Genomic DNA, 60,948 nt, shown 5'->3' on the forward strand with positions numbered 1-60,948 from the left:
TGGGCGTGCATCACACCCGCCTGGAGGGCTTGTTAGGGGCCAACTGCAACCCCCAACCCCAGTGTCTGATTCAGGGGATTGGGGGTGGCTCCCCAGAATATGCATCTCTAAGAAGCTTCCAGGTGATGCTGCTGCTGCTGGTCTGAAGTCCATGCTTTGGAAACACTGCCCTGCACCATGGACCTGTCTGTGACATTTCTCCATCCCGTCTTCACGGATGGAATCATCACCGACCAAGACAACACGGGCAGCCCTTGGGGGCAGTCATTCAGTCTCGCCTCGCAGGTTTCTTTGAGGTTTTAGAGGCTAAGAGAGCGTCATTTGTAGGTCCTTGGTGCCCACTCCCGGCTCAGTCTTAACATTTTCTTTCTACCTGGTATCTGTCATGCGCTTAACGGGCCTGCCTTTAATTAAAGAAAGCCCTGGCTTTTTTTTCACCATTAATTCCTCTATAAACACATACGTTTTTTCTTTATCACTCCTAAGCACAAGGAGTGATAAAGGGAACACGCTGAAACTCCAGAATGACAGCCACCGCAACGAGGGGAAGATTTTCATTTTATTTCATCTCCAGGGAAAGGGGCCTGCTCTACCAAGCTCCCGGTTGCTGACTGCTAGTTCCGGGCAGCTCATCCCCGAGTCTCCCTCTGCAAAACAGAGCTGAGATTCACCGGGCAGAAAAGACCCTCGGAAGTCATCTCGTCCATCTCCCCGCAGTCTCCCATCTCCTGGCTGGGCGCAGCTACACCACTTCCCACCACCCAGACGAAAGCGGTCCCCGGCGCCCCCTGCTGGCTGAGTTGGGAATGGCTGCACAGCCGCAATTAACAGGGACTTCCAAGCTCTCGGCTACCCGGGCTCCCAGCCTCTCCCTGCCTCCTCTTGAAGGATGCAAATTCCCCTGGAAGGGGCTTCATTCTTTCCAAAAGCACCTTGAGCACCTGCAATATGCCTGCCTGATCACATACCTATTTACAACTATTTCCCACAATTGTATCTCTAAGACAGAGATAGACATTCATTATCTCACTGGAGACTACAAAGGTCCAGCCTTCCGTGAGGCACTCAGGATATAAAGGAAATTACACATGTTTTGGAGACATTCACAGTCCAACACAGGGGTTGGCAAACTATGGCCAACTGGCCACATCCAGCCCGTTGTGTTTTTGTGCAACCCACAAGTAAGAATTGTTTTTACATCTTCAATTTGTTTTAAAAATCAAAAGAATATTTTGTGACATAAAAATGATAGGAAATTCAACTCTCCAAGTGCACACTGTTGAATCGGATGAACACAGCACGTTCATTTGTTTGCATACTCTCTGTGGCTGCTTTCCTGCTGTAACAGCAGAGTTGAACAGCTGCAGCAGAGATTGTATGGCCCGCAGAGTCTAAAATATTTACTCTCTGTCCCTTTCCAGAAAAAGTGTGCCAATCCCTGACATACTAGAAAGAAAGGAGAGTTAATAGAGAACTGGGTTTAGTTGAGCACCTGCTATATGTCAATTTCTGGGCCAGGCGCTCTACAGACATGATCTTCTGAATCCCCAGTATAACCGAGCAGGACCCTATGAGGTCTTCCCAGAATAGACCTCCACCCATGTCCTCTGCCTGCCTTTTGTCTGTAGAAAAGCTTTAGTCAATGAATAAATTTAATCAGAGAAGTGAGAAAATGCAGAAAGAAAGAAAACAGTCAAGCAAGACAAAATGATACTTTAGCCATTAAACCAAGTCAAGGACCTTTAGTTCCTCCTCAAGGACTACAGATAATATTCTGAGCCATGTCCTTTGAGCTGTTCTGCAGATACTGAAACCCAGGTGGAAGAAGTTAACTGCATGCTGCCCACCAAGCACATAGACCCCAGACCAGTTGGAACCAGTAGGTTGATAACTCCTGATTACCTCACTACCAACCAATCAGAAGAATATGCACGAGCAGATCACGCGCTGCTCCTTGAACACTCTAAGACTCCTCACTACTCCCCTCCAGGGCAGGACACACAGGCTTGAGGGCATTAGCCCGCCGTGGCCTCCTTTGCCTGGCAAAGCAATAAGGCTATTTCTTTCTACTTCACCCAAAACTCTGCCTCCAAGATTTAATCTGGCACCAAATTTCGGCAACACCAGGACAACCCTAGAGGCTGCCCTGATTACCCACATGTTACAGGTAAGGAAACTGAGAGAGGGGACTCCAGGTACCCAAGGCCACACAGCTAAGAGGTGGCAGAGCTGAATTCACACTCAGGTCTCTCTGACTCCAAAACTCGTGTTTATTCTACTCCCCTAAGCTGTCTCCCAGCTCACAAATCTTAGCATCGATTCCCACTTTACAGATGAGAAATCTGTGGCTCACAGAGGTCAGGGGACTAGCTCGCAGGGCGCCCAGCTAGTGGTGGAGGAGGGCCTTGAACCCCAGCATCCGACTGCAATCCAGCGTTTCATCCTAGACTGAGTCTCCGAACATGTGATTGGGAATCAGTATGTCAAGAATGTTACAGATTCTCTGTAATAATGAAACCTTGAAACATAAGAGTAGACACCAAGATGGAAAGAAGTGACGGATTTCACATTATTACTGCCAGCCCCAGACGGACAGTTCTTCTGCAAAATGGGTATAACCCTCCGGTGCCGTGGTTCATAACCTGTGCTCTAGGGAAAGCACCAAGGGCCGACAGGTTAGGTGAAAATAAGGATGTCAAAATAGTGGACGCAGGCAGCTCCTCCCTCCCCTTCAATCAACTGGAATAATCCTGATTTTCTGTTTGGTACACTAAGCTGTCAGATAAGGCTTCATTTGGAAAAGACAGCTGGGTGGTTAAGGAAATAAAGCTTGAAAACGACCCCTTGCACGAGTCATTCCGAGCTGGCTCAGGGGTCCCGGAGCAGAGTGGGAGTGCGCATTAGTCTCAGGGGCTGCACAGCAAAGTACTGCTGACTACGGGGCAGCTTCAGCAACAGATATGTATCCTCTCCGTCCTGGAGGCTGGACGTCCATGATCAAGGTGTTGGCTGGTTGGTTTCTTCTGAGGTCTCTCTCTCTTCGGCTTGCAGGTGGCCGCCTGTGTGTTTACATGATGTTTTCCCTCTCTCCGTGTCTATGTCCAAATCTCCTCTTCTCATAAGGACACCAGTCATATTAGATTACGGCCCACTCTTATGACCTCATTTTAGCGTAATTCCCTCTCCACAGACCCCATCTCCAAATAGAGTCACATTCTGAGGTTCCGGGGTGGGGAGGACATTTTAGCTCATAACAGAGTATATTAGGGCAATCAGGGTCACCTGACTCCTCTCTCCCACGGGGTCCATCCAAAGGGACAGGAGGGATTGCAAAGCAGGGGAAAGGCCCAGAGGGTCCACTCAGCGGGCAGGGCTGCTAATGGCCAGAGCAGGGTCCGGCGTGGCTGCACCTGATGCTCAGCCTGCCAGGCACCCAGACTTAGGTGAATAGGATTTATCACCACAGTCACCAGGGTAATTAGCGAGAAGGAGGCTGTCAGGGGCAGGTCCCGAGGACAGTATTTCAGCCACGACTCCCTTGCCCAAGCCCCCCCATACTCCATGAGTTATCACTCCGTGCCCCCAGGCCTCACCTCCCAACCCAGGCTGTGCAGAGACGGGTATGTGACTTTATGAAGGGCTTTTCAAGGTTGTCTATTTGAGCAGCCTGCCCTGGTCACTCTCTCTGAGGGTGCCCCTACGTGACGGGCCTCCAGCTCAGCTGCACCTCCACAGGCCTGAGTTAATGGATCTGCGGTACAGGGCTAAGAGTGACACAGCCCTTCCCTCAGGATCCCAACTCCAGATCTGAGCAGAGAACTGCCCAAGTTCAGATCCCGCCTAGCTGGCTCCAAGTTCTCTCTCTCTCTGTCTCTCTCTCTCATCGCAAGCAGGAAGCCACATTAAAAAGTGTCTTCGCCTGCCCTGCTGGGCTCCCATCCTAGCCCTGGAGCCCCTCCCCTTCCCCCAATCTCTCCTTTTTGCATCCCCTCCCCAGGTGAGGGGCCACCTCTCAAGCCTCTGGCTTCCATCCCTGGTCCCGTGCACCACAAGACTCAGACAGCCCCTCTGGGAAGGTATCTCATCCGGGCCCTTCGCCCTGATGGATCACCAAGAAGAAGTGAGCTGTGAATCAGGAAGAGATGGGGGCCCTCATGTCCACCTGGAACCTCAAAAGGTGACCTTATGTAGAAATAATGTCTTTACAGATGCAATAGTTAAGATGAGGTCATATTGGATTGGGGGAGGGGAAGGCCCTCAATCAAATGATTGGTTTCTTTATAAGAAATGGGAAATTTGGACACAGAACACAGGGAGAGCACCATGTGAAAACAGGCAGAGATGGAGCGAGGCCACTACCAGTCCAGGAGCACCCAGGATTGCCGGCACCCCCGGAAGCCGGGAGCGAGCCAGGGGATAGATTCTCCCTCAGAGCCCCCCAGAAGGAACCCACCCTGTGGACACCCCGATTTTGATTTTCTGGCCTCCAGAACTGCAAGAGAATGAATTCCTGTTGTTTGAAGCTTCCTCAGTCTGTGGTCTTTTGTTACGGCAGCGCCAGGATACTGATACAGGGCCCAAGAGGAGGTGCAACCAGAAAACCCCAAACAGACCTGGAACAAAGCTGACCTCAGACTTTGACAGCCAAGGGGTGGGGAACAGTCCCAGAGAAACTGGCCTGCGTGGTACCAAGCGAGAGGTGCCAGGGATGCCCCCCCGCAACAAAGAGACACACGATTCAGGGGAGTCCTGGTGTCCAGACGTGGGGCTAAGAAGGACGTGGCGGCTGGGAGGTTTGCATGAGATCCGGATGCTCGCTCAGCCTCAGGTCTTCCTCCCCGAATTGGGTGTGAGCATCTGCCCCACCGGCTGTGGCATGGTTGGCAGGCAGGTCAGCGTGTAGTTGATGCACAGACCTCAAGGATGATGTGAGGCGCAGCTCTGGGACCGGGGAGGAGGGGCTGGGAGGACAGTGTCAGGATTTCATCCGGTATTAAATCACTCTAGGACACAGCTAACACGGGAACCCTCTGCCCCCAGCCCATCTTTAAATACCTGGCAGTTCCGTTACTGTCTGTACCAGGCGGACACCTCATAGGTGGAATTTACTTTGAGGGTTTTAATAAAAAGGGATCTTACGTGAGCTTCAACTAATATCCCCAAAGCAGAAGGCTCAGAGCAACGTGGGTTACCCAGAAAATTACATAGAAAAACATCATGAAGTTCGATTGCTGGACTTCCCTGGTGGTCCAGTGGTTAAGAATCTGCCTGCCAGTGCAGGGGACAAGGGTTCAATCCCTAGTTGGGGAAGATCCCACATGTCGTGGAGCAACTAAGCCCGTGCACCACCACTAGTGAGCCCACACGCCGCAACTACTGAAGCCCGCGTGCTCTAGGGCCCACATGCTGCAACAAGAGAAGCCACCGCAATGAGAGGCCGGAGCACAGCAACGAAGAGTAGCCCCCGCTCGCCACAACTAGAGAAAACCCGCACGCAGCTACAAAGCCCCAGCACAGCCAAAAGTCATAAATAAATAAATAAAAAGTTTGATTGCTGACAATTCCATATTCCTTGGCCTCTTGGAGAAGAGTTTCAGTGGGAACACAGTGATTTATGCCTGAGTGAGAGCCACACCCCAGATTAGAAAAATTCCTAAGTGCGAGGTAGAGACCTGTCAGTGGCAAGAGCAGCATCGGCCTATATCGATCATGATGGGGCATCAGGTAGGTATCAGAGCCCATGACGCAGGATGAGCTGGAGAGCGTGCTGGGTTCCTTCCTGCACCTGAACTCTAAGGCTCATCCACAACCCAGCGGGTCGGGGAGCAGCTGCCCTGATGGAGGCAATAAGAGGCTGTATCTCGTCTGTCCAGAGCTGAAGCCAAGAATGAAATCGACCACAAGTTGGACTGCTTTTTATCCTCACCATCGCAGTACTCTTCCCCCAAAATATCTTCATTGGCCTAAGTTCCAAACAGTTGCTGCCGTTAGTTACCGCTGAGTTTTCATAATATACACATAAACTTCAAAGCAGCACGTTTTTATTACTGATACTTGTCCCTTCATAAACATTGTATTCTAAATAGCAATTCATTCTGAGAACACCCAGCCACACAGCCAGACAGACTCAGCTCCCCACGTTTGTTTTGGGAGTAAATTCCTAGATGCTGGGCGTCACCCTCTCCGGGTGCAGGTCGAGTCACTGACGCCCCCCTGGTGTTTAGTACCGCTGCGTGCAAACAGCAGAGTCCATGTAAACAAGGGGGGGAGCCCCCAGGACGAGGACGTCAAGCTGGAGTTACCTCCTAAAATCTTGGCATTTTGATTTGTGTGGACAGTTTTGGTTTTGGTTTTGGTTTTGGTTTTTGGCCGCGCGGATCGTCATGTGGGATCTAGTTCCCTGACTGGGGATTGAACCCGTGCCCCCTGCATTGGGAGCTCGGAGTCTTAACCACTGGACCACCAGGGAAGTCCCTGTGTGGACAGTTTAGGACAGTGAGACGGGGGAACCCTCGAGGTGTCCTATTTTTGTTTCAATAAGTGCAAATTCTAGTTCACACATGAAACACCTTCCTGAATTCAGATAACATCTTTAAAATGAAACATTTGTTTCTCTTTTAGTTGTTACTCCCTCGTTTTAAAACCAAAGAACCAATCCAGAAGATGATGATTGTTACCGACATCACAGAAGATCATTTTGTCATAAAGAGGAGGTGCTAATGTCATTAAGGCCACTTAAAAATGGTCAAAACGCTAAATTATGCAATATATACTTCATCACAAGTTTTTTAATTAATATGCCAAAAAACATTGAATTGTACTTTCAATGGGTGAATTATATAGGATGTGGATTATATCTGAATAAAGCCATTTCTAAAATGGTAGGGGGGAAGGAGTGTTTTGTTTTTTTTAATGACCCACTCCAGGCATCATATAAGCTAGATACGCCACTAGGTGGTGGTATCGCTGTTTTATAGAAGAGGAAACAGAGGCTCAGAGAGGTGAAGTGACTTGCTCAAGGTCCCACAGCTGGTAAGTGGCAGAATCTGGATTCCAAGTCAGGTCTGTGTGAGCCCTTTCTGCTCTCCCATCCTGCAGCCTTCTTTTTTTTTTTTTAATTTAATTTAATTTTTTTATACAGCAGGTTCTTATTAGTCATCCCTTTTATACATATTAGTGTATATATGTCAATCCCAATCTCTCAATTCATCCCACCACCACCCGCTCCCTGCCACCTTCCCCCCTTGGTGTCCATACATTTGTTCTATCTGTGTCGCTATTATCCCGCAGCCTTCTGCACCTGCCGTGGCCCCCTCCCACGGAGACCTTGACAGTGCGGGGGTAGCCAAAGCATCCACTCCACAGCTCACCTGGAGAAGGGAGTCAGGGCCAAGCATGGCGATTGAGGGAACAGGAGGTGATGTGCCGTGGAGATGTGCACCCAGGACAGGGTGTGGGCCCACACTTGGGTTTCTGGGGCAGCACCTGATAGCTTAGAATTTAGATGTGACTGACCCCAGGTACCTCAGCCCCCTTGGCCAGAGCCCAAGCCATGGAGAATTCAGGAGACCCTTGGCACTTAGTTTGGGTTCCAGGGAGAGACAGGAAGGCCGAGGATATGCAGTAGTTACCCATGTGCTGAGGCAGCTTTTGGAAGCTGAGACACAGGCCATAGGCCGCTGTCACTTGTGTTTATCCAAAGCCCAAAAGAAGGGGTCTCAATGACAGGAACCTCCAGGTTTAACAAGCACCCACCCCGTGATCTTGCAGGTGCTCTGAGACCCACACGGGCAGAACAGGCCAACATTCTTCTTGGCCTCGGTCCCCATTCCCACTCTTCTGCCAGCTCACGGTTCAACCCCATGGAAACTGAGAAGGGGGTGGAGTACAGGCCAGAAGAAATGCGGGTGATGTGGTGCAGCCTGGCTTCCCAGCCCTGGGGACAGTCAGCCCTGATTACTTGCTCGTGTTGGCCAGAGACAGAGAGAGACAGTTGATGAGAGAGAGACTGAGGGATGAAGAAGGGGACAGGCCAGAGGTTCTCCAGGCTACTGTGTTCCCCAGGGGGCAGCTAGCAGTGTTTGGAGACAATCTGTGTTGTCACAACTGGGGAGGGGGTGCTACTGGCATCTAGTGGGTGGAGGCCAGGGATGCTGCTCAACTTCCCAAAGTGCCCAGGACGGCCCCACAGCAAAGAAGGATGCAGCCCCAAATGTCAGTATCGCTGGAGTCAAGACAGGGATAGGGAGACAGAACAGAGAAACAGCAAGTGACACAGACACAGACACAGGAACTGGCATCATTTGGGGAGAACAAAACCAGGAAGGAACTCAGGGTTGTGGCGGGGGGAGCGGTGAGGAAGGAAAGAACTGGAGAAGGAGGGATGGGGGAGAGATGGGAGTGAGGAAAAGAATTTGGTCCAAAGGCCCCATCGGATTCAAGTTCCATATTCAACAGACTAATGTTTCAAAGATTTAAATAATACTAAGAATGCCTGCTCTTCAACAGAATATATTATCTGTATCCAACCCAAAGGCTGGCAGAGTTCTGCCAGCAGCAGTGCAGGAGAAGGCAAATGAACTAACTTCAGCCACCGGTGGGCATAGGAGAAAAAGAGACCCAGGCAAACAGTGGGCTTCAATCACCCCTAGGAAAAAAAATTTTAAGTCATGTCTAATAGATAAGACTCTAGATGTTGAAAGGGTGTATTTGTCTGCTTCCAAAACCTTTCAGAGCACCCATTTCTGGTCCCAAACTAAGAAGACCCAGATACAACCCCAAGAACTCCCCAGATCTGGCCCCTTTGCAAAGCTCCAACATCCCCCAAGTACAGGGCTGAGCTCTTCGAGGTCTGGACTGTCCCCAGTACCAGATAGTTCCTGGGACAAGGCAGAGCCCAAAAAATATGAGTGGAATGTTTGCAATGGCTAAACTTGAACTCTTTGTAAGTCCAAGATCCTTCCAGCAGCCTCTGTCCCTCTCTGCCTTCACCTCCGCCTCTCTCTTTTCTCTGCTCCCCTGCTCTCCTCCAGCAACACTGGCTTCCATCCTGTCCCTCAGACCCACCAGGCACCCTCCTGCCCCAGGGCCTTTGCATGTTCTGTGCCCTCATGGCTCACTCCCTCCTCCCCTTCAGGCCTTTAAATTGCCACCTCCTCTCTTTCCCTTTCTACCTCCTTCCCATTCTTTGCTTTGTTTTCCCTGCAGCACTTACATCCTTCCCACTTGCTAAATAAGTCCCTCATTCATTTGTTTAATGTTTATCTCTAGATAGACTCCTGCAGTAAAAGACTGCAATATATATTTGTTGAATGAATAAATGCGCTTTAAGCCTCATAATGACTCTCTGTGATGGGGAATATCATTCACCCCATTTAAAGATGGGAAAACTGTAGCTCAGGGACCTGAAGTTGGTCACCCAAGATCACACATCCAAGAAGTGAAGTCAGGATTCTGACTACAAGCCAAGCCTCGGTGCAGGACAAGGGTCACAGCCACCCTCGGAGGAATGGCCCTGAGATGGACAACAATTGGCTAACCCTTCATGAACACTCACTGCTCGCCAGGCACAGTGCTGAGCACCCTGTAAATGGCCCTTCTTTTTTAAAAAAAAATTTTTAATAGGATAATTATTTATTTTATTTATTTATTTTGGCTGTACCGCACGGCATGCGGGATCCTAGTTCCCTGACCAGGGATGGAACCCACGCCCCTTGCAGTGGAAGCACAAAGTCTTAACCACTGGACCGCCAGGGAAGTCCCCAATATGGCCCTTCCTCTGATCCTCGTGATTGTGAGGAAACTGAGGCTCGGAGAGGTCATGCGACCTGCTCAAGGTCACGAAGCTAGCGAGTTCCACAGCCGGGTTCCAGCTTAGGCAGGTGGCCCAAGGTTTTCCTTCACAACCTGTGGCTATGGGGCCTCCCAGGCAAAGCCTTTCCCCAGAGTCCTGTTCTGTCCCTGGACCGGGACCTTGGGCAGGTTCCTTGCCCTGGGCCTGCTCACCTGGAAAGGGGGCCGTCTGGATTCTTCAAAGATCCTTCAATGATTCCCACACTGGAGATTTCGTAAGATTCACGTGCAGTTGGCAGCTCCCTTTCACATGGGTAAATATGGAGCTCTAGAGAGATGTGGTGTGGAATGTGGAAAGTTAGAGAGAGCTGGGTGCCAGTACCCGCTGGCCAGCCATACACTGTGGGACCTCCCTGAGGAGGGTGGACGCTTGGGCCCCCTCCTCAAAAGATGTCAAGGTCCTCTCTCAGGACCTTGGAAGGTGACCATATTTGAAGATATCAGATTAACCGAGATAATCAATTTCAAATAAGGTCATTAGGGTGGGCTCTAATCCAATATGACTTATGTCCTTATAAAAAGGGGAAATTTGGACATAAAGACACAAACAAAGGGAAGACAATGCAAAGACACAAGAAGAAGACGGCCATAAGTCAAGAAACACCTCAGGCCACCAGAAGCTGGGAGCGAGGCCTGGAGCCGTTTCTCCCTCTTTTCCCCCAAAGGGAGCCCCCCTCAGCACCTGGATTTTAGGCTCCCAGCCTCCTGAACTGTGAGAATAAATGTCTTTTCTTCCAGCCAGTCAGTTTGTGGTCATGTGTTACAGCAGCCCTAATCCAGTGGATACCCCAATAAATTTTGGGTTCTGCGGAAAGTGAAGAAAAAGAGAAGGGGGGTCACTGCATACGTGCTGAAATCACACACAGTCAGGGACTTCCCTGGCGGTCCAGGGGTTAGGACTCGGCGCTTCCACTGCAGGGGGTACAGGTTCGATCCCTGGTCGGGAACTAAGATCCCACATGCCACACGGCACAGCCAAAAAAAATAAAATAAAATAGAATTTACAGCATGAGAAAGAAATATTATTCACAAAAAAAAAAAAAAAAAAAAAAACACAGTCAACTTGACTCAAATTCTTGAGGCAAAGTCCTTGTTCTATTTGAACTTCAATTCTATCCTTGACTCCTGGCTGGATGGTTCCTGCACTCTGTTCTCAGAAATTCTCTTGGCTTTTATCTCTAGATTCACTCTTCTGATTCTTCATGGTTTCCCATTAAGACACAAGGCAGGGACTAACCTGGTGGTGCAGTGGTTAAGAATCCGCCTGCCAATGCAGGGACACGGGTTCGAGCCCTGGTCTGGGAAGATCCCACATGCCTCGGAGCAACTAAGCCCATGAACCACAACTACTGAGCCTGCGCTCTAGAGCCTGCAAGCCACAACTACTGAGCCCATGCACCACAACTACTGAGCCTGCACTCTAGAGCCCACAAGCCACAACTACTGAGCCCACGTGCCACAACTACTGCAGCCCATGTGCCTAGAGCCTGTGCTCTGCAACAAGAGAAGCCACCACAATGAGAAGCCTGCGCACCACAATGAAGAGTAGCCTCCGCTCGACACAACTAGAGAAAGCCCACGCGCAGCAACGAAAACCCAACGCAGCCAAACAAATAAATAAATAAAAATTTTAAATCCCTTAAAAAAAAAAAAGACATAAGGCAAGGTGTCTGATCACAAGCGACTTATGGAACATGACTTACTCGATTTATTCTTGCCCAGATACTGGAGATGCTTTAATAACAACAAAAAACTGTTCATAAATAGGGATGGGTGCCTTATCAAGCACATTAAAAGGATTCGGTACCTACCCTTCAGGGAAGGGCAGCTAAAACCTTGATATGGATTGGCCTAAAGAAAAATAATCAGACAAAATACAAGAACAAGAGGGACGACGAATAGGAATTTCACTTCACGCAACTTAATTTTTATTTATTTATTTATTTTTTTTGCGGTACGCGGGCCTCTCACTGTTGTGGCCTCTCCCGTTGCAGAGCACAGGCTCCGGACGCGCAGGCTCAGCGGCCACGCCTCACGGGCCCAGCCGCTCCGTGGCATGGGGGATCTTCCCAGACCGGGGCACGAACCCGTGTCTCCTGCATCAGCAGGCGGACTCTCAACCACTGCGCCACCAGGGAAGCCCACACAACTTAATTTTAAGAAAAGCATGGTTATCTCAATAAATGAAGCTAAAGTTTCTCCTGGACCCCAGAACTCGAACCATATTTATAAGTATATAATTCAGCTACCATTTAGTTTAAATGGCCCTGTTGGGCTAGCTTGGGAAATGTTATTATTTTACTATTTTCTGCAGAGAAAATAATTTCCAATTTACCTATCAAACAATTGATGGGCTGTTAAAATACAACCCATTTAAAAATTGAGTTAACATATAAAATACTGCTTTATGCCATAATAAAAATATTAGTACTTTCAGGTTTTTTAAAAATTATATCAATGTAGAGTAGTAATAGGTTTTATCCACCCCCCCAAATGTTACATTTAATATTGTTGATTTTGAAGGGTTTTTTTAAACATTAAAGAGTAACCATCTTGATTTTTATCTTCTCTTTCCTTTCATCCATTGATAACAAATCTTGTTACAATTTTCTTCCTTCAGTTTTACTCTGCCTGTGCTTTTTCCCTTGGGATTCCTTAGGAATCAAGGTTTGCATTCTAAAAACTCACAGTATTTTGCAGAATCAAAATACTGAGACCTTGAGAGCTAAACGGGATCTTAGAAACAGCTGAGTCAAACAAATGTTAATTGGACACAGTAGATATCACTGAATATTTGATAAATGGACCACCCATAGGTTACAAAGCACAAAGCTGAACTGCTGCCATTGACTCTGGGAAAGCATTCCAACATGTTTTCTAAAACAGAGAAAGCCAAGGAGAAGAATACACCTAAATTGTTTTGAAAGGCTGGGTTTCAAATGTGGAATAATGGAGCTATGTGTTTGTAAACACAGCTATTTAAAAGAATGTAAGCTGCCTGCCAATGCAAGGGACACGGGTTCGAGCCCTGATCCGGGAAGATCCGACATGCCCTGAAGCAACTAAGCCCATGCGCCACAACTACTGAAGCCCGCACCCCTAAAGCCTGTGCTCCGCAACAAGAGAAGCCACCGAAGACCCAATGCAGCCCAAAATAAATAAATAAATAATAAAATTTTAAAAATTAAAGAATGTATGACTTATCTTGCCATTAAAATACCATGCAAACTTGGAAAGCTGAGCTTTGTCAGCTAAAACTAGTAAACAGAAGAGCGCAAATGAAATCATTTCTAACTGAATTCGTTGTTTATGATGATGATACTGTTGGGGTTTTTTTGGTTGTTTGTTTTGTTTTGTTTTTGGCCGCACCACATGGCTTGTGGGGTCTTAGTTCCCCGACCAGGGATCGAACCCAGGCCCTTGGCAGTGAAAGCACAGAGTCCTAACCACTAGACCACCAGGGAATCCCCAGATACTATTTATTGTTTGGAACCAACACAGTCTTGATCATGTTTCTTTCCGGAAGGACTCCCCTCTAGAGCTCTCGTTGGAGATGAGGGACAGCTATTATAATTAGATGCTAGAGAAGTTACAACAAGAAGCTAACATTTACTGAGTGTTGATAATGTGCTAGCTCTTGCAATAAGCAAGTTGTACATAGTCTCTCATTTAATCTTTCCAAGAACTCTATGAGGTCATGCATTTAATAGGCCTAAATTCAGTTACAAGTAACAGAGACCCAAAATGACAGTGGCCTAAATAAGATAGAAGTTTACTTTTCTGTGACATAAAAATCTGTTATGGAGTGGTCCAGGGCTGGTGTGGCAGCTCCACGGTATCAGAGAAACAACTTTCTTCTGTCTTGTCCATCTACTATGCATGCCCTCCACTCTCCATTCCTAAAACGACTTCACGTTCCAGACGGCTGCTCCATCTCCAGCCATTGCACCTGCCGTCCAGCTCAGGGGAAGGAGGAAAGGGGAGGAGAATGGCAACAGCGCATCCCAGAAGTTCCCCACATCACTTACACCCTATTGGTGAACTTGGTCACAAGGCTAAACATAGCTGCAAAGGAAACTGAGAAATGTAGTCTTCATTTGGCATAGCCCCGGCTAAAATTCAGGGGAGAAACGATCTTAGGGGAAAATGAGCAGTCTTTGCCACAGGTAGGATATTCTTGTGAATCCTCTTTCACAGATGAGAAAACTTAGAAGTTAGTAACTTGACCAAGGTCACAGCATTAATAGGTGATAAGCTAGGATTTGCAAAATCCTATTTTGTGACACTTCTTCTCATGTACCTGGCAATGGTAAGGTATTAGTTACTAACTCTACTATGTTGCTCAGAAGAGAGAAGTTAAACAAACACAGTACATTTAGGATTTTACTCTGTTACACTCAAATCACTGCTTATTTTATCAATCAGAAATTTTTAAAGTGCAGCTATCCCCATGACAGAGAGTACTGAACAGACTAACAAAAAATAGGGTTTCCCCCTTCTCCAGGGTATGTGGGTAAAAGAGCCAGCCCCACTCATGCCCCAGAGGGTTTATGAGCAGCAGGTCAGCGTTCTCTCTCTCCGGGGCTCACTGTGGCTCTGGCTGCAGCATCTTACACCCTTCACAAAAATGAACCCAAATGGATCATACACCTAAAATGTAAAATGTAAAACTCTTAAAACTCCTAGAAGATAACACAGGAGAAAACCTAGATAGGTGATCTTGGGCATAGTAATAACTTTTAAAATATAACACCAAAGGCACAATCCATGAAAGAAATAATTGATAAGCTGGACTTCATTAAAATTAAAAACTTCTGCTCTGCAAAAGACAGTGCCAAGAGAATTAGAAGACAAGCCACAGATTGGGAGAAACTGTTTGCAAATGACACATCTGATAAAGGTCTGTTACCCAAAATACACAGAGAACTCCTAAAACTCAACAATAAGGAAATAAATAACCTTATTAAAAAATGGGCCAGGACTTCCCTGGTGACACAGAGGTTAAGGATCTGCCTGCCACTGCAGGGGACATGGGTTCAATCCCTGGTCCGGGAAGATCCCACATGCCACGGAGCAACTAAACCCGTGAGCCACAACTACTGAGCCCACGTGTCACAACTACTTAAGCTCACGTGCCTAGAGCCCGTGCTCCACAGCAAGAGAAGCCACCACAATGAGAAGCCCACGCACCATAACGAAGAGTAGCCCCTGCTCGCCGCATCTAGAGAAAGCCTGCGAGCAGCAACAAAAACCAAATGCAGCCAAAAATAAATAAATAAATTTATATTTAAAAAATGGGCCAAAGACCTTAATAGACACCTCACCAAAGAAGAAACACAGATGGCAAATAAGCATATGAAAAAATACTCCACATCATATGTCATCAGGGAAATGCAAATTACAACAACAGTGAATACCATTTCATACTTACTTAAATGGCCAAGATCTGAAATACTGACAACATCAAATGCTGGTGAGGATGTGGAGCAACAGGAACTCTCATACATTGTTGGTGGGAATGCAAAATGGTACAGCTACTTTGGAAGACAGTCTGGTGGTTTCTTACAAAACTGAACATACTCTTACCATACAATATCCAGCAATCTTGCTCCTTGGTATTTACCCAAAGGAGCTAAACACTTAGATCCCCACAAAAACCTGAACGTGCATGTTTACAGTAGCTTTATTCATAAGCTGTGGTACATCCGGACAATAGAATATTATTCAGCACTAAAAAGAAATGATCTACCAAGCCATGAAAAGACATGGAGAAATCTTAAATGCATATTATTAAGTGAAAGGAGCCAGTCTGAAAAGGCTATGTACTATATGATTCTAACTATATGACGTTCTGGAAAAAGCAAAATTAGGGAGACAGTAAAAAGATCAGTGTTTTCCAGGGATTGTGGTGGAAGGAGGAATGAATAGCTGGAGCACAGGGGATTTGGGGGGCAGCAAAATACTCTGTATGATACTATATTCTTATGTCCAAATCCATAGAATATACACCACCAGATGAACCCTAATGTAAACTATAGACTTTGGACAATTATGATGTGTCAGTCTAAGTTCATAAGATGTACCACTCTGTAGGGGATGTTGATAATGGGAAAGGCTACCTGGTGGGGGGCGGGTATAATATGGGAATCTCTGTACTTCCTCTCAATTTTGCTTACCTAAAACTGCCCTTTAAAAAGTCTTAAAATGGAGTCAAGGAACCTCCTAAAATATATCTATCTATATGTATGTTTCCAGGGTCAAAGGCTCTATGCCAAGCTCTGACCCCCATTAAATTATAAAATATCAATGGTCTATCGATGGCTCTCAAACCTCAATGTGCCACAGACATAGAGAACAAACGTACAGATACCAAGGGGAAAAGTGGGGATGGGATAAAGTGGGAGATTGAGATTGACGTATATACACTATTGATACTACGTATAAAATAGATAACTAATGAGAACCTACTGTATAGCACGGGGAACTCTACTCACTGCTCTGTGGTGACCTAATGGGAAGGAAATCCAAAAAGGAGTGGATATATGTATGCGTATAGCTGGTTTACTCTACTGTACAGTAGAAACTACCACAACATTGTAAAGCAACTACACTCTAATAAAAATTAAAAACAAAAACACACTTCAATGTGCATCAGAATCACCCAAGGAGCATGTTAAAATTCTAGCTATTCAGCACTCCTGCCCACCACCTCCCCCCAGCAAGGTCTGATTCAGGGGGATTGGGATGTACCCTGGATCTTTACTATTAAATCTCCCACCAGCTGACACCGATGCAGGTTCAAGGGCCACATTTTAAGAAATACGGCCCCAAAGGCTTCCTTGATCCTTGTAAGGATCTTGACCTAAGGGTCTTTCTAGCATTGACCAAGCAGACCTCCCGTGGGGCAGGGTGCAGGGTCGACCGCGCCCTCTCCACCCCTGGGGCTGGAGCCCAGTGTCAGCGGGAGGGGCTGCAAGGGACAGCTGCCATGTGGGCCAGAGGCCTCTAGATGGCAGTGCTTAGCCAGAAACAGAGCCAGCTGATGGTCCAGGGACCCCCCGCAGGGGGAAGGAGCCTGGGGCCACTGCTCTACAACCTTCCCCAAATGGCTCACACAGGGTGGACCAGGCAAGGAGCCGGAACACTGATACGTATGCAACTGAGCGATGAATGAATGAATGATAATTTGAGGGTCTGACATCATCAATAATGATAGTAGCTCACATTTACTGAAAACTAGCTACCAGGCACTGTTCTAGCCAAATTAAGATCATGCTGCATACATTTCCCATTATATTATGAGCATTTCCCCACTTCTTGAAATAGTCAAGAGCATGCTTTATAAAGACTTCATAATTTTCCACCTAGTGAAACTAATAAGATGTGTTTATCAGTCCCCTATCACTAGGTTTTTATATTATTTCTTTGTGTCTTCTATTCCATATAATACTACACTTCATATTATTGCAGTTTCCACAACTCTGATTATTCCCCTCTTGGGGTAAATGTTTAGAAGTGGAATTATAGGATCAAAAGCTAGGACCGGGCTTCCCTGGTGGCGCAGTGGTTGGGAGTCCTCCCGCCAATGCAGGGGACACGGGTTCGGGCCCTGGTCTGGGAAGATCCCACATGCCGCGGAGCAACGAAGCCCGTGCACCACAACTACTGAAGCCCGCGTGCCTACAGCCCACAAGCCGCAGCTGGAGAAAGCCCGTGTGCAGCAACGGGGACACAATGCAGCCAAAAATAAATAAATAAAATAAATAATAAATGTTAAAAAATTAAAAAAAAAAAAGCTAGGACCATTTTTAAAGATCTTGATACAGATGGCCAACTAATTTTTTGGAATATTGGAAGTTTGCCTTCTCAGGAACAACATGTATGAAGGTACATCATCCCGGACTTCCCAGTGCTGAGTAATATCCACTTACCATTTCAAAACTGTATTCAAAACTCAGTATCTCAAAAAGAAAAACAAAAAAAAAACCCTCAGTATCTCTTTTTAAAATTTGGATTTCACAAAGTAAGGTTGAACTTTCTATTCATATATTGATTTGTCATTTGCATTTCTGCCTGTGAATTCCCTGTCCCTATTTTTCCTTTTTGGTGTATTACATGTCACAGTCCCATTTTCCTTTCAATTTTGTTCATATTGGTGATGAACAAGAGTTTAAATTTATGCTCACAATTTTTTATTTTTAAAAAATATTGTCCATTTCTTTACGCTTATAAGGTTAAGCATTCACAAACATTTTCCTTGTTTATGTTTTACATTTAACTTTTTAATCTCTCAAAATATCTGAGAGCATGAGATGATGCGATAACAATTTTTCCCCCAAATATTGTTTTCCCTGACACCACTTGTTGGCTAATCCATCCCTTCCATCATTTGTGCTATTTTCTGATGGAATACCAAGTATATTTTCTGGAGTATCTATCCTGTTTCATTGTGCCAACACCTAACTTTTTTTTTTTTTTTTTTTTTGCCGTGCCCCCAGTGCCTCCCAGCTTGCTGGATCTTAGTTCCCCAACCAGGGATCGAACCCACGCCCTCAGCAGTGAAAGTGCAGAGTCCTAACCACTGGACCACCAGGGAATTCCCAACACCTAACTTTTAATTATTACCATTTTTTAAGTTTTAAATTCTTTATTTCAAAATTTCCTTAGCTAATCTCAGTTGTGAATTCTTTCAGCTGAACTTAAATAGCAATATTTCTGATGCGTTTCCAAAAATCCCTTCAGGCTTTTATGAGAACTATAAATTCAACTTTGTACCATAAATTCAAAGTTAATTTGGCAAGGTTCAACCTTCAAGTGTGGAGACAATATGGGAAAATGGGTGCTTGCAGACATTGCTGGGGGTAGTATAAAATGGGCTTTTAAAAAAATCTTTATTGGAGTATAATTGCTTTACAACGTTGTGTTAGTTTCTGCTGTACAACGAAGTGAATCAGCTAGACGTATACATACATCCCCATATCCCCTCCCTCTTGCGTCTCCCTCCCACCCTCCCTTTCCCACCCCTCTAGGTGGTCACAAAGCATCAAGCTGATCTCCCTGTGCTATGCAGCAGCTTCCCACTAGCCATCCATTTTACATTTGGTAGTGTATATATGTCAATGCTACTCTCTCACTTCGTCCCAGCTTCCCCTTCCCCCCTGTGTCCTCAAGTCTGCTCTCTATGTCTGCATCTTTATTCCTGCCCTGCCCCTAGGTTCATTAGTACCGTTTTTTTAGATTCCATATATGTGCATTAATATACGGTATTTGTTTTTCTGTTTCTGACTTACTTCACTCTGTATGACAGACTCTAGGTCCATCCACCTCATTACAAATAACTCAATTTTGTTCATTTTTATGGCTGACTAATATTCCATCGTATATGCGTGCCACATCTTCTTTATCCATTCATCTGTTGATGGACACTTAGGTTGCTTCCATGTCCTGGCTATTGTAAATAATGCTGCAGTGAACACTGTGGTACATGTATCTTTTTGAATTATGGTAAACTGGCCTTTTGAGAAGAAGATTTGACAGTCTCCATCCAACTCTTAAACGTATGTATGCTTTGACCCAGAATTTCTATTTCTTGGTATCTAGAAATCTCACACATATACACAAAAGAATCACTGCAGCACTTTTTGCAATAGACTACAGGGAAATAAACTAAATGACATCACAGAGATGGGCTAATAAATTATGGGATGGCCAAACTCTGAAATACTAGCAGCAGGCTGGTCTGCATGTGGAGAGATCTGTTTTTTCCTTCCTTTTTTTTTTTTTTTTTGGCCATGCCACGCGGCTTGAGGGATCTTAGTTCCCCAACCAGGGATTGAACCCAGGCCCTCTGCAGTGAATGCACGAGTCCCAACCACTGGACCACCAGGGAATTCCCAAGGAGGTCCTTGATTTAATATTAAGTGAAGAAAAGCAAACTGCCAAACAAATGCCTACAATATAATTCCTTTTTTTTTTTTTATAATGATAAATGGTCTAGAGCAGAGGTCAGCTTTCTGTAAAGGACCAGAGAGTAAACATTTTGGGCTTTGTGAACCATAAGGTCACAACTATTAAACTCTGCAAATGCAGCCCTAGACCATATGTAAGCAAACGAATGTAAATAACACTTTATTCACAAAACCAGGCAGGGGTAGAATTTGGCCCTGAGGCTATATACAGGCTGTAGTTACTGATTCCTGGTCCAGAAAGATAGATACCAAAATAATGTCAAAACTATTGCCTCTGCGATAAAAGTGGGAGGGGGTAGAGGGGGGTTCTTAGGGAAAAAGAGGACTGCAGGATCTGGTGGCAGACTCCCTGGACCCAAATCCTGACTCCAGGGTCCCTGGGCCCATTCATCAGCACCCCTCACCACCAGGAATCCCCAAGACAAGCCTGCCCTAGGGGTTTGAGGGACCAAGGGGGCTATTAACTCTATCTGCTATGGGTGAGGACCCTTCCTTTTTGGGGGGGGCTATGCCACGCGGCTTGTGGGATCTTAGTTCCCTACCCAGGATCAAACCTGTCCCCACCCCCGGCAGTGCTAATGTGAAGCCTCAACCACTGGACCGCCAGGGAATTCCACCTTCCATAGTATATTTACCTTCCATAATATATTTATCCATTCTATCACAGTAAAAAAAAAAAAAACCACTTCTATAGTGCTTACTAAATGGCAAATGCTACTATGAGAACTTTCGATTATTAAGTCATTAACTCCATTTAAGCCTCATAACAACAACTTATCCACATTTTAGATGAAGAAACTGAGGCACAGAGCAGTTAAGTGGGTTTGCTCAAGGTCACACAGCTCATCAGTGGTGGAGCCAGGATATTCAAATCCTGTGTCCAGAGATTGTACATCAGCATTACTTTTTTTAGTCCTGCTGTGTTGTTCTGTTTCTTTAAATAGTGTGCCAGCCATTCTAATAAAGAATTCCATTTTTATACTGAAGAAAAGGCATGATTGAGTGGAAAAGAAGCTATTCTCTCTCTTTATGCTGAGACCACGAAACATCACCATTTAACTGGAGTGAATATAAAACAAAGTTAAACACATAAAATGATCCGGAATGACACACTCCCCACCAGATCACAAGTTCCATGGCAACAAGGATTGTGCCTTGATCAGGTAAAGGAAAATCACACAGACGGAGTCTGGACTAGAGAGATGAAATTCCAAGTTTGAGTGCCAGCTGGGTATCCTCAGACAAGTCACTCAGGCTTTCTGAGCAGCAGCTTCTCCATTGGCAAAACAGACACATACACATGCCTTAGGGGTTGCAATAATCTTGCAATGGGATATACGCACGTAAAGCACCCAAGAGACAGTGGAGAAATGGGGTTACCAGCACAACTGGCCTTTCATCTCCCTGTGGGCACAGCACAAATTCCTGCAGGATTGGTGGACTTCCTGTTTGTTTTGGCCAAAAAGCCCAAGCCTGCTTTGCTCACAGCCATGTGTTTGTCTCCTGCACAGGCTAATGGAAGGATTACAGCCACAGCTGGGACTAGGAAGGACTTCTGAGGCAAAGCCCTGGAGGGCAGACCCGAGACACCACCAGAACCCTGGCACAGTCTGGGGATGGGAGGGAGTTTGCGGGGGCGGGGTTGGGGGGGAGGCAGGTGGTCCAGGAGCAGGGACTAAACCCCGAGAATAAGTAAGTGCGAGTTACAGTTCATGGATTCCTGAGTATCCCAACCCAGGACCCCAAATCCAGGGCCGGTGAGAGAGCCCATTTTAGAGGTGAGCAAGGTGACGAGCCTGAAGGAGCCTGGAAAGGCATCCACCCATTCTCCCAGGTGCCCTGACCCAAGGAAGGCCAAAGCCATCCCCACCCACAGAAGGTGCTCAGTTGAGCCAACAGCCTGTGTTGAACTCAAACTTCCTTAAACCGTTGTGCACTCTGCAATTCACCTTCGTCCTGGGGATGCCAGCTTCACGCATGGATCTGACCCCGTCAGCATCTGAGTGGACCACCCCCAACAAACAGGACTTCATGGAATTTTCAGTCACCACCCCCAACAAACAGGACTTCATGGAATTTTCAGTCACCACCCCCAACAAACAGCACTTCATGGAATTTTCAGTCAGCCTAGGGTACTGTTACCCAGTTTGACAATGAAGGCCCAGACCAAAGTTCAACAGAATTAGGGAGTGAGGTCCTGGCAGTGTGGGTCCCTCCAAAATAGTCCGGCAGTTGGACTGGGCACTGGGAGGTGGTGCAAGGTGGGAGGGGGCTTGGGGCTGTGTCCTTAGGGGAAAAGAGGAGCACTGCGGGATCTGGCGGAAGGCTCCCTGGGCTCAAATCCGGACACCAGGGTCGCTGGGCCCATTCATCAGCACCCACTCAGCACCAGGAATCCCCGGTACAAGCCCTGCCCTAGGAGGACTGTCCCTTTAAGGCTCTGGTGTGCGGGCCCAGCCATTTTCAAGGAGCTGACCCTGGCTGTTTTTCAACCTTCCAAACTCCAGGCCCAAACAGGAAGTGAGTCCCTGCAGGAGAATGCCAGGCTCCCAGCCTTAAGGGGATATTCACGGACGACCCTAGGTGCCCCCGGGGGAGGGGTGGGGGCCCAGGACTTTGCGGGGTGCATGGCTCTGCGGGTGAGGGAAAACGATTTCAGCATCTGCTTGCATCACTGAATGGTGTGTCTGAAGGAAGTTCTCAAACTCAATCCAAGTTTGTCCAGTTGACCAGGTCATGCAGCTCACATGGGCATCCTCCAGTCCCTGGCCAGGCCCCCAAAACAAGAAATTGTTGCCTATAACCCCAGGAGGTAGTTAACCAGTGTCATCCCTATTTTGAATGAGGAAACTGAGGCTCAGGTTAAGGTAACCTGCTCAAGGTCCCAATCCTCTTGAATTTGAACCCGAGCTTCAGCTAGACAAGGAATGCTCACAAGTACATTCTAGACAGGGCAGATGCAGACAGATACGGGTTCAGCTCCTGGTTTGGGCAACCCCTTAACCTTTCAGTGCCTCTGTCTTCTCATATGTAAAATGGGGATCCCCTCATCCCATCAAATATGGTTAAGGATGTCCACCCGGTGACAGACACAATGACAGTGAATAACACACATGGCCTCCAGGAAAAGCAGACACAACGCAAAAGTAAACCAGTAAATAAAATCACGACAGGATGAGAAACAAGGGGCATAGAGGATGATGGGGGGGGGGGAGGGTCCTATGAGATGACATGGAAGACGAACCAAAAAGAATAAAGTGACAGCCTTCTCAACAGTGGGTGAAAGGGCACCCCAGGGGGCAGACATAAATCAAAAGAATTCCAGTATTTGCACAACTTGGAGCAAATGTTCACAAGGAGAGGCCTTTGGGGAAGGTTCCAGTGGGGTGGCCCCCGAGCCCTGCTAGGTCATGCCCAAGAAGGGAAACCCTCATCGCTGGCACCTGCTGAGAACACCAGCTGAGGTGACAGCTGACCCCAGCCTCAGACGGGGCCACCTCGGCGCCCAGGGCCTGGAAATAACTCCCTCGGCCTTCAGGCACCCCACCCCTGCCTGCCGTGAGCCTGTACCAGCGGTGACCCCGCTGGTCGCCTACCTAAGCCGGGACATCTGGAGGGGCGCCCACTATGTGGGGTCGCGGGCAGCCGCTAGGCGCGCAGAGACAGCCGATTTAAAACGGGTTTCATTGGGCAGCTTAGTGTCCGGGACGTGATGTCCCAGGACGTCGAGTCCCAGGCGGCTCCGCGGAGCCCACCTGCCGCGCTCGTGCTGTCCTTGGGTGGAGGCCCAGGCCTTCCCTTCGAGGCGGGTCCGTCGTCCCGGTGCCTCTCCCCGACGACCTCGGCGGCCCCTCCTCCCCCAGAGCGCCCTCCTCTGGCCCGGGTGCCTCAGCGTCCCCCGCTGTCACCACTTTCCATCCTCAGGACAGCCGCTCTGGCTCCCCTGGAGAAAGGGACAACGCTCTCTTGCGGCCCCGGTACCAGGATTAAGAACTCGGTGCTCACCGTGAGGCGTGTATCCTTCCGTGTAAGGCGAGTATCCTTTCGTGTAAGGCGAGTATCCTTCCGTGTGAGGCGGATATGCTTCCGTGTGAGGCGGATATGCTTCCGTGTGAGGCATCACACCATTTCATCCTCCCTTACAGACGGGGAGAGCAAGGCAGAGTGGCCAACACTTGCCCAGGTGGGTGGGTGACTATACCCACAAGGCTCCATGTCGTCCGAGCACAGTGGCTAGCGCAGCCCCGAGGGCTCCCCAGGAGCCCGCTGCGCACCCAGCCCTGCACAGGGCAGTGGCCACAATGCCAGGCACCCAAGCTCCACTCTCATCCGGAAAATGGAGCTAGCAGGTATCTTCACCCTTTTTCATTACAATATTCATTACTAATACAAGGTACAGGTCTGTACAGGTTGGCAAAGGAAGAGCTCCAACTTATTTTTTTATAAATTTATTTATTTATGGCTGCATTGGGTCTTCGTTTCTGTGTGTGGGCTTTTCTCTAGTTGCAAGGAGCAAGGACTACTCTTCCTTGCACTGTGTGGGCTTCTCATTGCGGTGGCTTCTCTTGTCGCGGAACACGGGCTCTAGGCGCGCAGGCTCAGTAGTTGTGGCTCACGGGCTCTATAGAGCGCAGGCTCAGTAGTTGTGGCGCACGGGCTTAGTTGCTCCACGGCACGTGGGATCTTCCTGGACCATAGATCGAACCCATGTCCCCGTGCATTGGCAGGCGGATTCTTAACCATTGCACCACCAGGGAAGCCCTCCAACTTATTTTAACTGAAAACAAAAAGTGCAGTTGAGAGTGTATGTGACCCTTTTTGTATAGTTTTTCAGGAATACGTATATTTAAGTACATGTACAGAAATTCTTTCTAAAGTGCGCCCAGTAACTCTTGACAAAGTAGGGAGACTGGGGGTCTGCACCCCACCCTGATTTCCTGCAACGGGGAACTGCTCCTTGAAACAGGATTCCAAGCTGAGTAAATGCAATGGCTGGCACGCTCTGGGACCAAGGTCCTTCATTTCCTGCTGTGCCCATCAGCCCCGGCCTTGGCCCAGCTTCCCTCAGAGGCAGAAGGCCGCACAACTCCAGGCTCAACTCCACACACGACAACATCCCAGAGGAGACAGCTCAGGAAGACTTGTCACCTTGAACTTTTCCGTACAATTTTCCCAAGTGCATGTGTTACCAATAAAATTTTTAAAATGTAGAGATAACCAGGTAGTAGGACTTAGGACCCACTTTTATTTAATTTGCCTTCTTTTAAAAACAGAAACCCTGTCCCCACCCCAGACCTTTGGATTCTGTATGTAGGTGGGGAGTCCAGGAATCTGTATTTTTAAACCTTTCCCAAGGTGACAGTCCCGCCAGGTGCAGGAGAGTCATCTCCTGGGGCAAGACTGCTGGGTCACTCCTGGTGAGTCATGATTCACAGCGCCCTGGGGCCTTGTGGGTGCAAACTTCCCCCTGCCACGCCCAGTAAAACAGCCTGCCCCAGAATAATGTCCAGACTTCCTGAAGGCCTAAGGGACTGAAGGTGGCTGGGCAGGCAGCTAAGGGGAGCGGCGGGGTACAGGACCAGCTGCCCTCAGCCTCAGGGCTGGCCTGAGAGCCCGGTGCCACTGGCCACCTGCCCAATAAACAATCTGGAAAGGGCCAAAGCACCATTCCCCTCTGGATTCTCTGAAGAACCCACCAGAGGTCCTTGGACAGTTGTCTGTCACTAGAGGAGCTTGAAAAATGCTAGTGCCTGGGTCCCACCCCAAGGAGTCTCATCTAGTGTGTCTGGGGTACACCTGACCATGGCTGATTCTAATGTGCAGGTAAGTTGAGAACCACGGAATTGGAGAGGAGACGAAATAGCGAAAGGAGCTGGAGTCGAGCGTAGAACCCAGGAGAGATCCTTCTCACACTCTAAGGGGATTTTATCCAGCCAGATGGACAATGGAGGGGACCATATTGAGCAGCTCCTGGGTGTGCTTCCCACGTGCAGCTGTCGTCCCAGGCATCTTCACCTCACCTCGGACAGGAGACAGCGCTCACCTCACTGACCACCATACCCTGGTTCTTGACAGACTGTGAAGGTCCACAGGGAAAAAGAGGGACTTTTCATGAAAATCTAGAAAACTTCAAGCCACCTTTATCTACTCACTCATTCAAGAAATGTCCAAGTTCCTACACTTTGTGCCAGGCGCTGATATCCAGAGCTCCCAGGTTTTCAAACTGGGTGGGAAATCAGTGTAGTAGTTCACAGACAGCATACTGTTTAGAGAAATAGCAAGAAACCATAAAGTCAAGTGCACCACACACAAAAAGGTAACAATTCTCTACAACTTGTTTCAGTTGTGGGGGGGGGTGTGTGTGCATGTGTGTCCACACTAGGTCTTCAAGGGAAAGGTGTTTCTTACTGTGGATCACAGTCCAAATGCTCGAGAAACACTGAGATGGGCAAGAGACAAGCCTTAACGTACCAAATATAATTGTGTAAGCAAACACAGTTCTGTAGACATTTATGTTAACCCAAGAAGCCCCAAACAGCACATCAGAACTTCGTGGTAGTTACAAACTTCTAGATACACCTTGAAATCAACACTGCCTTTGTGGTCGTGAGACTCACTGTAGAAGAGATGGGTGAAAAAAGCAATCAGCCTCCTCCATGATTTGATCAATGGTCTCCTCTCCCCCAGGAATTTCAGCCCAGCATCACCACCACCCCTAAGGAACAGATACCAATGGCCTGAGAATCCTTCCACAAATCCCAAAGGTACAGTGGCACATACCTTGGTGGACTTACGGGGGTCATCTGGATTAGGAGCCCACCGGGGCCCGGGGGGCTGAAAGCACCCCAGGGAAACCAGTGGGGGCGGGCTGCCCCAGCACCCCCAGCCCTTCTTCCTCAGGCTGCACACCTGCTGAGCCTTCCTCATTGCTGCAGCTGGATAAAGCCTAGGACTCCTGGCGCTCTCAATGACAGCTCCATGAACGATCGGAACCCTAAACACTTCAGGTAGCTCAAAGCACACACCCACCAGATCCGCAGCAGAGGACTACCCCAGCCCTACCAAGCGCCGCTGTGCTGCAACAAAGCACAACCGGGACTTGCACTGAACTCAGAGTGGACACGCCCACCCAGCACCCAGCACCCAGTCCCCTGGGTTCTGAAGGCCTGGCTCCCCAACTCGAGGATTAAGGACTCATAAAGGAAGGTCACCTGTACTTGCTGGCCTGTGGCATCCTAGGTAGGCGTTCAACTTCATTCTTGAAAGTAGGATCTCACGAACATGTAGACAAACTTTTGCCCTAAAAACTAATCATTACACAGACCCGCAAGCTTCACCTTGTGCTTGGTACCTACCCCTCTGTTCTCAAACTGTCCCAGGACATGGTGGAATCAGCCCATTTTCAAGCCTGGAGCTTCCACGTTCCAGTCTCTCACATCACTCAAGTGTGTGATCCAGCACTAACTCCTACACAGGAGTCAACCAGCACAGCTGAGTGGCCACACGCATGAAGGACTTAGAAACCTAGAGAAAACTGCTTGGAAGGTTACTCTCCAAAACTATCCAGTTTTTACCTTTGGAGAGGGCTGAAAAGCCTTTACGCTGATGTTTGACATTTTAATTTTCTTTATAAAAACGAGTATGTTAATCTTTTCAATGGCACATTAAAAAAAAAAAACTATCAGCCACATTCCAGAGTTAATAAGGGCTCCACTGATGGAAGGCAGATTATAAATGCAGATGTAAATGTATCCACAGAATTCAAGTCACTAAGCTTCGCATCATTTTTTTCTATTTCACAGATGATGAAACCGAGCCCAGAGAGGCAAACTTACCCAGGCTCCCACACCTAGTGAGTGGAGGGGTCAGCATTCAAATCCACATGATTTCAAGCAAAGGTTCCTCCTTCATACAAGGGGGCAAAAGGCAAATGGAAATCGTGAGATCATTTCTCTCTGCAAGTAGTACAGCTACCCAACACTGGCTAAGATGTAGGGGGAAAGGCACTCTTATAACCATGTTGATGGAAGTATTAGCCGATCCTCATTAAATATTAAATATTAAAGTATATTAAATATTATATACATTATATATATACAATACTAAAGTATATCAATATTTTAATATTGAATTTTAATATGAAATTTAATATGAATTCCTTTGAACCAACAACTTTACCTGCAGAAATTTATCCCATAGGAACCTAAAAAAAACTTGAGTGTTCACTGTTACTAACTGGGAAAAACTGGGACCCACCATGAAGGCCCAGACATACCATGGAATTCTATTTAGTCACAAAATATCACCATATACATTCTTATGCAGAAAGACCTGCATATACTATAAGCTGCTGTGTGGCTGGATTTTTCCTGTTAAAAAAATTTTTTTTAAGCATTAACTCAACACAAATAAAATGAGGGGCCATCAGAAATTTGCAATAACATCAATGAAACTTCCCAGTTTTGCCGAGGGCCACAAAATTTGTGCTGGACTCTCAAAATCCTCTTGCATCACAGGCTACTCTGTGCTGGACTCCACAGAGAACATGCAGGGCCCACCACAAGAAGTAAAACCTTGTCAAGTGCATCAGTACAACACAAAGTGACCCCACTAAAACATCACACACCTCACAAACATTCCAGCGTGGGGTGTGGAAGCAAGACATACCAGGTGAGGTCATCTGAATTGATCAAAGTTGTAACAGCTTTCAAGGAGGGAGCAGGTACTATAGCAACATCTGATCAGAATAACCTCCTAAACTTAACTAAATTAAACATATGAATCTTAAGTTTAAAATAAACAAGGGTTTCTTCTGGCGGAAGCTTTCACGTAACTGCACTCCAAGAGTCCAGAACCTACCTATGAAAGATTCCCAACCTCCTAACTAGACACCTAAATAATCAATCTAATGGATGAAGTGGCAGGTAGTAGCAAGCTATACAAAATAAAATGTAATGAGATTAATCTGCTAACAGTCACTATACCTCTCAAAAAGTTCAGGTAGTAATGGTGCCAAAAACTACTGATCCACTCATAATCATTTTCTGAAATTAACTGTGCTGCCTGTGTCCCCAGCTAAAGGCCCATTTCCAAATCATCTCTTGGCATCTTTCACCTTCATTGCACTGAGGCTAGCTCACCCTCTTGGCCAGGCCTTGGCGACCCCCCTTACTGTTCAGCAAATTAGCCCAGCTTTCACTGCTGTACGGCAACCTTAAGGCCCAAAAGCCACAGTAACTCAAGTTTAATGAGTTCCACCAGCCCTTGGGAAAAATATTTCGGCTAGTTATTTTTTAAGCCTGAACTTCATCTGATTATGTCAAAGTTGTTCAGATGTGATGACCAAAACAAAACTGCAGACAAGCCCCATAGTTGTTTTTTTTTTTAATTATTTATTCATTGAATGATTTAAGGTGTGTACCACTACTCCAGTTGGGTAAACCACATTGAAGAATTTGACTGCAGGTCTTGAGATTCAGCCAAATGCTTTCCATTAATTTTGCTCTATAAAATACCAAACATTATATACTTAAGTTTTTAATGCTTCAGCCATGCTCAGAACACTGCAGCTTAAGGATAACTCAACCCACTCATGCCAAGTTAGGGTAACAGGAACAGAACTCATGAGCTATGACGTCTAAAAGAATCAGAGAATCTAGCTTAAGATGAAAAGAGGTTCTGTCCCCCCAAAGTAAACTGTCAGCCTACACTGTTCTCAAAAGACTGAAGGAAAAAAAAAAAAACCCAACATTAAAAAGTATCACACAAATATGCAATCTTCCATGATTTGTTTTGCATCTAAAATGGCACAAAGAAAGGCTGCAAAAATCTAGCAGTCAGAACTAAGTTTTCCTAAGAGAAATCATTTCCCTTTCTACTCCTAGGTCTTGGTTTATTCTGTGCTCGGGTGGCACAGGAGAGCAACGGGACGGAGATGGGGGGAAGAGTTACTGCTGGGTGACAGAGCATTTAGAATTAAATGCAATGGAAAAAAGTAACAAATGCTAAAGTTTTCAAAAAGTTTAATGGAGCCAATAAGATATATAAATTGTGTTCTGGCAGACATGAAGACCTGCTTTCTCTTACCAAAGAAAATGGCACATGTTTTATCAAAATTTGACAATCGAGAGTAAAGGGTATTGAGATTAAGCTTCAGAGCACCAACTAAAACAAAAACCACCAAAAAAAATTTTTTTGTTGTTACTAACTTGGAAAGAGGAACTAGAACCAAGGCATAAAGGGGAGATTAAATATGTGTTCCTCAGCCTCAAAATCCTTTAGGAAGAGGAGTTCTGGCTGCTTGTGAGCAATGCTTCACACCACCAAACCCAATTCCAGAATCTAAATTTACGATAGAAAAACAAAGATAACTCCAGATTCATTTCTTGATATATTCCAAAGGGAAGCCTGAAAGTATTCATAATACATAGGCTCACCCGTTTCCGGTAAAATGATACATTGCTATAATTCTTCCTATCATATTCAAACAAAAAAAATGATCCACTTTTGCAAAAATTTAGAAATGCCTCACTTTCATTCCTAGGTTTAGTATGGAATTGACTTTTTTTTAAATAAGGGCTGTATCTATAGTGAATACAGAACTTCTTCAGTTCACACACTACATTCACATCCCACCCAATGAATATTATGGTTAACTTAGCAAAGTTTCTTCACAGAAAGATTATTAAATGGCTGAAGAAATTGCAAACTTTAACAAAGTGCTGTGAGTAATTACTGGAAAAACCCTTACACTGATTTGTAATGGTCTTTTAAGGATAAAAACAAAGTAACTGATACTGAGCTACAAGTTTGCAAGGAAACATTTTCACTGTCCTACTTGATACATTTATAATAATATGATAGAATAAATTACAGTACCTGGCAGGCTGACATCAGTTCTTCATCTAAAAAAAGACTACCATTCAGTTCAAGATATTAAAAATGAAGATGAAACATGCTCTAAAACATTGTAGGTACAAGAGGTCTTATGTTTACTCAAAAGAGGAATCTATTGAGAACTTTTATTTAAGTCTACCTAACATCTAGAGAACCTCCATGCGATTCCATCTTTTCCAGAATGAGATTCCAAACTGCACTTTATAGGAGAGGGATTGGAGAGTTGGGTTTTGCTATTTAAGGTGTGATCACATTATTAGCAGATAAAAGACCTTTATCTTCCACTCATTCCAATGGAAACTGCACAAAGTAGAACATTCATGAAAAATGTTAAACAGAATATAACAGACTAGAATACCTACCCTCCCACCATCCATCTCGCTCTCACTAATACTGAACCAAAAAGGAAGCCCATGAAGTTCATGACCTCTCTACTTTAGGTCACCATGAATGCAGTCTACATGTTTACATTTACCATAAGGACAGTACCCTGCATGGGAAGTAGTACTTGTCTTAAAAATGAGTATTTCAATCCTACAAGGTTAATCTGGGGGCAATTTAATAATATTGCTACTTTTAGAGCACTAACACACACAAAGTGAATCCAATAAAGTTGTGTATTGATTTGATATTAAGTATTAATTGCATGACCATCATAGCACCTCTTTACATCACACAATCACCAGAATTAGAAACTGCTTTGAAAACTAAAAATAGGGCACAGTTCAATAATCAGAAGTTGCACACTGTTACTAGAGAGAAACCAGGTGCATGGTACAGTGCTGCTGCAAAAATGGAAGCCTGGCGATTTGACGAGGAAGCCAAATCACGTGTTTTAGACAATTTTAGGAACCTGGCAATACTGTTGAAGCAAAATACTCAACACACAGGAAATGGAGCCCCCCCCCCAAAAAAGCGTTCTATAACCAAATAAACATCTGATACTTCCTTTCCCTTTGAGAATAAATACAGTTAAGGTCACTTTTAGCCTTGAAACGGATATATGTTTGCCTATGATGATCTTGCTAACGACTACACGATATCTGATGTCCTCTGCTAGGACTATAGTTTTAAGAAAGCCATAGTTACAAGAGGCATCTACTGTAAATACCTAGAACTTCCTTTTATGGCAACCACTATAGAATTCACTTGTCTTAAACAGTGAACAAGGGAAGATGGCCTCATGTTTCCTTTGCAATAATAGTATATGTTGAGGATCAAGTGGCTTTCAAGCAGCATGGTGGGTGTGAAAATGTTTGCAGTTTAGATCATTCTGTTGCGTTTATGGGTTGGTGAGTCTGTAATGACATCGCCACACTGGGCTGAGGTACGCTTTCTAGTTCCACCATTGTCCAAGTGGAGTGCCATTTCTTCTGATATGAAAGTGTTCAAATCGACATCATGGAGTCCATTTCTCCTTCGACTAGCATTCGATCCACTGCTTACATGTGTAGGAGAGCCTGGGGTACTCGAACGCACGCTTATACTAGCCATTGCACCACTAAGACCTAGGAAGAAGAAAAAAGGTTTTAGAGTTGCTCGATTATTTAACCCTCTTGAAAGCAACCCAACTTTACTTTCAACGTCGTCATAGTGTCAAAGGATGTCTGCCTATTTTCCTTGCAAGGGGGTCACCGGGCAGCAGTTTTTTCCTGGAAGAACGAATCATCTGGCTTTGACATAGGAAATGTTCACTGGTAATACTACCAATATTTACAATATCGGTTACTACCAATTACTGGAAGCTTATGCGGCAGGCACCATGCTAGGTGTACAACTCCATTATGAAATCCTGCCATCTACTCTACTAGGTACGGACTATAGTTAACTTAGAGCTGAGGAAGGAGGTGCTTGCTTTAAACAGGAGAAGATTTGGGTTATACAAAGTCACCGTTCCAATAGATCCCTGTGCTGTGTGTGTGTGCAAACAGGGGAGCATGCAGTCACTTGCAGGCCTGAGTGGGCTTATTCTGACATTTCTATAGATAAGGCGACTTTTTAATTTAGCATCTAAAACAGTACACTACTGAACATGAAAAAGGGTCACTATTAAAAATGATCCTGGGACATCAAATACAAAGTGATTCTGCCCTGGACAAATCAGGCAATATGATCACCCCAAGGTCTGGACTATACTATACTTGGTATATACCCCTTAGGGCAGCCTCACTCAGCATCATCTCTAATCCTTCGGGGGGCGGGAGAACAAGGGTGGTATAAAAAATCCTGCTGCCTTGCCTTCAAGGTTAAGAGTTACTAAATCCAGAGTATTCCAGCACTCATGGTCAGACACTCATTCCTTAGACCCCTGAACAGTTAAAGGAGGCCATTGTATGTTCTGCTTCTAAATGTTCAGGATACACCTGTGAAAGGCATGAGAGGCCTGAAAACAAACCACAGCATTTAATTTAATAACCTGACATCACCGCCTGTAGATTTTCCTTCTTACGGACTCCCCCTTGGGCTATCCTAGCCTCATATATGGATTTTGTTAGTGCTTGACTAAACTGATATGATCTAGTATAATCAGTGTTTCCCAAGAATAGGACCTGTACCTTAAAGTAAGCTTAGAGGTTGGTTTCGTAGGGGCCCATTCTCATTTACTCCATAAATGTACTTTAAATTTGAACATTAAGTTGAAAAAGGATTCTCTGCTTCCTACCACACCAAAGCTATTAAATTCCCTTTGACATTGTTCTCACTCTACAAATACTGTGAACATTCCCAAACCCTTGGCCTCAACCACCTCCCATACATGCTGATCAAGTTCTGCAGTCCACACCTCCTTTCTAAACTGCTCTCAACTCCCTACGCTAGGAACCAACCAGTCCCCTCAATGCTCTCCCTGTAGAAGATGCATCCTCTCTCCCTTCCCCGGTGGCCAGAGGAAATCTGATCTCACTCATTTCCAAGGCTAGTGCCTATTAAAAATAAATAAAAGCACTAATACTGGAATACTTCCTATGTCAGGCACTGTATTAATAAGCACTTTTTAATTTCATCCTCAAACTCAGCCTATATTTGTGCTATCTTTTTTGCCGATGAAAAGCCGAGGTTAAAAGGCTGAGCAAGGCACTCAAGGTCACAGAGCTAGTAAGCAAGAGCTGGGACCCAAGACAAACAGAATCTAAATTCCTACTCATGTTATGCTACCCACCTCTTCGAGCCTAAATTATTTCAGCCTCAGGACCTAGGGCCCGGCCTGCCTCGCAGGTCTGTCTCTGAGCAGCTAAAGCTAACTCTCCCTTCTGCCCTCTTCACTCCCATCCTAAGGCTTAATAATCATGCACTGCCAATATCAACTTATCTGCAGTTCCTAAAAATGGCCCAGGCTGCACCTGCCTCCCAACATCTGCTCCCCACTGCCTGAGGCCCAAGTTCCTCCAGCACCGCCTCCCAGTCTGGGGCTACTTTCCTGGTTCTCCTCCCTCTCCTTAGAAACTCTCCTCTTTGCTGTTCTCCAGCCTGCCTGCTCCTTCCTCACTGGCCTTTGCAGGCTTCTCTTCTGCCCCTCACAGGCTGATGTCACCCAGGTGAGAGCCTTGGCCTCTTAGCTTACCCACAGGCATCATTTTCCACATCCGTGCCACAGGAGCAGACATTTTTCCTGAGATCAAGGGCCCATCCATATTTCTAACTGCCTGTTGGCCCTCTCAAACCGAACATCTTCAGAAAAAAACCACGCTGCTTCTTCCCCGGCCCACACAACTTTATTAAAAGTTAAAGAGAAGGGAAAGAAACGCCTCGGGCTGATTTCACATAGCATAGCACCATTGCTCATCTCTTCCTATAGACACTGTGTCTTTACATCTGTATCTCATGAACACAGTGCCTGGCACATAACAGAATGCTTCAGAGCCCTACCCGTCACTCTGAAATCCAAAGCTGTTGATGTTTATTCACCTCTCCAAAGCCAGGAAATATATACCCAGGTGGCTCTCTTCACTTAAATCTTTGCCATGAAGTTAAAACTCAATTATTCTCAACTTGCTGGGTTTGGTTTTTTCTTTTTCTGTTTTTAAGTTCTCCACCAAGACTGTAAACTCCTTGAGGGGAGAGCTGTGCCTTTTTTCCTAATCTCGCAGCCTCTAACATACTGAAAGGTGTCTGTGTACTTGAGACCACCTTTTCATACCTGTTTCATAATGCAGGAGATTCTACGGTAATTATGCTGCAAAATGTGGGCCCTCAGCAATAAACCGGGCTACTTCAATAATTAAACTCAGGATCCCCTAAGCATTCAATACCCAAAAAAGAACTCAACAAACCCTGCTCCAATGCCCCTCTTGTTAATGTAGGAGCCACGTAGCTGTATGTTTAACACCCAAGGCTCAAAACGCTCCATCAGAAGTGAAGAGGCACCTCAAGCAAATCCTTCAACTGCTATCCTCCATGAAAAAAGAAGAGAGATTAAACATCAATTTGGTCAATTTGAAAATTCCCCAGTAACTTCCAGAAAACCATAATCTTTTTTCTGTTGGGTGTATGACTCTGGGCTTAGTTTGACAGCTAAAGCAAAATCACAATGTGCAACATTACCTATTTATTATTATCTACTCTCAGCAGTGAAAATTCTTTTCAAAGTTTAACTATCTAATCTTCCCCCAAAAGACTTTTCACAAGTGTCAAAAAAAAATTAAGATTAACAACCAAAAAATATATATTTTAAACAACCCAAATTTTATTTTATAAACCAATGACAGCTACTAGAAGATGCTTTAGGAAACCTTAGCTAAGCCACATGAACAATCAGGCCTATACAAGTACAGAGAATCTAAACATGCTTCAGAACTAAAAACTAAGTTGTATGGCCCAAGGGCATACAACTTAATTTCTACCAAAAACACACTTTTTCAAAAGGGCTATGGGAATATCAATTGACAAAAAGCAGTAGAACAAGTAGTATGATTAGACAGAGAAGTCTCCATTGCTTAATACAAGATAAACTTATCAGTTTTAAAAGTTTCTGCATTCATTTTAAAGGATTAGTGCAGGGGTGGAAAAAAGATCAAGAGGATTTAATCATACTTTGAAAAGAAAGCTCCCACATGAGCTAAAACAAAGTTACAGTCCAAGTTATAGGAATCTAGGTTACATGGCAAATTGTTAAAAAGTAGCACAGAACTATTATTTTCATACCAAGGTCATGCTTAGGGTCATAAGAAAATCCTGTTTTCAGAATTAATTACATATAATTCCAGTTTACCAGCACATAGTTAGGTCACACAGAAAGAGCAAATGCAGAGCCCAGCCAGCCTCCCTTCCTCCATCCGGCAGCCCTGGAAGTGGCCTAGAGGCTGCCTCTACCCTTTCTGCTGGCCTCCCAGCCCCCTTCAGCACCTGCGAGCCTCGAGACTCGCCCTGGAGGAGACAAGGCAGACTGTTTACTGTGGTTCCACTCAGCACAGGTCCAGGACCCTCTGCAGGTCTGCGCCACCAGCTCTCTCATCTCCGGCAGAAGGGGGATGTGAAATCCCCACAACTTGGACAAAGTGATTAACATTCTGACTGGGAACCCTAAGAAACAGGCATTCTTGCATTTGAAATGAAATGCACTAATCAAATGGACATACACTCCCTTTGCACAAAGTTGTATTCTGAGGTTTTAAGCAAGCAAGCACTTGTGTGTAAATGTCGTGTTTTAAGTGCACCAGGGGAGGAGTTCAATCCTGGAAAAGTGAATTCTACTAGGAAGATTTGGGTAATTTGAAGTAGATACCACTCCCCACCCCAATCTGTAAATTGTAATACTGAACTTTTATTGAAGTAAAGCACACTAAATCAAACCAATTACAAAGATACATGTGTCACACCAAGAAAACATTTTCAGTTATGCTGACAGCCCAAAATGCTTTCAATTTTTCAAAGACAGTTTTAATGCCATGGGAAAAATGCTCACGACGTTAAAATGAAAAAAGCAAGATACAGTACCATATACGCAGCATGATCTCAACTATGAAATAATTTTAATATTTATACATTGAAAAAAAAGACTGGAAGAAAATGCACCAAACATTTAACTGCAGTTATCTCTGTATAGTTGGAAAACAAGATACTGGATTTTTTACTTTTTGGAAATTTTCAAATTTTCCAAGAAATTAATATTTATAAATCAGAAAACTAGTGAAAAAAATAAAACTTAAATGTTAAACTACCAATGGATTATTAAGGAAGTACTAGGTGAGTAAACTGGCTTTGAGGCATGGCTACATGGACTTCACCTCAATGAAAAAAATGTCCAAGAAAATTTTACTGCAAATTCATAACAGTTTTGTATTATTAATGTTGGAAGCTTTAGTTAAGTCCTACCCACAGAAACTTCAGTAGCTAATATCTAATCTTAATATACAGAAAATGCCAACTTTTCATCAAAAATTTAATGCTATCTTAATTGCCTTAATTGTTCTTGTTCTCAGAGGCTGGTCTGAACAAAGGGTATAATTTAAAAATTCCAGCCTTCACAAGAGTTTCCATTAAAGAAGGTTACTTGAAATAATCAATCTTAAGCAATTAAGAGATGAGATTTGCTTTTGGTGCATTAATCTCTTACATCTTAATTTCCAAATAAGTTTTTAAAACATTTTACTGTTAAATGACTATTGACAGTTCTGTTATTTCAAGAAGATGCAGAATGCAACATTCAACAAGCATTTATTAAGAATCTACTGTGTTCCACACATTGTGCTAGGAGTGTGGGCAAGAGGAGGAAAAGGGATTTTGAAAGGTGGTTGGATATAAATCCCCACAGGTCAGTTCTAATTAATTCTCTACAACAGAAAATTGCCAAGAAGTTTCTTTCATACTGTACCATTGGTTTAAAAGCACTTAACCTAAGTATCTGTGTGGCTGTCAATGTTTGTTTCTATATATTTAGCTTTATCAACAGAAGGAATGAAGAGTGATAGAAAAGGGGAGAGATACAGAACCAAGCATAAATAATCAAATTTCTTCTTAAATGTACAGATCTCAATTTTATCAGGAAGATTTGTTCTCACCGAAATTTGGTAACTTCTCTACTACACACAGGCCAAAGAATGTTCTGAAAAAATAACAAAAGCTACAAAACCTGTGGCTCGAAGGAGCAAGAAAATCCTATTGGTCCATGCTGCCTAAATTCACAGCTTTCCAAAACTCTAGAAGAAGGGATCCATTTTATGACAAATTCAGAATCTGCCTTACATTTTTTTCTAAAGTAAAAATTCCTACCTGACCTTACACCCCTGAATATGGTATCAAATGAATGCATTTTTCTTATATGGCCCTATACCCAGTCTCTCCAGATCCAAGAAACTTTTCAAGCAATTTAATGATTTAAGAGACTAAGGATCACCACATATGCCAGAAAAAGACTTTGTTAGACAAAAGAGAGGCCAGATATAGAGCCTAGTAACTCCTAAAGTGATGGCACTGTGCCTCAATCTGATTGCCTGGGATTATGTTTCAAACTAATAGTACAATTCTATTAGGCTAGAAACTCCTTGAGAGATTATATGATTCATCTTTGTATTACCTGACCCTATCACTAGCCTCTAATAAATAGAATGCTTGGCTGTTTACTGTGTCCAGTAAATGTTGGGCAATAGGAAAGGCTACAGAATGACAAGATACACTTGCATTTTTAAATGACCGCACCTTCCACAGAAGGATTTTAATTGCAGAAATCAGAACTCATAACACCACAGCCAGACACACACACACACACACACACACACACACACACACAGTTTCCAGACTAAAAAGCTTCAGATTTTAACCCTCGCTAAAAAAGCTATCTTTTAACACACACAGTGTTTTCTCAAAAACAGACAAACAAAACAAAAACCTTTTCTTTTGTTACTTTCCTTTTTCGGGGGAAATTCTCCAATATCATATTAAAGGCTAGACTACCTGCATTTGCCTAAGACCCTTTCAGTACTTACAAATGTAGCAGCCCACTGTCTTTTTTAAACTTTTGTTGTTTAAACACAAAAGGAACTTGAACTTGAGCAAGGAGATATCTTAAAGCCAAATGCCAATGACAGCAATGGCTCCCACCAGTGACTAGTTTTAACACCCAGACCCTGTGTGAACTGATGAATTTTACAGAGGGTCAACCCAGTCCCAATGGGGTTTTAGTTCCCTGTACTACAGTCAAGAGAATGCCATCAAAATGACTTTTAGAACTACCAATAAAACCAAGTGTCTCCAATTTTTATGGAACAGTCTGAACCAGGGCCAAAAACCTACAAAGTCCACCTATGAAATGACTGAGAGCAGGTTTTTAATAAAGTTAGCAAATGAGTGAAGTCTGACTTGGCACCCAGCTTACTTTCCCATCCAGGTCTCTATCTTCCACATATATGCCCCATTCTAGCTCTGGACCCTTTTTACCTAATCCCTATGATGACAAACAGAACCCAAAATGAGGAAACCAGATTTCAATCTAAGGCTTTCTAGACACAGCACTAGCTTGGGCAAGTCAGCTCAGAATCTCTTCATCCAGTAGACAGAGAGAACATTCAACTTCACCAGTTTATACCAACATAAAAGAAGCTCAAGATCTCAGCAAGTAATATAAGTAGATAGTTAACACTAAGTTTTAAATTATCCCTTCCTCTGCAATGATTATCTGCAATTTAAAAAGCCACCCTTCCTGAAAAGGGAGAAAAAGTATCCTCAAAGGCCACCTGACCTCCAGGTCTGTTTTTGCAGTAATGCTATCCAGAGGCAAAGAAGGCACTCAGGACTTAGAACTAAGCAGAAGTCCTCCTTCTCTCAAGGCAAAGAACACTTTGTTTAAGGGTGGGTACTCTGCTTCTCACTTTATGTATCTCTCCTTTTCAGAGGAGACTGCCTTGGAGACATTAGCCATCTTGCTCAAGGTCATGCTGGGAATGCAGCCTATGTACAAAGCCTAAATACTCTTCCTGCTAAAATGAACCAGAAATACAGGTTAAAGCCATTCATCTTCAAGCCTACTTATCCAGATTCACTTATGGGGAAAAACCCCAGCAAGAAATACCAAACTTATGTATATAGTCTGATGTCTTTAGGGAAGAAAAACAAGCCTAGAGACCTTTCCCATGCCATCCACCAGCCCTACTAAGGGGGGTGGGGGGGGAAGAAACCCCAAATGTACACATGTAGAGGTACTGAATTGGGGAACCAGACAGATCTGGAATATCTGTTCTACCATTTACTGACCTGGTCTATTTTATTTAGCCAAATAAGCCTTCTTCATCAATAAAACGGCATTAATCCAGGGGAAGTATTAGTTTTAAATGAGACCCTCCTCAGCAGGACGCTGACGTGAAGTAAACACTGAAAGAACCGCTCTAAAGGTACATCACCCTCAGGTCCCACTCCAAGACTCAGTTGTTCAGTGTGAAGACCTGACTTTGCAGCACTAAGATACACCCGGCTCTGTTCTCCATTCTCCTCACCCTCCTCATACTGCAGTCACCTGGGGATCTATAAGCCTCAACTCTTTGGAAAGGTTCTCTGCCCCCACTGCGTTGACTTAGCAGACCTCTGAATCCCTGTGTTAAGCTCAGAACACATCTATGCCAGGTTCTGTTAAAGCCAGAAGCTCCAAGACACGGTCCCTGCACCACTGTAGCCCCAGTCTATGGGAAGGGATAGCTATGGAAGCAAAGCAAAAGGGGAGAGCAGACACACAGCTCAGGGAAGGTTGGAGAAAATCGGGGGAACTGAAGGAAAGCTTCGTCACAGATGTTCGATCTGTCTGAAGAGATGAACAGGCAGAAGAAAACCTTAGAAAAGAGCATGAAGGTATTCAAAAGATTACACGGTATAGCTAAGATATCTGACCCAAGGTCAGATCAAACCACAAGGGTCTTACAATGTTGTGCTCAGTTCAGACTTCACCCTAGAGGACACAGGGATACAAAGGTTATTTTTCAGTGAAGCAACAAGATCAAAAAGATCACTCCAGTGGTCCCAGGAAAGAGGGACTGGTGAATGGGTCAACTCAGGACTGGGAAGCAAGAGCAGGAAGGAGATTATTCCAAGCGCCCAGAACTCACCTCCTCCAGAATAGCCTTCTCTGAACCCATGGCCAGGCCGCACTGTGAAATGTCCTTTTCTGACCCCAGAACACCTTACATATAACATCAAAATAAATCATCCAAGTATGCATTGGCCTCAACAGAAAAGGAAGCACCCTATTCAATCATATATTCCCTAGAAACTGCACAGACTCTGCTACGTACGCATCTGCTGAGTGGCAAGGTCACAAAAACAGAAAAGACCTGTTTTTGCTGTTGTTGAGGCTAGATGAGTCCGCTCTGAACACCTACAGGACACCCTGGTGAAGATGTCCACCAGGGGACAATGGGGCATACGTCTTTAGCAGTCAGGAGAGAGGGTCTAAACTATAAGGACCAATTTTGTAAATTAAGACTGAAATGGCCCTTAAAGGGATTGCAGGAGAAGGTGGCTAAAGGCTAAACCCTGGGGAATGTAACCTAAGTCACTGAAAGGTCAGAGGTCAAAGTAGCCTAAAGAGAAGACAATAAAAGTCTCTAGAAGAGAAAGGATGACTAAGAGAGGAATAATCAGAAAGGCAGGCAGGGAACCACAAAATGGTCCAGATGATTTTTGGTCTATCTGAAATTTGTTTACATAAAAACAAGGTGCCAGCTATTAATTCAGTTCTCAGTAAATTTTTGATAACGTTATTTTAAGACAAGGATGAATAAGGAAAGGACAGATCAATTTAGCACATGCATATACATTTCCTTGATTTCTCTGGTGAGTTTAGCATCCAGATAAGGAGATACCATGTTACACAGAAAATAAACAACATATGTTGCAAACAAGTGCCAAAATAAAGCACTGGATTATATTCCTTAAACCTCCATAACCATTAGTTGACAGTTTTGATTGAAACTGTTTGATAATCATTAATTGATGTACTTTTAATTGCAATACTTAAATGTAAAGCTCATGAGGGTACTGATCAAAGGATCTTATCATCACACCCTCACTGTCTACATGAAAAACTCTACAATTATCTTATATCTTGGCCATCTGTCTTCATATAAAGAACATATAGCACATATGGGTGGCATTTGTTGGAAGTGAGCCGATAAAGAAAAAAAGAAAAAATTACAGGGGTAACTGTCCTTTTTTTTTTTTTTTTTTTTTTTTTTTGCTGTACGCAGGCCTTTCACTGTTGTGGCCTCTCCCGTTGCGGAGCACAGGCTCCAGACACACAGGCTCAACGACCATGGCTCACGGGCCCAGCCGCTCTGCGACATGTGGGATCCTCCCAGACCGGGGCACGAACCTGTGTCCCCTGCATCGGCAGGCGGACTCTCAACCACTGCACCACCAGGGAAGCCCTGTCCTCTCTTTTAAGGACATGAGGTTGCTTATGGATAAGAATAAATCAATATGACTCCTACACTAATGTTTGCTTTGATTATAAATTTAAGTCAGCCTCAGTATACCAATTCTTTTCCTGTCTCCCCCGGCACCCCAAAACTTCATGAATTTATTAGACTCTCCCTCCAACGTAGAACCCCAAGAACTTCAATTTGACCTCACATTTCATAGATCTGGCTAAGCAAATTCTATGCAAAACCAAATTCTGACCAGTATGTACCCTAATTAAGATGAATTTCCAAACATATTTTAAAAGATCTAAACAGTTTTGACTTCAATTTACAGCTATTCAATAAATCAGATCATGAGGACACCTGGTTACAAAGTTAGTCATTAATCTGCTTTACAATTTAGTTAACAATGCCCTATTAGAAATCATTCAAATTACTAAAAATACTCAAGTCAGACTAGCATTCCCAACACAGCTATGTCCTCTAAAACCAATATAACACAAAACTCAGTATATAATGTTCTGTGTACTCTTTTCAAGGGGCCCTATTACTGCATAGCAACTTCATGTTTTAACTACATGAATTCAGTTTATGAACCCTAGGAATCCAATGTACTCTGGATTGGCACTACTTCATAAGTTTATTGAAGGGAAAGGTTATTTTTCTATAGCTTTATAATTAAACTTTTTTAAACCCTCACAATTTAAACATAAGTCAAAATTATAAATAGTACCTTCCAAAATCTACATCACCACTAAAACTCCCAAAGTTCAGTAAAATAATAAATCACAAGTTGAATAAACTCAATTTAAGAAAATGTAATGGGATGTGGAGAATATAGTAGTTGCAGGGGGGAGGGCTGCTAGCTTGCCCTTTTTACAATGTGTACAACTGCATTAAGATTTTATAACAAGAGTGGCATTTATGTTTCTTAAAACTACCTTCTACAGTAGAGTATAATACAGAAAAAAAGACACTTCAACAAGAGAAATATGGAATGAATCATAAATCCACTTGATGACAAAGGAAATCAAAATGCTTAAGGAAAACACAACTACATCAAATACTACCATGCACTAAAATTAATCTGACAAACTATGTACACTTGTAGTAATTTTTTTCAAACAATGGTAAAAGATGTGAAACTAATTCAGTAGGAACAGATCAATCTCTATTTTGCCTGAGTTTCAAACTTTCTGACAGCATCAACTATTCCACTACATTAGAAACAGCAAGCAGTCTTATGTACTGCATCCATACATCATGGACTTCCTTGCAATAAAATGTTTTTGTGTTTTTAACTTATCGTAAACAAATTCACAATCAGGAGGGGAAAAAAACACTTTTTCCAACTCCCATGTTCTGAATGGCATTTTAGATAAAGAATCAATGTTTGCCAAAGAGAACAAGAATCTCTGTAAGCATTAAAGCTTCGATGATATAGAAGCCCTTTGTATACATCCCAGTTTTTATCACCAGGTTATTTTATTTTAGATGACCTACACTATGGCTCAGAAATATGTTAACTTTTAACAGGACTCATGAGCTAACTCACTAATTACTTCTGTTTAGTCACTTGTACAATCCATGTTTTCATCTTGGCTTCAACCAAGTCTTATTATTTTGTTGTTTTATTTTTACAACAGTATTGAATGTCCTATAAGTACCTCTCCCAGTTCTATCTGGAAGCCTGTATTAGAGAACAAGCAGCAACAAACTTACTGACTACATACCCCAGGCTTCTCCAATAATACTTAAACCCCTCAGCCAAGAATGTCTTTTTATGGCAGGTCTGGCCTGGGGAGATGGTGATGGACCTGTTCTCTAACACTCCTATCAAAGCAAGGCCCTAAGGGACAACAGACATAAGGAAAGTCAATTTAATTATTCTTACATCTGTCCACTCCCTCTTGGGTCATCAACGCTCAGGTTCTACAGGCACACTCAATAACCTAAGGTGTCAAAGGGAGTTCCCATGAGAACTAGCTCAACAGTTATCTGCCTTACTTGCCCGTAACTGACTAGGCTCTCCAGGTAATTATAAATGCAACAGTATTCTTAAGACACAAGAACTTCCTCTTTGACTCAGAAGAGTAAGGAAACATGTACAATATCAGTGTGTAAAGCAATAAATTCTAATCAATGTTGCAAAAAATGTTGTTATTGTAACACCAATCAGCTCAAACTAACTTTCTAAAAACATTTTTTTTAGGATAGGCTGGCTAACATTCAAAAATTGCCCATGTAAGTTCTTAGCTTACATTCTATTTAAACATTTCTAGAGCAAGTAGTAACTAGAATAGACAAAAAACAGACAATATATCTGGACCTAAACCTAAATGTGAAATTGGGTCCACAGGCACACTCTTAACCATTTTTCCAAAGAAATATGTTTAAACGGCTTTACCATGCAGAGCTATGGCTTCCCGGAAGGGTTGCAAATCAGTCTCTACAGATGAGCTAGTTTCCGTTGAAGTAGCTCGGTTAGGGGACACTACAGTCAGTCTTGGGGGAGCTCTAGAGTTTCGCGGTGGAGGAACTTTTCCACACAGGAAGCTGATCAAATCTTCTCTACGAATAGTTCTTCTGCGCTTTTTAACCCAAGCCAACACATCCTTATTGCGTCGCTGATAGCCAATCTGAATTCCAATATCAAAACTTCGCTGATGGGTATCCACGCTTTCTGTTAGGAAAAAAGAATAAGAAGAAGATACATGATGATCAGTAGAGCCAAGCTGCATTCTCTCCTAAAGAAAACCACGATTTTACAAGTTCACCAAAATGAATATCATTAAGTATGGGGCTCTTTAAGTCTATCAGTAATCTATTAAACTGAACTTCATTCATGTTTAAAATATCATACCTGACACCTAATCATAATGTTCTAAATTCAGTAAACACATCACATAATCCTAGAGCTTCTGCCTTGTTCTTTAAAAAAAAAACTCAACAGATAAAAACAGAGACTACTTATTGTTAAACGAATTACCATTTTAATAATGTTATTTCCTTAAAAAAGCTTACTTAATCTAATCAAGCTAGTTTATTTAGTAATGCTAACAATAGGTGAATTGGGCTTCCCTGGTGGCACAGTGGTTAAGAGTCCGCCTGCCGATGCAGGGTACGCGGGTTCATGCCTTGGTCCGGGAGGATCCCACATGCCACGGAGCGGCTGGGCCCATGGGCCATGGCCGCTGAGCCTGAGCGTCCGGAGCCTGTGCTCCGCAACGGGAGAGGCCACAACAGTGAGAGGCCCACGTACCGCCAAAAAAAAAAAAAATTTTTAAATAGGTGAATTATTAAATGCTTATTGGTACTATACCCAGCTTCCCCTGAGAAGAAAGGGACACGAATACCTTGAGAGCAGTACTACTGTCCCCTCATTGCAACTGAGCAAACAGACACTGAGTAACTCTACCACAGTATTCAAGAGCTGGAATTTTTGTTCCAGAGTCTGTGGTTCTTAACCACTAAGCTTTGAGAAAAGAAGGAATTCTCAGGAGTTCTAACTAAACAGGAGCGTTCACATCATTCACCAGATGACTATACACCGCAACAAATCACTCAGGCGGTGCTCACCTTGCATGTACCATGTCATTTCGGAGGTGTACTCCTACTGACAGGTTCAGCACCAAGAGCTGGAAACACACTAAAAGCAGTAGCAAACATTTTAGAAATAATAAGGGAAAATTAATTCTGATTGACTGCTCAACAAAGCCAAACAGCACTGTGGAAACAAGAAGCTTCATTCATTTCCCAGGAACGTTTTCAATCTGCTTCCAGCTCCCAACAGTTTTCTGTAACTTATAACCACTTCCAAAAGACCCTGTCTTAAAATCTCTCAGACTGGTCTCCTATTCTCCCTGTAGATACTGCCCGCTCCCTGTATATACCGACCCCAGATTTTCAATAAAATGATGCCTGCCCCTTTAGTGGCTTTACACAGTTGAAAACAATATTAATACTTGCAAACTTAAGTCACTGCAATTTATTTTTAGTTGATCTGCTGTGCTAACAGGAAAATCACCAATATATCTTCATTCCTCTTACTTTTCCTGACCTGGATTTTAATTCTGTCTGCGACATCTAAAGTAGATGCTGAAAGGATAAGCAAACCAGTGAATGAAGACCTGTGTCCCAGAAAGACAATAATCCAGACATCACAGAGGCTCCCAAGCTGCATGAATTTGCATTATTAAAAAAGATGGCAAGAGGGCAGCACAAACAGAACTTTATAACAAGGCCTATTCCTTAGATGATCAGTTCTTATTGCTAAAAAGTTAAAAAGAAAAATGAAAGAAGTTACCCACAGGAGTACTCTTTAAATATTAAACTCCATCACAACTTTCTAATTTTACAAATATAAAAAAAGCTACTCGTGGGACTTCCCTGGTGGCACAGTGGTTAATAAGACTCCGCCTTCCAATGCAGGGGGCCCGGGTTTGATCCCTCATCAGGGAACTAGATCCCACGTGCATGCCTCAACTAACAGTTTCGCATGCCACAGCTAAGGAGCCCGCCTGCCACAACTAAGACCCAGTGCAACCAAAATAAATAAATAAAAAACACGTCTAAAAGAAAAAGCTACTCATGAATGAAGTAATTTCTCCAGTGTCTCACTACTAGAATGCCCAAGTTACAATGTGAATCAACGTGTTCTGATTTCTCATTTCATCATAAACAAAACAAGCACGAACCCCATTTCAAAGGTAAATAGCATTTAAGAGGCTAATACAGTGCTTTCCCATCTCCTAGTCTTAAAGACTTAGATGAAGCCAACCTTAAAGGATGCATAATCTCTAAGATGACCTTGTAAAGTTATATGTAGACCTTAAGTGATTCTGAAAGAGCTAGAAACATTTTAAGAGAAATCAAATCATTGAGTAAACTAAGCCCATCCCATGGGACCACAGAAAGGAGGATAACCGTCCACTGTTATGGATCTACAAGCAACTAGATTTCTACAAAGCTGCCCTACCGAAGAGAGCTGTTAAAATCAAGCTCTTAACCAGAGAAGTTTGTTTCCAAAAAGAATGACTCAGGAAATTTTATTTTTCGAGAACCAAATGGAGGCAGGTCCAGAATTGCAAGTATAGAGGGACAAAAAGTTGAAAGGGGTACAAGAAACAAGTTCGAAGCAAGCATGGATAGTGCAAAGTAAGATGAAGCAGGCATGTAAATGTACACCTAGCAAACCAGACAGCAAATAAGAAAAGCTGAACTTGATACAAAACTCAAGAGCCAAAGGGAAGGAACCAGATGAGGCAGTTTAAAAAAAAAAACCCTGACAATCCTGGGAGGAAGAGCTTTGATTCGTTTTGATTGAGGACACAAGGAAAGCCCAAAAGTCAGATCGGCAACAGGCTGATGCTTTAATCACGGAGTTGAACAAAGTTGGAAAACGCAATATTCATACTTTTGAAGGAAGGCAGTTATATAAGTAGTTGTGAACCTCTTTTAAAATGTATGCAACTGACCAATCACTTCACCTCAAAAATTCTGCACAAGTCTCAACAACACAACCAACCAAGAACACGCTAAAAATCAAGTATTTTGTAAACAGACTTTTACAGACTAAGAAGTACAGGAGGAGAAAAGCAGATTTAACATTTAAGGTCTTCGGGTACATACATGCTTTTGCACTGTCTGGGCATAATTTGGTCTTATACCATTAACATATCCTGAAAGCCAAATCCAATTACTTTACCGCCCAGATTAATCCAATCTCAGTTATTTCCTTAAACAGAGAATCTCATATTGACACTAAAACATAGTTTAAAATATAGTTCTTATGTTTGAGAACTTTAAAGAGTTACTTGGTTGAAAATTAAACCCTCCTATCACATCTTGCACTAAGTAGAAGAGATCTAAATGCTCATTGGAGAATCTTAGGAATGACCAGACTAGATTTTAATCACTGGTTAATTTAGTGTCCAGTAAAATAATAAACGTACACACAAAGATGGCCTCCAGAAGGCTCTCAGCCAAAGACTGCTTTGAATACTCCTGAACCTTCCAATTAGACACCCAAATTCTAGAAATGCAGAGCAAAGAAAACTGTGGGGACAGTCTTGTGTCCAACACTTTTACTGATGCCAAAGCCACTGTGGAAAAAGGCCATGATCTCGAAGGTTAGGCAAAGCCCAAGGGCATCAAAATGTCAATCTAACCTTTAATCACAACACATTCATTTCCTTATTCAAGAAACAAACTGATTCATACAACTCACAGTAGACATCTTTGTTTCATATTTTTTTAAACTGTTTTTATATAAATAGCTGAAATTGAATTCAAGGGATTTTTATTAGTCTCATTTTCCCACTGCTGGCAAGGGGCAGTAGGCAAAGAATCATATTGATTTCTGAAATGAAGACCAAATGCAGAACTTTCTTACATGAAACATAAACACATTCAGATTTCACTATCTATAATTTTTTGATACTTACTAACCTTATGTGAGTTAGCCAAAGCAGATACCTCAATTTCATAAACAAGGAATTGGAGCTGAGGCTCAAAGGGCCTTGCCCTAAAAAGTTACTAAATAGCAAAAGTTCTTTCTACAATCGATTTTTTCCTCAACAATAGAGAAGTCATCTCCCATTCTCCTTAGAGGATCTACAAACCAGAAAAATCACACTGCTAGATCAGGGTACATTTCCAAGGAATACTAGTAACTACAAAACATTTAAACTTAGAACTCAATCTGCACTAACCAACTAGTCTGCTATTGGAAAAAATATGTATTTTAACTGTTTCATTAGAAACAAATATCTAGGGACTTCCCTGGTGGCACAGTGGTTAAGAATAGGACTGCCAATGCAGGAGACACGGGTTCGAGCCCTGGTCCGGGAAAATCCCACATGTCGCAGAACAACTAAGCCCGTCCGCCACAACTACTGAGCCCACATGCCACAACTACTGAAGCCCGCGCGCCTAGAGCCTGTGCTCCGCAACAAGAGAAGCCACCACAACGAGAAGCCCACGCACCGCAACGAAGAGTAGCCCCCGCTCGCTGCAACCAGAGAAAGCCTGCACACAGCAACGAAGACCCAACGCAACCAAAAATAAATAATAATAAATTTTTAAAAAAGGGAAAGATATGAGTCATGACCAAAATAAAACTGCTTTTCAATTGTTTTTTTTTTAATATTTACTTATTTATTTATATTTTATTTGGCCGTGTCAGATCTTAGTTGAGGCACGTGGGATTTTCATTGTGGCATGCAGGATCTTTAGTTGCAGCAGGTGGGATCTAATTCCCTGACCAGGGATTGAACCGGGATCCCCTGCATTGGGAGTGCAGAGTCTTAGCCAGTGGACCACCAGGGAAGCTCTTTTTTCAATTGATTTAAGGAAACAATTTCTAAGTTCCCTAACAAAGTGGTATCCAAAGATAAACACAAACTTCTAGGTAACTTACATACTGACTTAAATCTTCACCTAGCACATACAAACAGCAGGAACCAGGGAAGGATCAGAGTGGCCACGGTTCCCTACCATCCAGTCCTCGTCCTCCCTTTCCTAAAGGTACTCACAAGTTTTTGTTTGGATAGCTCTGAATAAAGGCTTCTTCCACATTTGCTCAATTGATGATGAAACTTGTGGTATAGTCCCAAACAAATCTGCATAACCCCAAAACTGTGGCTATGATACTGGTTCTGAATAACCATGTGACCCAATTCTGTCCCAGAGACATAAGTCATTTACTGGTAGCTCCTGGGAAAGAAGCTTCTGGGCTCTTCTAACCTTCCGTGAGTAACCCTAAGCTGTGAGGTGTGAGCTGCCAACACTGAAACTAGCCTAATGACAAAGCTGGTATGCGCAGGCCCACACATGGACTACAGAGAGCTACAGAGCAGGGAGGCCTGAGCCACTGGATTCAATCAATCCCACCTTCAGGCTTCAAGGCAGAGAGCAGCCAATCCATGTCCAGCCTGACTTGTCTTTTCTGCTATTTGCAGCTAAAACATCCTTTTACAGAGAAGTTACACATCAGAAACTGACAGTCTTCTATAAAAATTCACAAAAAAATCTATAAATGGTATTAATAATGACTGAGGCTGCTGCTTAGTAAAATAAAACAGGGTATTCAACTGCAATCCATACTAAGGTTTTTTGAACACTCTCAAAGTTCAATAGTTTTCTGCAGCAGGAGAGTCACAAACCAACTCCAGAAAGTCAAAACATAACCTGAAATTTCATTATTTGCCTCCAGGTAAAACATGCTTTCTCTGACCAGTTGTTTATACACCAATCACTCATCCAAAAATTTTCAGTACGTTCCGTTCACTTTCAGTTCACAGAGAAGCCCAAGAAGGGCACAATGAAGTGACTACACACTATAAACAGGATCTGGAATCAAGATGTCTCAAAAATAAGGACTTTAAAGGGCATCACACTATTTTTCTCCTGTCAATTCTATTTACTTTCAGCCCTTTCAGGGAAAAATGAAGACACACCACAAAGGTTATTCTGACAGAAATAAAAATAAATAAATAAATAAGAATTTCTTCCCTTCATCTTAAGCACTGCCCATAGCCAAAAACATCATCTGAAAAACAGAACCTGACCACCAACACAGTCCATGCTTGAAGACTCATTGCATGACACACTAAGAGCCTGCACTCTAAGTTGTGCGTACTTACTCCTACTCACAATTGAGAAAATGAAGGCTTACAATAGTGAAATATTTTTTGTTCCATTATCTGTCTCCAGGACCATACGACTAAGTAAAAGTAACAGTCTAAAATCTGAACTAGAACAATCTAGCAGAAGACTCCATGATAATGATGCTGCTGGCCTTCTCCAAGTACCACTAGAGTCACACCTTGGGGCAAATGCTGTTCAAGGAGAAAACCAAAAACATCTTTAACATAAACAGTATCAAGAGAAAGCTCTTAACATATGTGGGAGAAGTCGGTATACAACTAAAGTTTCAGACAGTTTTAAAATGCGGAGGAGCTTAGCATTAAACAACAACAACAAAAAAATGGAGCTTAACATAAAACAAAAATCGAAAAAGAAAAATATTACAAAGTTGAGGGAAATGACAATAAGAAGCAGCGAGAAGTGGCTCTGGGGGATGTGGGTGAGCACTGGCTCCCAGGCAGCTGCTGCAGAGCAAGCAGGGCCCCAGCGCCCACCTCCGCTGACCACGAGGCTCCAAAGGACGGCCAGCCTCTACTGAGCAAGTAACCCCACAGCGTAGAAGGAATTTAGAATTCATTATTTTCCTAATGAGGAGTCAGGAAAGAGGTTGCAACCAGTCACCTAAGGAAATGGGAGGTGTATTTAAGAGGCAGAAAGAGATGAGCTTGACAAAGCATTTTTCAGATAAGCATCAACCAGGCTAGTTAAAACCACCTCAGTAACTTCACTCCCTTTGCTGCAGACAACAGAAAAAGTACTAAGCCAGGGGACACAACACCACTGAATATTTAACAAACATTACTTCCTTTAGATTTATCAAAGCAAAGTAAAAACAAAAACCAGCCATCAGAATTTTCTTCCCTTCCAAAAAAGGATGCCAATGTCTGACTCAACTTACTATGTGGAGCAAAAGGAACTCCATTTTGCCAAATTCTGTGCACACTGAGGACACCCCAATTCACTCTCCTCCAAGTCTCCAGCCACATTCAACCAAACCAACTGCATCGTTCAATGTTTCAAAACGCCACATCAAAAGGGGCCCTCTGCTAGACTTTTACCTCAATTCTGACCTTCCTATGTGCTCATCTTAGGTGCTATCAGGAAGCTGGTAGAAGTACCAACCTCTCCCCAGGCTGGGTGAGGCAAAATGAGCCATCTTTAGCTTGTCAGATAAGCGCTTAATCATACAAACTACAAGAACATTGCCCATTTACAAGGATCCTCCAAAATCTCCCCCCATCCCCGCCCCCATAAATTACATTTAGATATTGAATAAGAACTGTGAACACTCTAAATTTACCACTACTTACAGCTTCATGCACTGTGACACTACCTTGCTAATTTTATTGGTTCTATTTAAGGTACCCAATTATTCCTACAGCTGCATTCTTGTTCTCTGAAGACCACACCCTGAAAAGGAGGAAGAATGTGAGGATCTGCAGAGCTTATCCACACTTTCCTTGAGTCAGCTAGGAACAGAATAATGTTGCTATACTACCAAATTCCACAAACCACAATTAACCATTCCTCAGGTAAAAGGGGATATATTTCATTTTACAGAAATAGGACACAAAATAAAGCTAAGGTTGGACTGACAATCCAGCATTTGCCATAATGCAAGAACTTCATGTTTATTTAAAAAGAAATTTAATGTCTTCCATTACATGAACAAAGGAAACTAATACATTATAAGAAGCATTTTCAAATCAAGAAATCAAATTAGGGATTATTTCAGAGTTCAGCTTCTGAGCCCACTTTTTTACATGAAGAATTAACACTAAAGAAAACCATCAGCTACAGTCCTAAAGAGATGCATTCCAGGAGCACACAACAGCACCAAAAACTGAGAAGTCAGAGAACATTCATATTTTTCTACGGCCTAGTCCAAGAGCGTGGCACACAGATGGACTAAAACTATGTGTTGCTTTCCCCTTAAAGCAAAAAATAATTGCAAAACCTGAAATGGATAAACCGTGATACCTCCACACACAACACTAGTCAGAAAAACAAAAAGCACTTAACAATTTATTAATACCTGCAATGTGAACTGAATAGATCTCAAAAACATTATGAAAAGTGGATAGAAGATACCAAACAGAAAAGGCTACCTACTATAAGGTTCTATTTATTACATTATGGAAACACAAAAACCATATATACAGAATTCAGATCAGCGGTTGCCTGGGGTGGGGGGAATAGATATGTTCCATTTACTAACAATGTATGTTTGTCAAATTCATGCCATACACCTTAAAACGGTGATTTTACTATATGTAAATTATACTCCAAGACAGCAGAGTTTTCCAAAAATATGAGTTTGAAGTATTATTTCAAAATTCCCTGTCTGGGTGAAACCAAGAGCCATTCCAGAGAATGTTAAAAACTCTCAAGCAGTAATGAATGTTAGAGTCAAAATTTAAGGAACTCAGCTATATAAAATCAAAGCTGACCACTGGGGCACCACTTCATTAGGTTTCCTTTTCTCAGTAAGCCTAGATTATTAGCTCCTCATTCCCTGAAATTAACATTCTATTCACCAGGTTCAGTTTACATTCTCAAATTATCATCCCAAAAAACTGCAAGGTTTAAAAGGAAATCCAAAATAAGGGATTTTTTTTGCCTAAAGAATGCTATCTTAATTGGCTTATTCTTATGCAGATAAGAATCTGAGAATCAAGTTACTCCACAGCCTGTTTCAACCTTATTTAGATAATTCTGAAAAACACAAAGCTCTACTGCAATTATCAACAGCTTCTGGCAGTTTAAAAGCATTTATTTAAATTACATTTTTACTAAAATTAACACTCAAATTCAAATCCTTTTCCCACAGAAACCTTGCCAAATATCAAACCCAAATTTCCAAATCTTCAAAACAAATCTAAACCCACTGTTGCTGAGAGAACACGATGGGCAAGAACATTTACTCACATATCTTCACGTGGGGGGCGGGGATTAACTGCAGAAAAGCACTGCCATGAAACACAAATCTTGATATCAACTCAAACTGATCAGATTTCCTGCCAACAATGTACCGTCAGGCAGAAAGCAGCTTGGAAGGCAAATATTTGATGGAGTTGCTAGGGAAGAGCAACTCCATCAAATATCTGCATGTTAATGTGCGTACAGATTACTCCAATTAGCTAGTTTTCGACGCACTTAAATTATGCTGTGCCACCATCATGCTCGAAATTGCCTAACTCAAGAAAAACTATTCCAAGAGGTGCTTTTCCACAAACAAGTTGTCCCTCCCACCTCTGTGCGAGACACACTCCTCTTCCCTGGGTGCCTAAGAAGCACATCTCAGTCTGGAGCTCTGGGCCTCTCAACCTCGGCACTACTGCCATTTGGGGGGTGGAGAGGCTGTCTCGTGCACCGAGGACAGTTAGCGGCCTCCTCTCAGTGATGACACTCTGGAGTGCCCCAGACATTGTCAAATATCGCCATGGGGTGAGAGGACCAAACGCCCCCGGCTGAGAACCCGTTATCTAGATATAACATCACACCGCCAGAATTCTCAAGTTGCAAGATACTGAGAGTTAGTGGCTGGATTCAGAAGCAGAAAACACTCGGGAGATACCTCCAGGTCAAGATGGCCAATGCACTAAGGAACGCAGGACTTAAACCCTGACGCAGACCGCCCTTCCCCTTAGCCAGCAATGCAGCAAAGTTGTCCTTACCTTTGTAAAGGTTGGTGACGGCAGTGGCTGCATTTTGGAAGGGAACCCAAAGAGAAAGTCCTGGCTGCTGACACACTCGGTCTGAAAAACGACGAAACGAAAGAGAAAAAACAAAACAACACAAAAAAACACACAAAAACAAAAAAAGAAAAAGCAATATTATTTGGGCGTCAATCACTCCGGAACGGCCATATTAGGTTTCGCCATTTTGTTCAAGGGTTCCGGGATCCCGCGCTAGGTGGGGAGCGGGCAAGAAAGGGGTCGCGGCGGGGCTGGAGGGGGAGCCGCGGGGCCCCCGGGCGCAGCCGGGACAGATGCGCGGCAGAGGGAGGCACCCCTTCGCAGTCCCCGCCCCGAGGCCGGCTCCAGCACAATAGGGGCCCCGCGCCGCCTCCCTTCGCCATTTTGTGACCGGGGGCTCCTCCCCTGCCCTCCCCGGCCCGGGGGCACCCAGCGGCCCGGCCCCAGGAGCGGGAGGGCCCCACAGGCGGCCCCAAGCCCGGCCGCCCCCCACGCCGGCCCCCGGCCGGCTCCCGAGGGCCCGCCTCCCGCGGCGCCATCTTGCGAGGAGGGGGCGGTGGGGCCGCGTTGCGACGGCCGGAGCCCAGCCAACCGCTCCCCGGGCTCTCCGCCGACGGCCGGGCGCGAGGCGGGGGCGGCGGCGCAAAATGGCGGCGGCGGCGGCCCTCACCTTTGTAGAGCTGGGCCACGGCGGTGGCCGAGTTCTGGAAGAGGTGCCACAGCTTCTGCTGCTTGTGCTCGGGCTGCGCGGCGGCCGCCGCCTCCTCCTGCAGCTCAGGGGGCAACTGCTCGTCCTGCTCGGCCTCGGCCAGGCACTGCCGCTCCCACTTGGAGAACCAGTGCTCGGGCCCGTGCTCCTGGATCTCGGCCTCGCCCTCCTCCTTCCGCTCCTCCATCCTCCGCGGCCTCCCGCGGCCTCGCAGCCGCCGCGGCCGCGTCCTGCTCAGGCGGGGCCCCCGCGGGAGCGTCGTCGTCGAGCGGCCCGGCGGCGGGGCCCAGTGGCCTGCGGCGGCTCCTCGCGGCGGCCCAGGCCTCCTGCACCCCGACGGCCTGCGAGCCCCGCCCCGCGGCCCCGCGCTGCCCGGGACAACCCCCGACCCAGTCTTCCCCACCCCCGGCCCCTGCCGAAGGGCGCTGCGGACCGGATGAACACCGCCGCCTCTCGCCTCGCCGGCCTGAGCACGTCTACCGCCCCGCCATGGCGCCGCGGCCTCCCTAAGGCCACCGCCGACCGCTCCGCGTAGCCCTACCGGCGCCGCCGAGCCTACCCCGAAGACTGAGGAACGTCGTCGTTGCTGCCGCCGTCGTCGACGCCTCTGCGGTTGCTGGTCCCCGCCCACATGCTGACGGGGAAGCACCGCCCACTCGGCCCCGGCTCCCCTGCCCGGTTGGGGCGCGCCGGATCCGAGGGCTTCTATTGGTCCAATCCGACCGGTTCCGCTTGCCGGCCTCTAAACACAGCGCCGTGATTGGCTCATCGGCGTGTCCGCCTGACGTAACCAAAGGGCGAGGGGAAGGGAGTGAAAGGAAGGGTGAAGACGGAGAAGGAGAGGGAGGAGCTGACAGTGGTTGCGTCCGAGCCAACCTAAGGGGGAGGGGGGAGGGGGAGAGAGAGAGTGAGAGAGAGAGGGAGGGAGGGGGGAGAGAGAGAGAGAGGAAGGCAGGGGGAGGCAGGGAGAGAAAGAGGGGGAGGGAGGGAGAGAAAGACGGGGAGGGAAGGAGAGAAAGAGGGGGAGGGAGGGAGAGAGGAAGGGAGGGAGAGAGGGAGGGGAGGGAGAGAGTGGGACGGAGGGAGGGAGAGAGAGGGAGAAGTAAAGAGCGAGAGAGGAAGGGAGGGGGAGGGAGAGAGAGAGAGGGGAGGGAAAGAGAGGAAAGACAGGGAGGGGGAGGGGAGAGAGGAGAGGGGAGAGAGAGGGGGCAGAGGGGGAGGGGGGAGGGAGGGGGGAGAGAGAGAGAGAGAGAGAGAGAGAGAGAGAGAGAATGAATTGCGCATGCGCACTTGCTCGCTGGCCAGAGGCAGCGGGCAGGAGTCACGTGACCCGGGGCTCCGAGACCGCACCCCACAGGAGGGCTGATCCGGTGCCTCCAGGCCGTAGGGGACGCAAAATCAACTCCCGTGACCGCTCTGCGGGGACGGAAGGGTGTGGTGGGTGGCATCCCGCTACTCCAGCCCCTTGGGCTTCCAAAGGGAGGAGGGAATCGAAGAAAGTGAATTAAACGCCCAACTTGAATCCAAGTTGGCAAAGTGCTTCGCCAGCTGTTTACTTCAGACCCATTTCTTAGATGGGCAAGTTGAGCCTCAGAGTCCAAAGAAAAACTTCCGAGATGCGAGGCCCGCGGGCTCCCACCAGCCTGCTGGGCAGACAGCAGGCACGCGGCTCGCTGCGCGTTGTGCGTGGGGGACCCTCTGGCCCGCCCCACTAAGACGCCCTGGCGCTCTCCGAGGACACCTTCCCTTGACCAGACCGCAGCGGCCACGAATCTGAAAATAAACCTGAGTGGGAGACGGGGTGCCGAGGCCCGGCTGCGTCTGCGCCTTCGCGAACTTGGCGGCCCCCGCACCTGTCCCGAAAAAAGCACACTCCTGGGCCACGTGCGGCTGCCTGCCTCACGTGCCAGCCCCCGCCCCCCCCCCTCCTACTACCGGAATCCGCGTGGCCGCGCCGAGTGGGAGGCCCCGCTTCCAGGGGGAAAGTTCTGCGCCGACTTCTTGTTCAGCCTCCGTGCGCAATCGCCCGGTCAGCCTCCGCCGACCCGGGCTGCGCGACTGCTGTGGGCCAGGCGCGGGGCTGCGCGCTGCGGTCACCCAGCCGGGGGCGTCCTCAGGGGCTCAGGGTCTGAGGAGTAAGCCGCCACTTAAAGGGGCGATGACCGCACAGAGGCAAAACTGGCCCTCACAGTTTGGCGGCGGAGGCATGAGCCACTGGGGCTTGGAGAAGTCCCACGAGCTGCAAGAAAACCCTTCTACAAAGCAATTTGGCTGTAAAGCCATCACCTTGGGAATAAAATCTGACCTCCTCTCTGTGGGCTACAAGTCCCTGCAGGACCTGGCCCCGCCTCCTCTGTGTTCATCTCAACGCCAGTCTCTGCTTGGCTTGGGCTGCCCAGCCACACTGGCCTTCTTTCTGTTTCCTCGGAAACTGCCTTTGCCCTCGCAGTTCCCTCTCTCTCTGGAATCTTTTCCTTCTCGTCGTCATTCCTCAAGGTTCCTCTCAAATGGCCCGCGAGCAGAGAGCCTTTGTCAGACCAGCCTCGTTAAAGCACCACCCTCCACACTCTCCTATTGCCTGGTTTTGTTTTTTCATAGCCTGTATCAGTATCTGAAGTGATTACTTATGTGTCTCCTTTCAACAAAAAGTAAGTTCTTAGAGGGCAGGGAGCTTGGCAGTCTTGTTCCTGGTTGAATCTTAAAAAGATAAGGTTTAGAAAGAAAGGGGGATGGAGGCCATGGCAGGAAGGACATGCCTGGCAAAAGTAAGGCTTGTAGAGGAATCCCAAGTTCTTTAGGTCGACCAGAATGGGAGGGAGCGGCAGGCAGGGTACTTGTCCACTCAGTATTAGAGGAACACAGCCTAGGGTCTGTTTTGTACAGGCACTACAAAAACAATTTATTGATTCTATAATATGAAAATGTTTTTCAATTTTTTTTTTACAATAGGAAAAATCTTCAGTTATTTTTACAGCAAATAATTATCGTTATCATCATCATCTGAATGCATTGTAACGTTTTCTGTGATAAGTGAGATTCTTCTGGGAGCTACCAAGGTCTTAGATGAATCTCTCTCTCTCTCTTTTTCTCTGTCCCACACAAACACATACACACAAAATGACTGGAGACCAGGCTACTGGCTACTGGCAAATGAGTTTATTTTTTTTCATTCTAAACTGCCTTTTTTAAAACCTAAGCAACATTATTACACATCAACACCTGGTGGGTGCTCATAGCCAACCTGCAAAAGCTGTGGGGTGAGTCTCACAAGTGGCCACTGTGAAAAGCAGCATGAGCATGTGCCAAATGCTATTTCCCAGTGATGAGAATCAGGGAGGGCTTCCTGGGGGAGGAAGCGTTGTAGCTAAGCCGTGAAGCACAGGCAAGGCTCCCTGAAGGGAGAGGCCCCTCAGAGTGGAGGGACCCATAGATTCAAAGGCACAGAAGTAGAAAGGGCTCCAGGAACCAGGAATGATCTGGTTTGACTTGAACTACATTCTCTTTCTGATGATGGTGAGATGGTGCCATGTCATCTGGCTTTCTAAATAATTGTACAGGCACTTCCTAGCTGAGTGTCCTTGGGCTAATTACTAAGTCTCTCTGAGCATAATAAATGGAGATGATGTTAGAAAGTCATAGGGTTAAAAAAGGGGTTAAAAGTCTCAGGATTAAATGATAAGTGAGGAGAGAACAAACTCCTACAATCCCAGCACACAAAATCATTCAACAAAGACTAGCACTCAAGGGGCCTGGGAAAATGCTTCTGGATTAGCCTCCAGCCTTGGAATTGGGAGGCTGTATGAGCCACAGTGAATATAACACCTTTCAGCTAAGATCTGGAAACTTCAATCCATTTAAAGTAACCAGAAGGAATTCCCTGGCGGTGCAGTGGTTAGGACTCGGTGCTTTCACTGCTGAGGGCCTGGGTTCAATCCCTGGTCAGGTAACTAAGATCCTGCAAGCCTCAAGGTGTGGCCAAAAAAAATTTTTTTTAATAAATAAAGCTTCTGAGTTTTGCATCAAGCTTAAAAAGGCCTTCCCCACTCCAAGATTCTTAATGTGATTGAACTAAAACCACAATGGCAACAACAAAAAAACCCACAATGGCAGCCCATCTTTTTCCTCACCTTTTTTTTTTGTGTGTGGTACGCGGGCCTCTCTCTGTTGTGGCCTCTCCCGTTACGGAGCACAGGCTCCAGACGCGCAGGCTCAGCGGCCATGGCTCACGGGCCCAGCCACTCCGCGGCATGTGGGATCTTCCCAAACCGGGGCACGAACTCGTGTCCCCTGCATCGGCAGGCGGACTCTCAACCACTGCGCCACCAGGGAAGCCCTTCCTCACCTATTTGACTACCGAGCAGAAATGTCAAGAGAATAAAGGATACCAATAGCTTCTCAGGATACATAATGCATGCATTCATCACAGTGGGCAGCGAAAGTGGTCTCATGGATTAATTACTGCTAGAAAGGTCAAAGTTAGACTCAAGGACATGAGACAAAAGACATAAGAAAAGTCAAAGAAAAAAAAGAAAAGTCAAATCATATTCAAAAGGCAATACTAATAACAAGATAAAATAAAACATCTTTTATTTAACATTTAACAGCATACAGGGACTTCCCTGGTGGTCCAGTGGCTAAGACTCCTTGCTTCCACTGCAGGAGGCATGGGTTCGATCCCTCGTCGGGGAACTAAGATCCCACTTGGCACAGCCAAAAAAATAAATAAATAAAAAATTTTAAACAGTAAATAAATAAAAAATAAAGTGAGTTAAAATTCACATCACATGAAATTAGCCATCTTGCATACATTTAAAAAAATAATTTTGTCACAAAAATGCAAACAGCATCTTAAAAAAAAACACCTAGCAAAAACGTTGCTGAAATCTAATATTGTTGCAATCAGAAGAGAGAAAAATAATCATGATGATCATTTCTCGAGTGCTGACTAAGCACCATGCACAGAAATAAATGACTTAGGTCAGCAGTTCTCAACTGGGGGTCATATTGCCCCCTCACGGGACATTTGCTAATGTCTAGAAACATTTTGGTTGTTGTAACTGGGATAGGGGAGACATTGTTACTGGCATCTAGTGGGTAGAGACCAGGGATGCTGCTAAACATCCTACAGGATAGCCCCACAACAAAGAATTATCTGGCCCAAATGTCAGTAATGCTGAGGTTGAGAAACCCTGATGTGTATCCATCGATTGTCCCCTTTTACAGATGAGGAGACTGAGGCTTACAGAGGTTAAATAACTCATATAAAACCACCCAGCTCGGACATCCCTGGTGGTGCAGTGGTTAAGAATCTGCCTGCCAATACAGGAGACAGGGTTCAAGCCCTGGTCTGGGAAGATCCCACATGCCACGGAGAAACTAAGCCCGTGCGCCACAACTACTGAAGCCCACGTGCCTAGAGCCCGTGCTCCGCAACAAGAGAAGCCACCACAAAGAGAAGCCTGCCACTGCAACGAAGAGTAGCCCGACTCGCCGCAACTGGAGAAAGCCCACGCGCAACAACAAAGATCCAACACAGTCAAAAATAAATAAATTCTTAAAAAGCAAAAAAAACCACTCGGCTTGTAGGCAGTAGAACCAGGATTGAAACTCAGGCAGTCTGTCTCCAGAATCACCATCCTTTGCTGAAGCAAAGACAGCAGGAGGGGGATGACTTAGTGAGAAGATCTCTTGGAGAAGAAGGAATCCAAACATCTCACTGAGAAGACACATATTCCCAGTCCGCAGTCTGATCTTCAATGAACCAGGATGGTGAAATGAACAGATGAGGAGCCTCAGGCTCTCCACAGGCTGCTTGAGTGTCCTCAAGACATGGCTTC

General features: G+C 44.9%; 1 protein-coding gene across 1 annotated transcript; it reads right to left on the reverse strand.

Annotated features, from left to right (window-relative positions):
* Nucleotides 1–29,550: 29,550 nt before the first annotated feature.
* HAPSTR1 (HUWE1 associated protein modifying stress responses) lies at nt 29,551–57,416 on the reverse strand. The gene is made up of 6 exons (XM_030883924.3): nt 57,047–57,416; nt 55,671–55,987; nt 55,073–55,341; nt 54,382–54,462; nt 44,463–44,738; nt 29,551–32,224 (listed from the first exon to the last, which is right to left on the reverse strand). Exons 2-6 carry the CDS (start codon nt 55,742–55,744, stop codon nt 31,980–31,982), a joined length of 945 nt encoding a protein of 314 aa, XP_030739784.2. The 5' UTR covers nt 55,745–55,987; nt 57,047–57,416; the 3' UTR covers nt 29,551–31,979.
* Between the last annotated feature and the right edge of the window lie 3,532 nt (nt 57,417–60,948).

The sequence above is a fragment of the Globicephala melas genome, chromosome 15, assembly GCF_963455315.2.
Source record: "Globicephala melas chromosome 15, mGloMel1.2, whole genome shotgun sequence".
Lineage (NCBI taxonomy): Eukaryota > Metazoa > Chordata > Mammalia > Artiodactyla > Delphinidae > Globicephala > Globicephala melas.

Excerpts from the sequence above, each read along its gene's own strand:
- HAPSTR1 (XM_030883924.3), bottom strand. The coding sequence starts at position 55,744 with ATGTGGGCGGGGACCAGCAACCGCAGAGGCGTCGACGACGGCGGCAGC. Across the intron at positions 54,463-55,072 it reads CGTGGCCCAGCTCTACAAAG|ACCGAGTGTGTCAGCAGCCA; the intron begins GTGAGGGCCGCC and ends GTCGTTTTTCAG. Across the intron at positions 44,739-54,381 it reads CGTCACCAACCTTTACAAAG|AAAGCGTGGATACCCATCAG; the intron begins GTAAGGACAACT and ends TTTTCCTAACAG.